The sequence below is a fragment of the Meleagris gallopavo genome, chromosome 2 (genome assembly GCF_000146605.3).
Source record: "Meleagris gallopavo isolate NT-WF06-2002-E0010 breed Aviagen turkey brand Nicholas breeding stock chromosome 2, Turkey_5.1, whole genome shotgun sequence".
Lineage (NCBI taxonomy): Eukaryota > Metazoa > Chordata > Aves > Galliformes > Phasianidae > Meleagris > Meleagris gallopavo.
In genome coordinates, this window is record NC_015012.2 from 87,377,523 (window position 1) to 87,447,841 (window position 70,319).

A 70,319-nucleotide genomic window follows, 5' to 3' on the forward strand; every position below is an offset into this window, starting at 1 on the left:
AAAGAAAATAGTAGGAAAAATCAGTACAGTCAGCAAATATTGCTTGTACTCTAGACTGCTCCTTGAATTTTAGCTGTGAGGTTTTGTGTCATACTGCATGAGTGTACTTTGTAATTACAATAAATTCACTAATTACTCAGAAGTTTCCTCCTCTGAGTAAACCAAGGGAAATATTCCAACACACCTCTCAAAAGTCTCCTGTCAAATTAGCTGGCTTTCCCTGTTCTGGAAACTCCCTATAACAGATCTATTTCCATTTAAAAAAAAAAAATGAAGAAATATCTCCTCCTATGGGCTTATGCAAGTTTTCTAAGTTCTGTACAAATCCAGTCCAATAAGACAAATCTCCTCAGGGCTCATGCATAAAATCCTCAGTTCTGACAAGTATCTGCATAGTTCAGAGAAGTATTTAACTGCCAATGTATATGCATGTATATAGCATTCTATGAAATATGGCTGTGACAAACATTTGCAATTTTTATTTTATTTTATTTTATTTTATTTTTTTAATTCAAACAGAGTTCATTGGGTAGACTGGAATCTCCTTATGAAAAAGTAGATTTTCTTTGTCTTTGTTCATCATGACTTTCAAATGGAAGTATTGTAAAACTGGATCAAAATACAGCATGTTAATAACAATATAAGGCCAACAAGCTGAGGAATTGTAAATTTAGTGCAAGGGAATGAATATTACTATCTGCACTTTACATCTTTTCAGAGGATTATCACTTGCTTCAATTTTAAGGAAAATATTTTGAGTTTCTTTTCCAACTCATTCTGCTATGTTAGTTCCATTTGTTTGGTGACTTGCTTGGCTACAAGATCCAGAGAAAATATTTTCCAGCTTACATTACCTAAATAGAAGTGTGAACATAAGCTTAATTTCAGTCTACATTTAGCCTATGATTTTAGCACACTTTTATTTGCCTAGAGCATCTCCCCTGTGAGGAAAGGCTGAGCAAACTGAGTCTGTCCAGCCTTGAGAAAAGAAGACGGAGAGGAGATCTCATTAATGTTTATAAGTATCTTAAGTGTGGGAGTCAAATGGACATGGCCAACCTCTTTTCAGCGGTCTGTGGGGACAGGACAAGGGGAACAGCCATAAACTGGAGCATATGAAGTTCCTATAGGGAACCCATAGGGAGCCTGCTTTGCAGCAGGTTAGACTCCATGGTCTCTTGAGGTCCTTCCAGCCCTTACAATTCTGTGATTCTGTGGAATTGCCACACTGTCTCGAACACGAGAATTAATGAAACTCAGTTTCTTAAGGTCTTGTGCCTCAGGAATCCAATAAAGTACATGTTTCAATGACAATTTTAATGTGGTTGCAGTATTAAAACGTATGTGCCTTGTATAGATCTGCACTATCCACTGAGTAAGGCAAGCTCATGATGTAGTTTTTTATTCGTCTGGCATGTTTTCAAATTACTTTCCAATACATGAATATTGTCATAAACTTGAAGGAAATTAATTGTCTTTATGACCTCTTGGCCTCTATCAAATTGGCTTAAAACAGAAAGCATTCTCAAATTTTAGGAGACAGAAAGATAGTAAAAAGAGCAGCTCAAAACATGGTCATTTATATAGGTTTCATTTACCTTGGAAACCTGGCTGAAAATATTCATTGTTAATAATGTCTGTCATGTCCCAAATTTATGCAGATAGAAACACACAGAGAATAAGCAACCATGATGGTAAGTGGCAAGAAATGGGAAGAGTTTTATCAGTTAAATAAGAAAAATAAATTTAATGAATAATGCCACAGCTTCTGCCAGAGCTGTCTGCAGAATGAGAGCTCACAGTTATTGATAGCAACAGACCAAGTGGAAAATAGCACAAACTTTACCCTTGTCTTCTAGCTGCAAGGTCAGGACTCAACAAAATTTCCCTGCAAAGGTTTACCCCTTCCTATTGCAGGTTCTCCAGTGTATAGATCTGGGAAATCCTGTGGTTATCCCTGTATCAGTAATATCAAGGTCCATTTGTTCAATTTCAGTGAACAATTTATTCTGTATCAGCACCTCTAAATCAAAAGTATGTTCTTGGCTCTTTGTACAACTATCATTCTGAAATGAAATACAACATTTGAAATATATTTGCAAAGTAACTTCAGCCTACATGAGAAAATTTCAGCTGGTTGTGTATTATATGTACATATGTAGAATATGTATATACTCTGTATACGTAGATCTCTATATAAAATTGTATATATACTTGCATATATGCATACCTACTTAAAAACCCTACATATTAATCAGGAACTGTGTACATTAAGTGTAGAGTAGATAGAAAGTCAAGCACTGAGATATTTTTATTTTTTCAGAGACCTTGTCCTGATACGGACTGTGACTTAGAAGGGATCACACTTTTTCAGTCACCTGTGCCATCCCACACCAAAGGAACCATGCATTTTCCAAAATGAAAGAATTAATTATTAATGTATTGGAAGAGGCAGTAATTTTTGTGCCTTACTGTAGCTTATGCATAATCTACCTCAGTCATGCTGAGCTGTCAGATCCTTGCATAAACACAGTAGATTATAAGATTCGTTCTACTATGTATTTATTCTGCTATGGATTCCACTGAACACAATTCTTAAATTAAAATCCACATATCTTAGACGTACAAAGATACATTAGAATCCACATATCTTAGATGTACAAAGGTACAGAACCCAAAAATGTAGTAGCTATCAGAGAAAAAAAGTGTAGCACAGTACATTAATGCTGCTTAGTGCTTTCTCCAAATTTGTGGCAGCATATGTAATGTTCCTTTATTTTCAAGATCATGATAAGTAAAATTACAAATTTCACATATTGCCAACAATGCGTTTTTAGCTTTTCTTTTGGCTGAAAGCAGCTAACATTACAGAAGAGATTTTTATCCTATGTCAGCACTGTAGCTACAGGAGTACATCATAAACTCCATTAAATAAAAATTGTGGGCAGTATTTGATCGTCTATTTGAAAATTTTAAAAGTATTAGTAAAACTACACGATGTTTACTTCAAAGTTAATTTTAAAAGAAACTAGAGTTCCATCATCTGCACCTCAAACTGCTAATTGCTCTGTTCTGTACCACATAAAACAATGATGTTTGCCAGAGAGAAACTGTCAACTTTTCAAACTTGAAAGCTGTATAGACAAAAGTTTTTAATTTTATTCCTACACCTACTTTTTCAGAATTGTTAAGAATATATGTATCCTTCATAATGTTGAATGTGCACAAAGAAAATAAAATTATTCATCATTAAACAAGATGACTTTCATCATCTTGGAAGGTTCTTGAAAATTATTCAGCTATTAAATATTACTCATTACATTAGATAAGATTGGCCATAAGTACTTTGTAAGATCTTGAGGAATGACAAGTGAAGGAAAATGGAAAATCATTTTCAGTAGCTGAAGATCACTTTCAGGATGTTCTGAAAAAAAAATGCATGATATCGTTTTAAAGTTAGAATCATATCTTGATTGCACTTGTATTATGGGAAGATAGAATAAGAACAGTGACAAACTATTAGATCATAACAGAGACTCATTTAAGGATCTCATTATAACACAAAGGAAGAATGGTCAGGAATCACTCTCAGTTGTAGAAGCTCTCAGATACATGCTCTTTTAAGATCTAGATTTTATTTTTCACGTACAACATTACCTTGAGGCTTGCTGAAAACATATTGACATTCCAAAAATGATATGAATCATTGTGTGATTAAAACTTAACAAACATCTGAATCTAGATAATTTTATGTGGAAGATTTAGTACGGATAGATTAAAATAGCAAACTATGTGTACACAGCAGGGGAAGGCAGTACTAGAGAACTGTCTGAAATTCTGTCTTCGGGATTCAAACTGTTTCCTTATCTCAAAATAAGTAGAAACATTGTGTTCACTTCTAGACAAAATTCAGTGTGGGAAAGAATGTTTCCCTTGAGCAAACAAATTTGGGCAGAAGAAGACTACTGATTTTGTCAGAGTTGAGCTTCAAATTGCAGCTGCTCATATAAAGAACTTTAAGAACTAATTTCAACATCACAATTCACTGAAATGAATTATATCTAATCATGTATTTTTCAGTAATGAATTGCAGGCCATGATAACTCATTATATAACTCAAGTCAATTGAAATAGAAAGTCTCCTGGTTTTTCATTGGTCGTCCATCCAGATCAGATGGATATCCAGCACAACCCCTTTTCTCCATCCCCAAATGCTATCAGCACCATCTGTGCTGCAATCAGTCAGGCTAAATAACTCTTTTCCATTCCCTCACATCCTGCTGAAGTAACTTTATTTCCCTAGAAGATCTGAGCCCTTGCACACCAAAAGTTACATCAATGCTGGAGCCCCTGGGTGAACTACTGCACATGTCTTTTATTCACCATGGAAAGCAATTTATGATTTCTAATATTTAGCTACAAAATTGTTGTGCATTAATTACTTCAATGACAGCATTAAAGTATTTCAAACTTACCATACCTTGCACAGGTCCTTTGGCCATGATTTCTTCCATTATATCAGTTTCCTGAGAGAAAGGAAGAGCAGCAGCAGAGAAGGCAAGGGGAGAAAATACATTATGTTAAATAACATAAATTCAACACCATACCAACATAAAAACATAACAATTTATCATCATATGCATACATTGTATATATACATATGTATAACAGGTTACATATAACATATGTAACAGGTTGCCCAGAGAAGTTGTGAATGCCTCCTCCCTGGAAGCATTCAAGGCCAGGCTGGATGGGACTCTGAGCAATCTGGTCTAGAGGGAGGTGCTCCTGCCTATAGCAGGGAGGTTTTAACTAAGTGGTCTCAAAGATCCCTTCCAACCCAAACCATTCTATGTTATATATGTATATGGCATAAAATATACCACTTGTATTTCTGCTAAAGTGTATTTGGTTTACCAAATGAGAAAAACTTTCAAGAACATGTTTAAAAAGAAATAATGCACATTTATGACTGCATAATTTCATTTCTATTTTTAATTTCTAAAGAACCACAGCAGCATAACTTTGAAGAGATAAACAGAGAAACTACAAAGAATATGATCTCTTCTGACAAGTACAATAAAAAGAAAAATTCTCCTTAAAAGTGTTCAAGTGTAAAATATTTCCATCTACCAAATTATTTTCAAGCCCCAAAGGACAAAATGAAAATGATAGGATGTGTGCACAGCATGAACTTACTTTTGAGGAGATCCTGTAGTGAGAGGCACAGCGATATAACCGATTGGAATCTTCTAAAGCATTGGGACAGGGCCCATTTGTATGATTTTTTCCATATTCACTGGACACATAACAGTGATTTTCACTTGGTGAATCCAGAGAATGCTTCCAAAATGATGGATAGCAGGCATAGGATACGACCCTGATCAATTAAAAATAGATGTAATAAGATTTTTTTAACTTTTATTCCAAGTTCATAATTATTTTACCACTGTAAGTTTATGGAGGCATTCATTCTTCAAATATATGAATGTTTGATAAACCACAAAGTCTACATTTATTGAAAATGGCTTCTGAAATGTGCATCTTTGCATCAAAAACTTTTAAGTGAAATTAATCATTTTCTAGCTTTATCTATATTTTCTAAAGGAGTGCTGCTGAGAAGCTACAGGTCTCTTTATTTCTTTCAGCTAAAATGTGTCTGACCTCATATTTTTCTCACATATAATGTGAAAATTTGCTCACTTTTCTTTGTAAACTTCTGTTGATATAAGAATTCTCTGTAATTTTTTTTTAAAGATTTGGGTAAAAATAATTGGTTTGCTGACAAACGAATGAATTTGATGGTTCTTCCAAAGAGAGGCACGATACTTAGCAATTAATACTAGTAGCTTAATTCACACTAACAGAAGTCTTCTGGAAGAAATGCACTTCCTTAAAAGATAAACAAGTGGGAAATAAGTAGGAGAGCACAGAACTGAGTTAATGAGTGCTCCAGCTGCAGAGACATACTAGGAAAAGCATTTAGACATGGCCTGGTGACTGGGTTGATTGTCTTGATTCATGGAAAAAATAAAATTCTCTATAGTGATGCTGGCAGGAGGGACTTTTCTATAACAAAATATGTAACAGAGAAAGGGTAAAACTCAACGGGCTTCAGTGGTGGAATTTATAATTGTACTGTTTTGCAACAACTTTCAGGAATTTATGCTTACGAAGAAGATGAGAATACAGTTAAGGAATTGCTTTATCTGTAGGATTTGTTTTCCCACCACGTGAGAAAATTTCATCTTGGCGGGTTTAAACTCAGGCTGAACTCAGAAAGTATTTTTTGATATAAAGTTAGGAAGCAGAGAAGGACAGGGCATTGCCTAGAAGAGAAAGTGGACCAAAAGAATAAACAGAGGTAGACTTAAAGGCTAGTGAATATGTGTCACATAGTATTCAGAAAAGGGTGGTGATCTTAGGGGGAGTAGGCCACAGAGCTTCTTCTGTAGGACGCTGGTTGTTGACAGCAGGATCCTTTCTGCTAAATGTCACTAAAATGACAGACATGCCGTAATAGTGATACATGTCTGGTCTATGCAGATCCTGAAGACCATCCTCACTACTTCTTAGAAACATTTCTCAAAAGCTTTCCCAAATGGAGAGGATTTGCAGTCACATAGTACGTAAATTTTTCACACCACCATTAGAAATCTGCATCAATGATTTTGCTTTCAAGGTTTTAGAGTATATTTACGGAAATTAAGACTGCTTTTTAACAATTTAAATGAAATTACATATTCTTGAAAGATTGTGTTTTGAAAATACTAAGTCCAGTCATCGCAGAGCAGCTTTTATTGTAATAAAGATTTCAAAATAATTAAAATTAATAGATTGCAAGAATCATGGAGGAAATATTCAATAGAAAATATGTGAAATTAATTGATTGTTCGTAAGTAATCAAAGACAAATCTTTGAATAGCAAAGAGAGCTTCTTCTGGATGATTTTTCTCTAGCCTAAGGCTTCATAGATTCAAAGGAATTTAGCACTGATTCTATCAGAGGAGTGATCGCAGAGGGGCTGCAGTAAATCACCTGAGAATTAAACTCAAGCTAATTTTGGATGTAAAAATCTCCAAAGTGCTAAATCCAAGTAGCTTTGAAGAACAGGTTAAGAGCCATTCTTAAATCCAAATATAGAGAAGGATAAAGAAAAAAAGAAGTCATTTCAAAAAATGGTAAGGAGAGGTTTTAATTCTTTACCTTGGCAATACATCAAAACCTTAATTATAATGAGCTGCTTCCTCATACAGCAAGTTTCTTTATTTTAAATTGCTTATTCTGAGTTGTTCAACCATTTTGACTATTTGGCTAACTGAGCATCCTTTTTCCTTCAATAAATTGAAGCAAGCAAGCTTAAAATGCCCTTTCTATCAATTTGAAATATTCAAGTAAAGGCACACTGAATTTTCCACTAATTGTTTTATAATTTTCATACTCTAGGTCTTACTAGTTTTCCATATTACAGTGCTAGATGTTTCTAAAACAATACACACATTTCTGTGATGATATCATGAATACATATCAGAAGGTTCTTCTAAAGACTGGATTCAGAGAGCACAATAACACTATCTGACAGAGCAAATTCTCAGCCACAAAGCACTACTTTTTAAACAGAATCATCACTACTAGCTGTCCATTTTCAACAGCAATGAACAAGAGCCCACATTCCATGCTTGTAAAGATCTGCACCAGTGGAAGTGACACACTGTTATTGGCACCACTGCTGAAATGCACCATCCATCTTCTCACTGTGCTCACATCCAGTGTTTGATTTCCATAAACATTCACCAAACATCAGGGAACATCAATGGGAGCAACTTTTTCTGCATGGAGGAATTCAATGACACATCATTGCTTCATACACACTTCCATTTTGGATAACGTTGTGTCAGACTGCCCCTTTCCTGCCATCTGTTGCACAGCAACAAAATGGAACAGAATACGGGTGAGAAGTTCAACCTTTACTGCCGTATTACCAGCACCTGCCTCTGACACTGTGGACAACACAATAAAATGGGAGGCATTATAGTCAGAGCAGCCCTCGTATTTTAGTAGGTCACCAGATATACTGAACTTGCTGAATCTGAAAAAGAACAAACTATATTCACACAGACTGAAGGATAATTAGATTTGCTTGTGTTTACTTATCCATCAGGATTTTTACAAGATTAGTACATGTGTGCTTCAACTACTCTTGGTATTTTCTCATTAAGCTTTTGATGGTAGAACAACTGACTCTGAGGAAAAAGTCTTTTTTCTTAGCAAATTTCCTCCTCCCAAAATAGACCAACATGCCCAGTAACTGCAAGAAGCAGTAGCTCTGTCTACATGAGAAGTAACTGTCCATCTAAGGGTAGTTAGGCTGATGTCATTTAGATCTTCAGTTTACTCACAGACAAACCCTTTCAATCCCTCCCAAAATATCTGAAGACAGTCTGTATTCCCAGCTTTCAATTCAGTAATGATAGGCATTTAAGCCACATGTACATGGGCTGTTATTGCTTGTTACAAAATTGATTACGCTTCATTTCTATGGCTGTGTAGAAATAACAGCTTGTTTTGTGTGCACATGTAAATATCTATATAAATTGTAATTTCCAGCACCACATTCAAAAAAAGATATTTTCAAACCAAACTGATTCCTCACAATTTGTGACTTGCTATTGAGATTTTTAAAATTAAGAAAGAATAATTGGAATTAGAATAAAGATATATTCTTTAATTAATGGAGAAAGACAAAGAGAAAAGGAGAGTTAAAGAGCAATTCGGCTACTCATTTAGCAGTTTTCACTGTTAACTGTGTGCTCAGTTTTTATGAAAGTTCTCCTTATCAACCTTTATGGAAATCTTCCACTGACTTCACTGGGATAGTTTAGACTAGCACTTTTTTTCCTGAAAATCTATCAAAAATTGGAGATAAGCACACTTCAGTAATCAGAAAACCAGGAACTCTAATACATCATTGAACACCTGCTGTGAAAATTTACAACTCCACATAGAAAATCAATGTGCTTTCTACCTATTGCAGGCTACAGAGATAATAGAAAAAAAAAAAAAAGAAGATTGCCATATACAGGCTCATAAAATAAAAGTTACCTGAAAGCGTTAGGAAACAAGCACCATTTCTCAGGACTCATTCAAAAGACACTTCAGACTTTTACCCCATATATTTCCAATTTTTCATAGTTAAAATAAAGTATTGTGGGCATTAGAAAGAAAAATAGCTTAGTGATCCACATTAGTGAACCATTATTTTTGCTTAGGCTTTTAGATGAATGTGTTATCCTTTGCTCTTGTGGCTAGAAAGACCCTTGCTCAGACCCTGTATAGCCATTCTTGTGTTCCTCCATTATCTGTCCTCACTCTTTGGATTTTTTTTAAGGTGGAATCCTGATGGATCTTTTGAACTTGAAGAACACAAATCAGGATTTAGAATGGTTTATAAAAATGGGAAGTAGAAATATTTTCAAGTTTGGTACTTTGATGGTGGATCAATAATGGGGAATAAATATGAGTGGTAGGCAAACATCTGTAAGAGTGCAGTGATGATGTATGTGTAGGAGCTGACTCAGGAGCAACACAAATGATGTGTAATGGACTGAGAAGATGGCTGTGGACTGTAGAGATGTGTCAGATATCTGGAGAACCTTCAGATGTTTGCCCTGCAAACTGGTTACTCAGGCAGTCGGCTGAAAAGTCTCTGGTGAATACACTGAGATGTCAGGCAAAGGAGTAACAGTGAACATCCTTTGAAATCTGAAGTATAGATACAGTTGGGTAAATAAAGTGCTTCAATACATTTTCAGCACAACTTCTTTTTTTTATCGAAGGAACTAACTGTTGTATATGCCTAAACTGCCTCTGGAGAATGCTGTGTCAGTAACCACACTGCTTTAGGTTAAAAAAAATATAGCTTCTTGCTATAGGAAGAAATTTATTATTATGGAGTCATGATGGATATATCCATACTGAGCTAACAGACAGGGAGAACAGAAACACAGAAAATCTGTCCTATTTCTGCATTCTTTAGACCATTTTCTTTAAAAACAACTATCTCCAAGAGCTGTGGAGATAATACTGATCGAAATGAATCTTTTATCTTATTTACACTGGAAAATCTTGTGCTCCTATCCTTAGCATGGTAGACAAACAACTCTAGCAAGAGTTATATTTACTCTGTTAAGAGCATAAGCTACAGATTAGAAGGACCCTATTCAATTTCTTAAAATGTAAAGCCATAACTAATTTCTTTACTTTGTCTTTACTTAAATGAGTGCTGAGGCTTTTACCAAGGTGAAGTCCCTTATTTCCTGCTGTAATCACTTACCTAGAGGGTCTTCCACTCAAAAAATGTAAAAACTAGTTCAATGTTTAAGCCCTGGAATCCTCATCTGATCTGATCAAAAATAGATCACCTTTCTGGTACACTTGAGGACAAGCAGAATGATTGCTTTATATACTCAATGTCTGTGTGAATGACAGTGCTTTGGTCTTCACCTGGATCCCCTGGCTACCATGACAACTGTGACGTATGATGCAGCACATCTGACATTCTCCTGATCTGTTCATGGATTGTTTGCTTTTTTATAAACTAAAATTAAAAGTTGACAGACAGCAGACCTGAGATCTCGCTGCCTATGAATACGAGGCACGTGAAAGAAAGATTAAGGGATGGGAGTGCATGAAAGTGAGGGGAAATAGATTATTGTATGGAGCAGAAAGCACAAAAATAAGTTTTACAATGTGAGAAACAGCTGAAGTATAGGGTATATAAAATCAAGATATTGCAAATCCTCCTAGAAGCTGTTTCCAGGCACATAAAGGTCAAGGATTTGATTGGAAATAGCACAGATTCACCAGGGCAAATCATGTGTCCCCATGATGAGATGGCCAGATGAAGTAATCTGGTTATAATGACATGACTAGCTCCACTGTGAATAAGAAAAGCATAAGATGCAATTTACCTTGACTTTAGCAACACTTTCAGCAATTTCTACATCAGCCTGTGAGAGAGTGGGGCTGTGTGAGTTGGTTACAAAGCCAAAAACTGAACTAGACTGTACCGTGACTAGTGACTGGTGGCTCTTTACTAGTGACATTCCCTACCTTAAGACTGTGTCATTTATTAAGAGCCTTGACAGTGGAACATAAATCATGCTCAGTAAATCTGTGGAGGATGCCAGACTGTTGGTGAGTGGTCAGTATGGTGGAGGGCAGGGCTGTTATTCACAGGGACACTGAGAAGATGGAGAAAGAAGGTGACAGAAATTTCATGAAGTTTAACAAAGACACATACCCAACTGGACAGACAAAACTGCCCATGCAGCAGTGCTGTGTACAAAGTGTACAAAGCAATTTAACAGGAAAGTGTCTGCAGCATCAGGTTGAATGTGTGGTAGCAGTGGGCCTCCTCAACAAAAGTGGATCCACAATACCGGTTTGTGTTAGCAAGAGCATAGCCAAGGCATTGTGAAAAATGGTTATTTCCCTCAAACTGTCACTTGTGGGCTTACATCTGGAATGCTGTGTTCAGGCATGGGATCCAAGATAATGACAATGGCAAGCTGGGCAAGTAAAAGGCCATAAAGGTGCTTAAGGCACTGAAGCATGTGATATACAAGGAGAAGCTGAGGGACATTAATTTTTTTGGTCTGGACAAGGCTAAACGGAATTCTAACTACTGTCTTCAACTACATAAGGAGAGATCACAGAGGAGACAGAATAAGACTCTTCTTTGAGATGTACACCTGAAAGGTACTGGTGACAAGTTTGGCCAAAGAAGACACTAATTAGATAAAATAAATTTTAAATAAGTTCTTTGTTGCAAGAATGATTGAACATTGCAAGAAAGGCTATGGAACCCCCATCCCTAGAGATTCTCAAAACAAGGGGGATATGATCATAAGAAATCTTGTCTAATTTTGAAACTACTCATACTTTGAGCAGGTGATCTCCAAAATAAATAATAATAATTAAAAAAACATTCATTTCAAACTAAGAAATTCTGTGTTTCTATAGAGTATTACTTGCCATTTCAACAGGCTTCTAACTGTCCACTTAGGGTTTGTGGACTGTTAATTTTGAGAAGTTCAACTTGAAGGAAGAAAGATTAATGTACAGTCCTTGCTACAGTGTTGCATTTTGGAACAATCTTGAGATAACGTGATAATTTGTTTTATTTGAAGACAGTGTTCGAACATTTTGAATATTTAAAATACTGTATTACGCAACTGGTTGCTTTCTCAAGGTTGTTTAACATCAAGAGCATGTATCCCAAACACAATACAAGTTCTGACTGCATTTATGATATTTTCTTAGATACAAAAAGAAAGACTTTTTTTGTGTTTCTTATAGTTGGAGAGGTTACCATAATGAAAATATCGAGATATAATGAGGCTTGGAGAAAGGGAGCTAGACAGTTGAATAGTTTTTGCAGCAAGAGCCCTTAGCTATCTCGTTCAAAATAGGCTTCACATACTTCTTTGGGAATGCTTCCCAGTTCCTGGACTTCACTACGGCATTTTGAAGAAAGTGTACGTTAGAGTGTGATTGTTCTGATGAGATGAATACGGGTAATCTGATCTAAGACAGAGCTAAATCTTTTTATCACAAAAGATCAGAAATCATCATTATAACACATGTAACTTAAGTGAATGGCTCAAGTTAAGATAAACTGAAATATAAATAAAATATTTACCCATGTGTTTTCAAGTATCTCCAAGCACCTTCAATATTGCCACCACCACATCCATGTTGATTCTTGGTATCACAAGAGATCAAGTTCTGAACAGAAAGGTTGTCTGTGATTTGACCATCAGAATGAATTGCTATTCTATCTGCTGCGACACCTGTTTTGAAAGAAATTGTGTTATCAAAACCAAATAATTACTCAGAGCTTCTCAGTGGTTGTTGTAAAAGAGTGACTGAAATACATCAACATTTTCTACCTGGGGACATATTTTTACAAAACAATTGGGATATTATATATAATAGGATATCGTTATGGATATACAGGATATATGTTAGGAAATACTACTTTTCTGAAAGAGTGGTCAGGCACTGGAATGGGCTGCCCAGGGAGGTGGTGGAGTCAGTGACCCTGGAGGTGTTCAAGGGACATTTGGATTTTGTATTGAGGGACATGGTTTAGTGAGAACTATTGGTGATATGTGGATGGTTGGACTGGATGATCTTGTAGGTCTTTTCCAACCTTGGTGATTCTGTGATTCTGTGATAATATAATATATATATATACACTATATAACATATAGTATATATAATATAATATGTATATATATGTATACATAAAATATAATATGATATTATATAAGAATTTTAAGAGTGGTAAATTGTAAAGTACCATAAACAACTTATTAGTAGATATACTGGTATATATCTAAATATCAAATTAGATATTTACATAATTTCATATAATAATCTCTATATTTGTACTTGCATATTCATATATAGTTAACTTCAGCAGAAGATATGAGGGCTGCTCTGAAAGTAATGCCTCCCATTTTATTATATGGATCCAGAACATTAGAGGTGAATATTGGTGGCATGACTGTAGAGGTTGAATCTTCCCACCAAAATTCAATTACATCTTGTTGCTGTGTGACAGATGGCAGCAGAGGGGTAACCTGACGCAATGTCATCTGACATGGAAGTGCGTATGAAGCAACGGTGTAGCACTTAATTCCTCCATGTGGAAAAAATTGCACTCGCTGATGTTCAGTGACGTTTGCTGAATGTTTATGGAAACCAAACAGTGGATGTGAGCACAATGAGGCAGCGGGTGGTGCATTACAGCAGTGATAACAGCAATATGAAAGATGAGCCACGTTCTGGATGGCCATGCACAAGAGTCACACCACAAAATGAAGAGTGCCTCCATCAGCTCATCTGCACAGATTGACTACTGGTGGTGACTATATTGAAAAATAGTGTTTTGTAGCTGAGAATTTGCTCTAGCAAATAGTGCTACTGTGATCTTTATATCTGTTGTATTTTCCAATGGAAATAAATAGGAAACATTACTTTTGGAGCAAACTACATACAAATATTTCCCATCTCTGCAGCTGAATTTCTGAATCCCTTTTCTTTCCTTTCTATATCCATTCTTTTATATGAGGAGGAGAGAAAAACAAAATAAAAAGAAAATATTAATTGGAAGTAAGTAGTTGCTTAAGTGGAAAAAATATGTGGAATTACTCATATTAAGGTGTAATGTGGGATTCACATAAAATTCTCTTTCTGAGAAAGTCTGAACCACAGATGTCTGAACTAGATCAGATAGTCATGATTCTAAGTTCTTACATATTTATTCATGGCTTAAAGACAGACAGATTCACTAAATTGTAAGTGAAATTAAGACATTCCTCCTTATGCTGTGATTTAAAGAAGCAGAAACCAGCATCCAGCAGGACCTGTTGTTCATATCAAGTCAAAGTTTGACTGCATAATTTTTTCCTCTATCTGTAGATATCTTAATATGTACTGAGATTTATTGCTACATAAGAAAAATTAACCAAACTGATCACTATAATTTCTTTGAAAAAGTGACACAAACACTCATGTCCACTTTTCATAAAACTAGAGGTTTTATCACATGAGGTTGAATTGCATTACTGACATTGGTTTATTTACAGAATTAGAAAATAGTTTTTTCCACAAACACCTGAGAAATTTCAGAGTTTTCTTTTCACAAAATCACTGAAAAGTTTACACTTCATTACTTGAATTTCAAGGATTAGACAATGGCAAATAGACAGATATATAAGTGTACATGTATATATAAAGTGACATCTACCTGTTTTAAAACATTGAAGTCAAGCAAAGAATGTAGATGAGTAAGAGTCACTTCATTCTTAATGATAAAATGCACTAGTCGACTTATTCCTACGTCCTGTCACAAAAGAAGTCTCCATATGATACAAAAACTTATGAAAAGCAAAGGAAAATCTCTACAGCTTAAATTGGGACATCTTAGAATGAAAAATGTAGCATTTTCAACTGGTAACTTTTGCTAATAAAAGCTGAACAGAAAGTTGAAATTACTTGATTACTAATCACTGTAAGTTTTCATTATGTATTTAATATACATGATATTTTTGAAAGGAAAAAAAAAAAAATATTACTTGCGGTTGAAAATGCCCAGGATGCTCCACAGTTTCGTTGGTCCAAAGGATCATGAATCCAGTCAGGCCATGCATAAGTGGCTGCAAAAAACTCAGGAAATTTTTCTTCCAGAAGGGAGCTTCCCTAAAACAAAATGCAGTAGATGAAGTATATCTGCTTCATTTCCTAACTTTGCCTTCAAAATGACCCTATTTTTGTTTTAAACATTCATAATGTTTGAATTGAGGAAGCCTCAAGCATTGGCAGCTGTGACTTGCCAAGCATTTATGTGGTGGTTGCCCTGTGCCTGGGTGCTGTGGGTGCCCTGAGAGCTGGAGGCTTTCTGGCACTCCAGTAGCTGTGCTGAAAAGCTGAGCTCCACAGCTGCCAACCTGAGAAACCTGTCCAGTTTTTGTCTGATTTTTATCTCAAGCAACATTTCCCTATGAAACATGTCAATTATGACCCAGCTGACATTTTTGGAAGGAAAAGCATTCTGCTGCAAACAGTAATGAAGTTAGGAACGTTACCCTATTCATCTTGACATGCTTTCCACTTGGCTGGAAATAGGAAATTCTAGTTACCAGTGGGGAATCAGCAGAGGGTAAATTCACTGATTCATCTTTTACACAGAGGTTTTTCAATTTCCAGCACTTATTCTCATTCCAAAATGAAAACCACTGATTTTCTTTCTATTTTGCAATCTGATGTTGATATGAATTCATGGACTGTTCAGAAAAACCTTTTGAACAGTCATTTTTTGCATACTTTTCTCTCTGTCTTAATTTATGTCCTGTAAGAATTGCACAAATATCCACATATGCAGGAGCCATCTGGTACAGCTGCAAATAATCTGCCCTATGTTTGACATGAAAAAAAATACTAAATAATTAAAAACAATGAGATAACTTTATGGACAGAGTGCTTATACTGCACAAGAAAAAAAGGAATGGCCATACAGCCACCTTGGACACCCAGCCTAGAAATTTGTCTCAAACAATTGCTCAGAGCAACTAATCCAGATGAAAACACAATATACAGAATATGAGATCCTTCTCCCAAACAAAACACTCCCTGATAATTATTTGTTACTAGCAAGCTCACATGTGGAAACAAAGGCTTCTATCCTGTTAAAAAATCCTTTATTTTATTTTGGTTTACTTATCCTTGGTCTTCTGATTCTTGCTGCACAATTATTCTAAATTGCCTTGTGGTTTACAAGACCAGATACCTATTCCTTAGACAATTTAAATATTTGAGCCCAGGTCTTACAAGCTCTTTTAGGATTACTTGGGAAATCGAACTTTACAACTTTGTCTGTGTCCAGATGATTTTCTGACATGCACTGGGAAACAGAAACATCTTCATCCAGTTTGTATATGCTGATTTTCTTCCCACAGAAAAATTCACAGCTGAGAAGAAGTGGGTGAGGGAAAAATAAGCTTGTGTCTGAGGTCTTTATCAGCTATGAAACTGGAATCAGTCACAGCAGATGGATTGATACCACCTCTACATGCCCCAGACCTAGTAATTCTGAAGTATTTGAGATTCATAAAGTTTACATATAGCCTGAGAGTCCGAAATACCATTACTCACTTTTAAAGTATACTGCAAATGCTTAAGTCATTTATATTCATCTGAAAGTTATACCTTCACATGTAACAAATCAGTAATATTAATCTTGCTAAGATATTAATCTTAATATCTTCATTAATTGCAATCAGAATTCTGCTTTCTTCAAAATTTTGTTAGAAATATGGGACTTGCAGCCACAAATGACATGCACAAAACTTCTGCAAAGATAAGTATCTTGCTTAATCATCACTAATAATGCTCTTTCCAGGTAGACATCAAAGCAAACAAAATCACAGCTCTAAAGCTTCCAGCAACAGAAAGCTGCATTTAAGACATCCAACCCCTGTCTAGTGTTTTATAGATGTGGATGGATGAAACTGCAACCGTGGAGTCACTGCAGTCTCTTGCAGGATGTTTTCCTGAAGTCAGAGGGAGTTGTATTGACCTGAGGCAATGGCATGGAGCTTCACCAGGGGAGGTTGGGTTGGGCGTTAGGAAAAGGTCCTTCACCAGAGGAGAACGGGTTCCCCCCGGGCAGCGGGCACAGCCCCAAGATGCTGAAGATCAAGGAGAGTTTGACAACACCCTCAGACATAGGGTTTGATTTCTGAGTGCTCCTGTGTTGAGCCAGGAACCAGACTCAATGATTTTTGTTGGTTACTTCTAACTCGAGTTATTCTATGATTCTGTGATTCACGAGCAAGCACAAAGTTGACTTTGAAGAATAATTGTACGGCAAAATCCCAGATGAATAATGTTTCATAATCTGCTCACTATCAAGAAGTAAATAAGCAAAATTTGGCAAATGTTAAGCTCACTATCTTGAGCAACGACCACTTACATTCTGAATGAGGTAGATGAGAAAAAAAAAATTCTAAATACATCTTTGGTCTGAGCCAGTGTGTTAATTTACATATCTCTTAAGCTACTGGCAGTGTATTTAATAGCCTCACATTGTAAATCCTAGAACAAATCCCTCATTAGCCTTCAGCCCTGCCATTAAGAAATGCAGGATTGACCTGTAGCCAGAAACATTAGCTTTTTGTCCGAGTAATTGCTACCCTAATATTGAGAAGCACTGTTGTTCTGTGACAAATGGTGAGTCCAGACAATTGTTTCTCAACGTATGCTCCATAATCCACCATTACAAGGCACAATGGAATCAGGAAAATGACTGGCAAATTCTTTTAAACCTTTACATGTTTTCTATGTATACGTATGAAGGTTTAAAAGAGTTTGCCAGTCTGGGCAAAAGAGGAAGGTTGGGAGTTATAAAGGAATACTCAGACTTCACCTACAACTTGTAAGCTGCTTGTTTTTTCCCTAAGAGGAAATGTACCTCTGTCACTCAGTAATGTTGTGAAAGCAGATTTGCAGTTGGATATGTCAGTCAGTGAAACAACAGAAAAACCTATACTCCACAAACAAATACTGCTAAGAACTAAAACTCTGCTCTGGATATGAAGTGATTAAGACAGAAGTGCTTTGCAACCTAGAATCTTTTTTTCCCCTGACACAATTGAGCAAAGAATCCCTTTTATACAAAAACCTGTTTCTCTCAAGCACCCCGAAGACACAATGGAAAACAGCAACCTCTTAGTTAGCAGGTGCTGTCATTTATTTCTGAGACAGTAGACCAGTAGCATGCTGAAGAAATGGCTTTTATTTCAAATCAAAAAGTGTGGCATTTAATGAATGGATAACTATAGTTTTCTTTCTCCGTTGGCAAAGCTAGCAGCTTTAAATCAGATCAGCACTAACTAGAGCCAAAAGCTCTCAAACGCTGATTGTGACATTTTATCAGCTATGTACGTGACTGGGCAAATTACTCTCAGTTTTCTCACCTGCAAAATGGGAAAGACAGTAATAATCCCAGAGAACACAAAAACATTTAATTAGCCCTTTTTTATGTACAGTAAGTAAGCAGTTCCCCAGCCCGCAGGTAAATTAGTACTCAACAAGGTCACCTGAAGGCCAAACCATTAAGGTTTGAAGACAGTCTCGGAAAATATATTTTTAAAAAACATTCATTCCTGTATTTCTCATCATTTATGCCTTTTTACTTTCTTCTCAGCTGTCACCTGGATACAAAAGATGAATAGAAACTTTAATAAAGCTTGCCTGGTTTTTATTACTTGGGTCTTTTTAAAAGTATTGGTATACTTCACAAAATATCAGAAAAAAATTCATGGAAGGGGAAGCAGAAGTTGATCCTATGATCAGCTGCTGGTCTGTCAATTGAAAGAAATTATTTCTACCCCCGGTGAACCTGATCCACGCTATGAACTTGCTGGATCATGCATGACAATGGATACTGGGACAGCTATGAAGAGATGCTTTACCACATCTTCACTCAGTATTTAAATCCTGATAACTGCCATTTCACATGGAATTATCTACTGATTAAATTTTTGCTTACATGAATAGAAGTATGTTTTCTTACATTTATGGGAAGTATTAAAATCTGTCAGACAGAAAATTTCCCGAGACAGAACAAAGACACTAAAGAGGTGATGTTCTTCTAGAAAACTACAGAATAGGACACAATTAGGGAGTTTTGAAGCTTCATAGGAAGTTTCAGAGAAAAATATTTTTACATCAAAACAATCCAAGACAGAAACCCTAGGGTATGAATAAGAAAGTTTTGACACTTCTGAAGAGAAATCGTAGGTTGGAGATGGGCTTCTGTACAATTCAGACTGGTTTTCTGTATGTTCAGAGCTCTGGAAAAACTGGAAAAGATGTTATTACTTTGTATTTTTAGCAGGGAGAAAGATTTCTCAGGCTCCTGTGGAAAGCATGTGCCTCTAGCAACTTCCAGGACTTCCTGAGGGTTAAAAGGATAAATGCATGGAGTTGGATTTCAGAGAATCCATTCAAGCTCCTGGAAATTTCTGGAAGGGCCAAAGACAGTTGAGTTATGGCTTTCAAATTTTATAATTAGCATTGGAGAAAACGTGCCTGAGAAATGTGTCTGTGGAAACAGGGCCATAAGTAGTGCAGCAGTCAAAGAAGCTACAGGAAACTTAATAGCACAGAATTAATGGGCTGGATATAATGAAAGAGCACTGAGTGACCAGCTAATTCAAACTGAATAGAAGAGAGGAAATATGGTAAATATTTTATTTTACCCTTCGTTTTCTTGTTTCCCTAGATGTTCTTTGTCTAACGTGGGAATAGGCAGAAGTCAGTGTAAATGTCAATCTCTGCACTAGGTGCAATATACCCACTTTTTGTTCCTGCCATACAAGCCTTACACTCTATTTCTCAAGAATAAAAGTAAACAACAACAGTAAAAATTAACTCAAATTTTCTTGAATCTCAGTGTTGAACAACAACAATTTGCACCAATTCCCCCACACAGTAAATGCTGTACTGAAATCTGTTATGTCATTTTCTTTCTTTCTTTTTTTCTTTTTTTCTTTTCTTTTTGATAGAACATTTTCAAATGAAATCAATCCTTTTTTGGCGAGAAGAGTAGTCTAGCAGAGCGCATGAGGCAGATTGCCAAAGCCCAATTTCTGTCAATTTCTGGCTCTGACAATCCTCTTCAGTATAATTTTCAGCAAGCCAGTCTTTTGCTTCAAGCAAAAGATTTAAGATTGTGAAAATTATTGCAGAGGCACATGATCCCCTCCCTCTCTCCCATATTCCTTGCCAACTGTTAGCTAAGCACTACCGTCCCTGCAACTCCTCCCATCTGGAAACCCATCTTCTTTATACATATAAAACAATCAATGACAATTGACTTCAAACAGATATTCCAATGGCATAATTTGCCTGAACTATGTAAAAACTGAAGGCCAAAATGTGTTATAGTTACTGCATTTTGCAAATCTTTGATCTATCTACTTACTCCCGTAAGGAGTAACTGCTTCAAACTAAAAGAAGGGAGATTTAGATTCATTATTAGAAGGAAATTCTTTACACAGAGAGTGGTGAGGCAGTGGAACAGGTTGTCCAGAGAAGCTCTGGATTTCCCATCCCTAGAGGTTTCAAGGTTAGGCTGGATATGGCTTTGAGCAAACTGGTCTAATGAAAAGTCTCCTTGCCCACAGCAGATGGCAGTTGGAACTAGATGATCTTTAAGGTCCCTTCTAACCCAAATCATTCTTGTGATTCTCACACTGATAAGTGAATATTAGTGCACAGTTTCCCAATGTATAGCACTTGCTCTTACTCCTCCTTGTTTGATATCCATGGATATGGCCACACTTTCTATGGATAGGAAAACTATTCTAGGACTTTCACATGCAACGTGGAGGCACTTAGTCCTACATACCTTAACCATAATCTTATAAATGTCGACATTTTTTTCCAAAAAATTAATTTATTAAAAAGAAATAAATTGCACACAATACATACTGGAATTGCTTCCATGTTCAGCAAGGAATGAGATGGAGGTAATGTGCCCAAGCGCTTTCTGAAACCTTCTTCCAGCGTCATGCCCCAGAACTGAGTATAGTTGTCAGCTTTCCATCTTTCTCACAGATAGAAAACAAGCAAACAAAGCAAGGTTAGACATACTGTTCATAATATCTTCTCTATGTAGTCCTTCTCTATAAGAGCACCACTAAAAATAACATCCAGAAATAAATGTTTCAAATTATGTTTCAAGACCTTCTATTAGATATGAATGAGGCTATTCCTCTGTGGGTAAATGTAGGCTGGAAGAACACGATATGAAAACTGGTGATTTGAGGTCAGCACTGTATCAGCCTTCAGCAGATGAGTGTGCAATGCTTCAGAGAAATACTAGAAAATAAGGTGCTCGATCAAAGCAATTAAAGTTGTCTTGAAGTTGTGCTCACATAATGCTTCAAACCAGGTGATGACAGCTTCACACAGTGGGTTACATTGCCTTCAAATGCTGAAGCACCAGCAGTAGTTATGAGCCACTGTTGACACAGCAGAAAGCCCAGCTGTTCTGCCTGTTATTCAGAGTAAGGGCTGTCTTTAAGTACTCCCTCCCTACTCTATCTGAGGAAGGTAGGCTAAACTCAGAACCTAGTATTAACCCCTTCAAAACATATGCACAACAAAAAAGAACTCACATTTATACACATTTGGAGCAAACTAAAATTGTATGCATTACTGGAGAAGGCCTGAGTCAAGGGGAGGGTGCTCTCTTTACCCATTTATTTCTTGTTTGCTTGTGTATATGAAAGACAGAGGTAGGATTCACACCCCCTAAAGGAGAAGCCTTGTTACTCAGCCTGCCTGTAGTCACTGGAGAATATAAACACCTGCAGAATCTAGTCTCTCAGGTGGCCTTAACTACCTACGTGGCTGATGGTGCCCAACTCAATTGTCTCTCCTACCTCCCTAAGTTTAAATCTCTCCCATGAAGTACAATCCGTTTCAGCACAGAGTCACAGTTTGAAACCTGAGCACTTCCATAGACTTCATTAGTGAATTTAGCTCCACAACTGCTAGGCAGGCAACCTCCCAAGGCACTGCTCTGCATTGCAAGGAATAAGAACTGGTAGCAAGAAAACCACTGAGTCTCACAAAGTTCTGATATCTTGATCCCTTTGGCCTATTCTTCCTTCTTCCAATACTACCTAAAATTCTGGTATCTAGAATGACCTTCCGGAAAGTGGGTAAAAAATAAATAAATATATGAATGTTTCTCCTAACTATTAAAGTGAGGAATAAGGAAGGTGATCTAAAGAGCATTTTGTGAGCAAAAGAATTATAGTAATTTGGAGAATATTTTAGATAGGTATTTCAAATATTGACTCTTACCAGGATGAAATTTTCAGTATCTTTCTATTTTAAAATCTATATTTTGCTAGAGTTTTAGAAGTTTCACAGATGTACATTTACTATCGCATAGATAAGATGTAATTGGGGAGGGGAGGGGCAGAGAGAAACATGTAACTTGTAATTTGCACTTACATGCTATGAGCTTTCGAGTGGATCACAACACTTTTGCATTTTTTCTACTAAAAAGCTCTACTATTACAACACTATAATACTTTTACTTAAAATAGAAGTATTCTCACCCGTAATCTCCAGAATTAATGTGGTGAATCAAGTCTGGGCGAACAAGGCATACTTCATTTGAACACTTCCAGTTACTTTGGATGCATTTACTGAAAGGGCAAGAATATAATTGAGCAGAAAATGAATTGTACTTCTACAGCAGAATGAAGAATGGGGAGGGGAAAAGCCTGAACTACAAATGTCACAGTAATTATGAAAACAAAATAATACGTAGTACCACTTCACTACCTAATGAATCCTAATTGGAATGAGATGGTAAGGTTACAGCTTGTGGAAAATCTCATCTTTGACAAAATTTGCTTCCATCTGTGAGGCCAAGCCAGGGAGAAAAGAATGATGTACTGAAAATTAGTTTTTTTGCTGAAGTTTCACTTTGGAGAACCAGAAAGGAGCTCCATGGCTGTAGACACCTTTCTCCAAGTATCTTTAGACAAGTTCAGGGCAGATGGAGCACAAGCCCTATTTGGATGTTCCTGGAGCACATTGGGCTGTCCTGACTTCAGAGGTACAGGGGACCACCTGCTGACTGCCAGGAATGGCAACAGAGCATCTCTGCTGTTCCTCTGATGTCCCAGGACAGGGAATGGGGTGTTCAAACAGTACATCTGTTTTCTACATAAGTGAAATTCTCCCCTTAAAATTAGAGGTGATCCCTTTTGCCAAAGTAATAGAGGAAGCTGTTATAAAAATATTCCCCCAGCTTTTAATAATACGGTTTTCTCTGTATTCAGGTAAGTTTACAGACCTGTGGATGAAACTATTTCAACTCAGAGCCAGTATACTGAACAGCAACAGAACTTAGATCACTGAGGGGAACATGTTTTCATGTCTTGATTAGAAAGTCCATCCTCCTTCACCATTCTTTTATGTTGGCTGTAAAGCAATTCTATGATTTCTTAATACTATTACTACTCTTCCAACCATTGTGATTTGATTAAGTTAAATGTGAATTTAGAGATGCTCACCAACTTAATTCCTGTTTCATGACATATGCTAAATTAATTTCAATTTTGTGTTCTCTGAAACATTACCAGGAATTGCAGTTGTCTTTAATTATTGCTCCTTCTCCGTAATGTCGGCCATCTTTATAACAACCTGCCAACATAACATATAGACGTGTGAAAAAAAAATTGTTTCTTGAAGTCAGTTAACTCAAAATTCTTGCTATTATTGAATTAATTAGTTTTATGCATTGTATGTAACATTATGCAAGTAATGTATACATTACTTAAGTGAAAGACAGTATTTTTCCTGCTTCCTCTACAGATACTAGTAAGCCTTATGTTACAAATGAAGATCTCCTTCATTGGCACGAGAGAAATATTCACCTCTAAGCCATAATTAATTTTATACCACAGTGCAGAAGTGGAATAGAGATGATGAATTAATTATAAATGCCTATTTCACCCTGTTAATCATGCAGCAGACTGCATGAACTAGCACAGACATAGGTGAGATATATCTCACCCAAGCATTCTGAGCCCTGAAGTTTCTGCTCTAATTCAATTTCTGCAAGTAACAGAGACATTTCTCAGAGAATATCCAAGGCAAATTACTCAGATGTCATGGTTTGCCATAGAGTGCCCCAGTGCCAGGATCAGACGGTAGGTGGAAGTAGGCATCAAGCAAGATATTTCACTTATAGCCAGTGAAGGAAGTATTAAAGCATTGTTTCAGAGGCAGGAGGAAGCCCCACTGGAGCTCTGCTGGCAGCCCTGCCACCCACACCTGAGAAAAAGTGCAAACCTGAGCAAGTACAAAAGAAGCTTTCTACTAATGTATGCCTGGGGAATTGAAGATTAAGAACATAGTTTCCTTAGCCTAGCAAAATTAGGACTTGAAGGCTCAGGAGTACTTACTGCTTCTGAGGTGTCTAAAGCATCAGCGTCAAAGTGTAGAAATATCAAAGCTGAAAGACATGAGCTGCATAAGAAAAAGGGCAGATTGTCCAGCCATCAGGGTATTAGACTGGAATGTTAATAATCTGGGAGATATAGTGAGAAATAAGTGGGAAATTATTTCACTTTGAGGTGCATCCCGATGACTTATGTGAAGATTGTGCTTGGAAGGAAGTGGACTTAATAAATCAGGACCTGCCTCTTGGTTCAATCTTCCCAAATTCCTATAATTCTCACCTAATCTGTGTAATTAGTTTTGTAACTGAAATGTCTCCAGATGTATACACATATAGGCCAGAGTCTGACTGCACAGTGTGAAGTCACAATCTGTGTCTCTTTTGTAACATCACCACTGTGAGATCTAGTGTGCTGGCTCAGATAAAGCGTTTAGTACCATCAGAGTAAGTGAAACAGAAAGATCAAATAAATAAGTGTATTCTATAAATAAAACTCTAACAGTTCTCCTAATAATAACAACACCACCAAATCCAGACTTTCTGTCCAGTGTCTAAGACATACATAACAGGACCGTGTGCACATCTTCTCTTGAAACGATACAGGGAAGCCATTGCAGCACACTGAATGCTGGATTCGTAAAGACAAAGTCAAAGCAGTTTCACAAAGTTATATTTGCAGTGGCCCCCAGCCTGGTGCACACGAATGCTTAGGGTGCACACAATAGCCTACTGTGCCGTGCACTGCGGCAGTGGAAAAATTGGGATGCAGAAATGCAGCATTGTGCCCTTTTATTGATATTCCTCCTATCCCACGCAAAGCACTGAAGTTTATTGGTTTGTTTAGAGCAGCATGTGTCGGAAAGCACTGAGAGCTAAACCACAGGCAATAAGAAGATCAAAATCTTCCAGGTGTATGTGGTCTGGTAGTGCCTTAATAATTCTTAGCTAAAGGCAGCGGCACAGTCTCAGTTAGTAAAAGTTAGCCAATATACTTACAGCGTTTCTAAAAATGCTTCATTGTTTGCTTCATCTTCTGACATTCAGTCCTACTTTTTTCTCCATTTCTTCTTTCCAATTTCTTTCTCTGTTCCCTATTCCTCAGACACTTCAGTTCTAGAATATTCCTTCTGAGTTATATTTTCTCCTGCTGTATTTTGCCTGCTTTGGTGCTCTCCTTTAATCCTTTAGGTTGTTTGTATAGCAAGTATCCAATAAACAGACTTTAGAAAGCTGAAGATTTTCCATCAACAAAGAAACAAAGCAGGACCAGAAAAACAACAGCTTGTTTTGAAGTGAGATATAAATTAAATATGACAATAGCTCACCTATAGAGCAAATAAAGGTGCTCAAATAGGTAAAATATCATTGTTATCTATGGCAGGCATGTATAACCCAGGAGTTACATAATAATAAAAAGAGAAGCAAAAGTTGAATTGAAAAAGGCAATAAAAATCCAATTCCCTTATCTAAACCTCCTGTTACATTTTTACCTGTTGGAGGTACACCTGCCCGGGACCCACATGGCAAACTACCACAGCTTCTGTAGTGATTTCCTTCCATGAGCAGCCTGCAAAACTAGACCCCAAGGCTCTCAGCTCTGGAGCAGAAACAGTGCTTGGAGCGTAAGCAGAACTCATGAGAGCAACTCCCAGTCTGCTGGAAATAATACACAACAGTGCAGCCTAAATAAATAGGAAAGAAATATCTTTATTTACACAAATTGGACAACGTTCTTTGAGAAGATTAGAAACACTTTGGAAAATCAAGTTTCTTTTGCAGCCTTTAGCGTTTTTGATGCTGTCACTTATCAGATATCAGCTGTGTGCCTGGCTTAAGAGCACAGACTCCTGAAGAACCTGTGGTCTGACTGCATGACTGCAAACAGGAGAGATGCCCCAAAGAAAGAGTTAATTTTTAAAGGTCATGGTGTTATGGTTTCAGTTTTAGGCTGTTGAAAGTTTGGTACAATCTCTACATTTTCAGCCAGATTTATCCTGGTAAGAAGCTGCCTAGGCTTAAAATTCACAATTCTAGACATACAGCACCAGCTAACTTCTAGCACCCTCTGCAGGAACCAAGTGAGGACCAGATGTTTGTAGATTCATTCTGTAATCTTTAGTTCTAAAACCAAAAGACTCAGATTAGAGTACTACTGGGGGAACTTCCACTACCAGCTGAGTAATAAAACACTAAAAAAGAACAAAATGTTGGTCAGAAATCCTCTGTCTATTCACATCCCTTCACCTATTCCTTCACTGAGCTGCTGTAAGAGGAGTGGTTCTGTCTAACAGTTTGGATCTAGCCAACTCTAAAAATACGTCCTAGAGACAAAGAAATAGCAGCAAACATAATTATTACTCTGATTTCATATTCAGTGACTTTGTCCGCTATATCTGTAGGCATATTTTTAGGATGCATGCACACTAAAGATTAATTGGTAGTTTTACTTTCAAGCATATTTTTGTCATGATGCACTAATGCCATCCGAGCCTTTTCTCCATACCCACCTGATGCTGGAGGTGGCCAAGGCTCATCAGACCTGGTGGGCTCAACGGTGTTCTCACAAGTATCCCAGTAGTCAGCACAGCAGTCTATGGGTCCAGGAGGACCTGAGGCACAGAACTGGTCACAGTAACATATAGCTGCTCTGGAAGCAATGTTAAAGCTGCAGTCATCATTCCTTCCTGTGCAGCAGCCTCGTATCCTGCAGGACTTGCCCTGATATAGACTTCTTTTCAGCCTGTTCCACTTTGCAGAACCACCGTCTTCAAGAGAATAAAGTTCCTTGGTCAAATTTCTTCTAGCATCAAGCCGCTTTGCCATCCAAACTTCACTTGCAATGCAATATAAGAGCAAGATCTGACTTTTGAGCCACATTCTTCAGCCTCTAGCCACCTTTTTAAGGCTCACTGTTCTTCAGTAACAATCCATTTACTGTAGATAGAATAGCTCCAGTTACTGGTCAGAAACAAATCTGAAAAGAAACCTGCAGACTACAACTTTATTATGAGGACTCCATATGCGTTAATCATTACTCAGACCTGTTATAAACAGATTTATTTGTCCAAGACTAAAAAAAAAAAAAAGACACGGACTGGAAATAGAGCTATAGCAATGTATCCATAATTATTAAATGTTGGATGTGTTCTTTGGCAAGTGAGAAATTTTCTGGTAAAGATTTATTATGCAGAATATACATGGCCCAATATTTTAAACATCTTGTTTTAAACATCTAAAATGAAATCAATGTGAGGAGTGAGCACATGGTGTCAAAGGAAGATCTCTTTCCTTCTGGTTTCGTTTTCCTTCCATGCGAATGGAAACTGTAACAAACTTACATTGCATTTCACCTGCACTTTCCTACCTGATATTCAGGGCTATACATCATTGACTGTCACTACAGTAAACATACCCTGCATGCCCCATTTCAATCTCATTTCCATTGATCTGGCTTTCCTTTACTTAAGCTTAATTTTACAGTTTTACCATAGGAAAATTTAAAAGGTCAGGTGATATTCAGTATAAGCTATCATCCAAATCTATTATTTTAATGTTCACATTTCTTTAGTCAAAATGAACATGGTAATATCAGTAACTACAGTAATAAATGCCCACCAATGAGTGCTCGTTTTGATTTAAAGAGGAAATTGCTGGAATAATAAAACCACAAAGAAAAGCTGAGCAGATCTGAAAAGACATGTGTAACAACCATCCATCAGCTCCATGTCTTTGGACTACAATCCTGAAGAAATCTGCATGGTTCTATTGCCAAACCTTAAAATATTCAGGGAAAAAAAAAAAAACAAGAGCAGCAGAGTATTTTGAAGCTTCTAGGGGTGATAACACATAAGGCTAAATTGCATAAAAATAACATAGTTTGAAAAATAAACAGTTACAAGACAATTTAAGTCTTCAAAGCTATGAAAGCAAAGGTAAAAAATAGTCATTCTTCCTTCTCTATTTGGTAGTGAATGAGAAGACCATGAAGAAATCAACAGCAGGGAGTGAAGGGAATCTTTCCCTCTGTGATTACAGCTGGACTATCCAGTGGTGCAGAAGGTCACAGAATCAAAAGGCAGTGACTCTTGAGAGCAGAGCTGGCAATACAACTGTCTGGATGCACTGCTGGGAATGGCAGAGACTTTCAGGGGGAATATGTGTGTGTTTATGTGTATAGGCTTGAAATCCAAAATCAGTTCTTTAATATGATTTCTTGTCAGCAGCGTTTTCATTGGGCATGCCTCCCACACTGTCCCTGTCACAGAAAAGGAACTGTGGCTGAGGGAAAATTACATCAGACTACCTGATTTTTATTTTGATTTTTGCAGGCAATTTTCTGAATAGAAGTCAATAGAAAAGGCGAGGTCAGCAGCATGCAGAAATTGTACATCGCATAAATCATAACCTTCAGAGTTGTTGTGTGCTTTTTGATTTAGTTTTGCTTAGAAAGCAAAAATCTGGGCAATGTTAAGCCTGTCACTGAGTATTATAATGCATCAGAAATAAGATAAGGAAAGTTCAGCCACGTGTGCTCATGGAAATTTAGATAAATTATTTACTAGAACTGATAATCCTTTTCCTTATGTCTACATGTCTTCTTTCTTCTGTGTGGTTCTAAGCAAATTATTCTTTTGATTTGCACTGCCACTAGCAAAATGAAAATCTTTGCTATAACAGATCTTTGGAAATAATTTTACAAGCGTATGTCCTTTCTCTGGTTAAGCAGAGAAAACAAAGAAGGCTACCATATGTCCATCCCTTGGCATATGTTTGAGCCTTTTGAAAAAATCTGTTTTGGTTCAGCAAATATTTCAATTTCAGTAGTTTTCTTTGTAAGCAAAAGTAGCTCTCTGTAAACAGTAGGAGATCACATGTTGATTTATCTGTAACTATTTAGGAACAGTTAAATATAATCTTCATTCTCTATTGAAGATTAACCTATTCCAAGCACACTAGCTCTGCCAAGCTCTTCAACTAGGGTCATAGCTGTAATTCTTGTCCTCACAGATAGGTACAAAAATATCTGAGTCGTATCTGTCTCAGCACTCCCCGCTGTCCAGCCTTGAGTTAAAAAATACACACCACACACTTGTCAGGAATCCAGAAGTTATTAATGTCACTGAACACTTGGCAAAGCACCAAAATGAAAGGCAGTTTAAAATGTCCAGGAATCTCTTCCACAGCCTTCTTTTAAAATTCTCTCTGTACTGTTTGAATAAGCCCACTGGACACCTTAAAATCCCATTCCTAATCACTGTTAGAGCAGTGGTGAAAGCACTGGACAGGCAGATTCTGGGTACTGAGGCTCAATCCCAGCACAGATCACTGTGAGCACACCCCACCAGAGAACTACGCTGTCTTTCCTTTGCCTGACTCTCAGCCAGGGCACCAATCCTCAGCTATCTCATCTGCCATTAGACACAACTCACTGTATCAAAGAGACCATGCAATTGCTTATTGTGAGTTCAAAACTCTGCAGAGATATAGACCGTCTCTTTCTTTGAACTCAATGGCAACTTAGCTAGTGCCACCTTGCACAAAATGCAGCACTGATGTACACTAGCTACTATAGATTACATTTACTACTTCTTAGTATTAATGGCTGCAATGAGGAAAAATTTGCTAAGCCAAGTCATGTCACCAGAAGTATTATATCACAGTTTTCTTTCTCCCATGTAGTGATGGATGAATAGGATTAACCCTTCCAAACAGTGTGTGCCTACATAACGTTAAAGCAGAGAAAAGCTGCATTAAAATGTTTTTCTCACTAGGCACCCTATTTAGCAACTGCCTGGCACCTCACTGCTGTGAGTTGTTAGCATTAAGCAGTGCTATTTTTAATTAAAACCTTTCAGGGCTACCTATCTCAGTTCTCACCATGATACCTGGATGGCTACATGCAACTCAGAATTGAGGTCACTGAGATGACAAATAGTATCAGTAGAGTCCTCCCACAGGGCACTTTCCTACGTGCAAACTCTGGGACCAATATCTTAAAGTTAAAGAGATAAAGCCAGAGAAAGAGAAGCTGACTCCAACCGCCTATGCCAAAGAAAACTGGTTCTTCACACACATGCAAATGCTTAAGAAGAGTCAAGATCCACAGGTGAAAGACTATTTTGAAGGTACCAAGTGATTGCTACAGCCTCATAGCCTTGCCTCTCATTGCACCTGTCACGTCGTGCCCATGAGGGGAGGGAGAGGTGACCAGGTTCACAAATACCCTAATTAGATTAAGGTGAAAAGATACTCAAGGTCTGTACATAAGAGGAAAAAAAAACAACTTTATAACAGATTTCTATAAAACAGTTATCCTATATGAATCAGCCCCCTCACAATTATATCTGCCTAAGCAGTGGAGTTTTGTAGAAAGCTCAAGTAAGCCTTACATTACTTAACAACTTTAACAGAAAGAGAGGAGAGGGAAAAAAGAGATAAAAAGGAGGAAAGAAATCACCAGTCCTGGATCAAGCACCAAGCCTGCCGATGGAGAGCTTCACATGGCATAGAGCGAAGAAGGGAAGCAGCAGCAGTGAGAAGCTGGGGCTAGCAGCAGAGGAGAAAAAGGGCCAGACTGGCCTCTCCTATCCCCTATTTATAGTATCAAAGAAAAAAAGTGAAGGGACGTTCCCTTCTAGCATCTATTTATAGTTGTTGTGGGCTCCAGTTCGAAGATTGGTTGAGTCACCAGACACAACCCAAAACTAAGGTGACAGCAGGCCCTCTCCTGTGACCCGGCCATTTCTTGGACATTGTTCTGTACTCTTCCAGGAGGGGCTGAGACATAAAATTAAGAGATCCTTCTTTGACATAACTGTCTCTTGAGGCATTGTTTGGGCTTGCCCCTTACACCACCACAGCAATTTATTATGCATGCTTCCCACCTCAGCTGCACCTCATGGCCAACCTCCCAGCAGCAAATGATGCCATCTCATACTCAACGTTGGCCATACTCCTAAGGCCATGGTTAGCCCATTGTGGATTCAGTCAAGTAAATACATGTGAAGAATGGAAAAAACCTGTGCATGAACCAGGACAGTGTGCAAACAACCACAGAGCTGTCAGTGCCTTCCTCAACAGTGCTTCTCTAGAGTTTGGCAAGTGTGGGAAAAGCAGCCCTTATGGCTTGTTTGTATATGAATCTCTCAGAAGACACAGCTGAGGATGGAAATCTTGATCCCACCATATGATGGGTCACATGCCACCTTGGTTATGCTGTTATTGAGACTGTTGCGGACAGATGAGAGTATGCATGTAGCTCAGAGAGGTGATGCCTGCAATGAACTTGCCAGTCCCACTTTGAGTTCTCACCAGCTGGTTAGAGGTGACAGAGAAGGGGAAAGTAACATCTTTCACAGGGAATATGGATTCTCAAAGGATGTTGTGTCGCTTTTGCATGGCAGATGTATACCCACTCATGTTCATTTCAAATATTAGGCCATTTCTGATCCTGCCAGTGACTGCTGGTATCTTAAGCCTAAATCTTCTGTGACTGTAGAATTATAGAATCATTAAGGTTGAAAAAGACCTCCACAATCATCTAGTCCAACTGACCACCAACAACCAATATTGCTCACTAAGCCACGTCCTCATGTCCCACATCTACACATTTGTGGAACACTTCCAGGACAGTAACTCCACCACCTCTTTGGACAGCCTGTTCCAGTGCATGACCACCCTTTCAGAGAAGCAGTTTACAAGGGCAGAAGTAGAGGTAGCTCTCCCAGACTGATATTAGAAACCTGAACAGATCAGCCAGTTTCTTACATCCAAGCAGGCTCAGAGGTGTTTGGGATACATGCAAGTATTAATTTTGGTATCATTGCAGTGTGAGAGTCACCAGTCCTCTTCTAAAGGAGCCAGCCCAGAACACTCTCTTCCGTTCGTGTGTTCTCCATTGCTTTGTGGTGAATGACTGGTGCAGAAGTAGAATCACAGAATCATAGAATCGTTAGAGTTGGAAGGGACCTTTAAAGATCATATAGTCCAAATCTCCTGCAATGAACAGGGACGTCTAAAGCTAGGTCAGGTTGCCCAGGGCCTGATCTAGCATTGCCTTGAAGGTCTCCAGGAGCGGGGCATCAACCACGTCTCTGGACAACCTATTCCAGTTTCCTTACCCTCACTGTAAAAGACTTTTAACTTATGTCTAACCTAAATCTGCCCTCTTTACACTTGAAACCATTTCCCCTTATTCCATTACCACAGACACTGCGCAAGAGTCTGTCCCCTTCTTTCCTGTAGCTCGCCTTTACATACTGAAAGGTCACCTCAGAGCCTTCCCTTCTCCAAGCTGATCAGCCCCAACTCTCCCAGCCTGTCCTTATAGGAGAGGTATCATTTTTGTGGCCCTCCTTTGGACGCACTCCAGCAGGTCCATCTCTCTCCTGTAGTATTCCAGGTGAGATCTCACCAGTGTAGAGGGCTGGGATTACTTCCCTTGAACTGCTGGCCACACTGCTTTTGATGCAGCCTGGGATATGGTTGGCCTTCTGAGCTGTGAGAGCACATTGCTGGCTCATGTCCAGCTTCCCATCCACCAATATCCTTAGATCTTTTTCGGCAGGGCTGCGCTCAATGCTTTCATCCCTCAGCTTGTATTGGTTGTAATGGATGTTGCCTTGACCCAGGTGTAAGACCTTGCCTAGAAACGCCCTGTAGATTACTAGATGGCACTCCTTGAATCAGTGAGAGCAGTCTTGCATAGTCACCAGATCATTTTTGATTAGACACCTTTTAAGATGTACAAAGAGACTGGAAGAATGATACAGAATAAGTTTCTTATGAAGCAGTTATGCCTTGGCTAATGAGAACTACAACTAATGAGCTACTATTAATATGCTCACCAACTTTGATAAGATGTTTGGTGAACATGCTGGGCATACAAGTATCAGTTAAGTGGGAATTGTGCATCCTTGTCCTCAGAACAGGCTGATCCTCTGTGTTGCTGAGTTACTACTTTCTGATTCTCTGCTTTTAAGGGTGCTTTTTTTTATCCCTCAAGGCATGGAGTTTTTACTTCTCAATCCTTGAGCTGCTTCTATTACCTTTTCAACCATACTCTGCTTTCTGTGATTTTACTTTTCTCATTTTGCATAGCTTCAGCTGGTGAACTTTCTGATCTTTAAGCATATTTTTTATTAAAACCGAGTCAAGACCACAGAACTGTGCCAGAACAAACCAGGCTTAGGATCCCAGACAGTTGAAGCCTGCAGCCAAGGGCTGCACATAGTCTGATGCAGCAAATCATTTTTTCTCACATAGTGAACTATGAACCTTCTATTCATAGCCTGTATATATCACCCAGATATACACCTTGTGATTGCCAAATTTCACTTCTGATCATTTGAACCACCCTTAATGTTTTTTGTTTGTTAGTTTGCCAGCTTGGACTGTAGCACATGGCAACAGTAGAAATACCAGAAGCAAGCAGAGGATATGATGAATACTGTGTATGTTAGCCTGCAAAAGAAGATAAGAGAAAGAAAAGGAAAATACAAGCTTTCACTAACATATGCAGTCATTGGTATCCTGACTGGAATTTGTAGTTTACCAGAAAAAGAATGAAAAAAGGCAGAGTAAAGGCATCCAAATCTGAGCTAAATATATTACACTATTGAATAAGCAGCATCCATTAATTTTATAGTGCTGTTGAAAAAGCAATCAATTTTTTCATGATAACTTTTGCTCTTTGTAATCTCCCCTTCAAGGATTTTTCTCTGAATTCTTTTCCCATTAGTCTCTGAGGAACAGACTCCCTAGGCTGTAATTGCTGACACACTCTCCATTTTCATTCACAGATGGAAGCCATTTGAACAGATAGGGATGTGTTTGTAAAATATGTACAGATGAAGAAACTCACCAAACCAGAGGTAAAGAAGGGGGTCCTTCCTTTGCCTTTCCTACAGTTCTGATAGTTCTTTCTTCTTCCTTCTACCCTGGGCTTTGATCTGCTACTTGGACTAATTTAAGGCTAAAATGTACCATACTATTCCACGATTCGATGATTCTATTTTTTCATTTCCATTTCCACAGTTCTGCAGTTAAGCAGCTTAAATGCAGGTCCTGTAGTACAAGAGACTGAGTACCCTTAGGACTATTCCATTTAAACTGACTTTAATGTAAACGTTTTAATTGATGATTTTATAAATTAGTTCATCGTTTTAATTTTAATGGAAGCAGCAGGACATCTCATTACAATTATTAATCCTAACCTCAACATGTAGCAGTGTGTGAGGAGGTGAAGTGCTCCCACACACCAGGCTGTGATGCAGAAGTCCCTGGTGTGCTTGTACCTGCAGGCTGATGTATAAGTTCAAAGGATTGAGGGAGCAAGGAGAAGCCAGTGACTCACACAGGCACAGACAAACAGCATCCTTGGACTTTCACAATCCGTTTAGAAAGAAAATTATTTAAGACTCAGGCTCAGACAAGACTCAGTCTGTGGAAGCAACACAGGGTCAAAAAGAGAACAGTGTAAAGTGTAGAGGAAAGTGGTGGTTCTTCAATGTTTGCTAGGTAGAGCTTATAGCTCTGTCTGCCCTCACCAGCTGGCACTTCTAGGCCTGCAGGGCTGTGAACATCTCATGGCAGGGAAGAACCTGTAGGTGCTGAATAATTCTATGAGTATTTCACAGAACGTAAGCATCTGCATGACCGCAAAACATGACCAAGGTGAAGAGTGTGGGAGCAATCTTTTCCACTGGTGCTGGCATCCAGACTCAGCTGCTTGAAGTACAAGGAGGTACATTTACAGAAATGAAAATAAAAACCACAACAAAGACTTTGCAACAAAAAAAATACACCTTTATTGAATTTTGACATTTATATTATTTCTAAATAAAATATGCTGTGTTATTTTAGGCATCTTTTAAACTGGCAAGCACTTCAAGAAGTGGTATATAAATATGGCACATTTGTATGTGTATCTCAGGGGTTAATTATGCTAGTACATAGAATTATCTTTCAAAAGAATATTAGCAATTAGCATACTGGAAGCTTTTTTTTTTTTTTGTAATGGTGCTTTAGATAACACATGTATTGTGGATTTCTTCTCAGCAGAGAAAAAGGCCCAAAAATACTCTGTGGTTTTATCTCTCGATCCTAATTTGAGGCTGTAAAAGAAGAGTTCCCAAATGAACAAAAATAGCCAAAAATGGTAAAACAGACATTTGTAAATGGTGTAAATCAGGTAAGCTGGCTAATAAATTTCACTCATATTTTCATAGGAAAAAATAAAAAAGACATGAAAAAAAATTCAGCCACTTCTCTCGTTTTAAACTTTGGGATAAGGTGCAGCTGGTACCAATCCTGCATTATTAGATCCTTCCCACCTTTGCAGTAGCCTCAGAAAGTCTGTTGGAGCACTGCATTCCCATGTAGCTGCAGCTGTCCTAATTCTGCATTATGTCCCCCATCCTGAAATTTTGGTCCATTTCTTTCCCTCCCACTCACAGGGAGGTTGGAGAAGTGACTAATACTCCTTTACAATGATGCATTATGAAGAGATGCAACCAGCCGTGGCTCTGCTCTCTATTTTTTTTTTCCCTCTTATGTGAAGAAACCGAAAGCTTTAAATCTTCTCTAAATCTGCCATTCGTTTTCCACAGCACCAGTCTCTCTTTCTAATAGTGCTCAGGATGGAACATAACACTGCAACTCGTTCTTCACTAACACTGAACAGAAATGAGGATTTCCTTCCATTATACTGTAAGCACTCCCTTCAGCATTTCCTTTGAATGGCATTTTTTTGTAGCAGCATTGCTTCCCCAGCTCAGATCAGTTTGTGGTCCCCTGCAATCTTCAGATTCTTTCCTATGTTATTATTGTCATCCCACTTCTATCTGTGCTTTTCTGTCCCTTGTCATTGTTTTCAGTCCCAAGTGGGGATTATCTGTAAATCTGATTAATTTACTGTCCATTCAGCTGAGCAAGTAGTTGATGTTGTACAGAGCCAGAAGAAAGCATTGTGGAAGTATCTGTGAGGTGTTTTCCCATTTTAGCTACAAATGATTGTTCTCAAAGCTCAGCTTTCCTATCAGTTGCACATCTACCTTGTGTGTATTTAATTTAGTCCATATCTCTTCTGCTTGCTTATGAATGTCATGTGGGTCTGTGTCAAAGAACTACATCAATCATATCCCTTATATCTGTTTTGCTGTCAAAGAAGGAAATGAGATCAAGTTGATAGGATTCGTTTCTGACCCATCCCTGTGCAAGTTCTCTTATGTGCTTACTATCTCTGGGTGCCTACAAATGGATTGCTTAATGCTTTGTTCCAGTATCTTGGAAACAATATTAAGACTGACTTTTCTGAAATTATTTAGATCTTCCTTTCATCCTTTGTTAGACATGACATTATGTTTGCCTTTTTGCAGTTTTTTTGTGCATTTCCTTATCATGCTAATTGCTAGTTTGAGAAATAGTTTTGGTTAAGCACTTAAGAGTGTTTCATTGGGATGAAACTATATACATCCAGTTCACCTAAGTATTCTTTAAGGTGTTCTCTTTCTATTCTCTACATATTCCTACTCCCTAATTCTAAGAATTAACAGAGTTAAACATTTAGTCACAATTATTCTTTTCTTGTGAAGACTGTAACCAAACAGGTCTTGAACAGTTCAGCCTTTTTTATACAACTTATTTGCTGTCCTCCCTTGTTAAGTGCTAAATTGTGTCTACACTCAAGTACAGAATATTATTTTCAACATGGCATTGTTTAACTATAAGAAACCATTCATTTTAATGACATTATGCGGTTATGCATTCAAATATAAAATAATATTCATTTTATTTTTACTACACATTCTAATTCCAAACCATACCTCAATTCTTTCCACCTGCTTGATTACCTACTACTTAAAATAAATTCAATTTTGACTTCATGCTAAGAAGTGAAATTATTCTGTATTTGTAATTATTAATAGAAAGTCACTCACCAAACACAGCCAGCTTATTATCTAAACAATAAATCATGTTGCTAATGCATTCTACCATAAGCAAACGCATATACATCAGTTTGTTACAATGATACTAAAGCTGTAGTTACATATTCCAAGTGTGACTGTAATCAAGTCAGAAAAACAGTAATACTCACCGTTACAGCTAAACAGAACCTTTTTCATTGGTGACCTGAATTAAAAGAAATAAATCAATAAAAAGTGAACATAAAATGGAGAGGTGAGTTAAAATTGCACTATGTGAAAGAGGCACAGTAGTGCAAATATTATGCTGGTGGACAATTTCATGAAGCACTTGGTCTCTGTAAAAACTTCGGTTTCCTGTACTGTTAATTTATAACTATGTTTATAGAGCTCAGGATGTTTTTCATGCACTGACATGTTTGAAGAGCAAATTTCAAAAGATAAAGCATTACTCTGGCTAAATGCACAGCAGAAGACATTTCAAACTCATGTTGGGCTCCCACTTCTTTTTTGGACCACATCCCAGGAGGACACAGGATGTGGCCCATCTTGTAGTCACATGGCATGGATGTTGTTTTCCTCTACCTTAGGAAGGCTTTCCACAGTCTTCTATAGTAACCATGTACCCAAAGTAAGGAGGAGGGAGGACTGCAGAGTTCTGTGTTTATTTGTCTCAGAAAAATAACTGGTGGTACTACTGATTAAAAAAGGTAGTAGTCAGCTGTTCAAAGTCACTGTTCCAGGTGACATTCCACAGGTGACCATCAGACACCAGGGAGCTGGGTGGAGAAAGAGCCCATGATGTCTGTGAATGTTAGTAACTTGGAGAACAGAAACAGACTGGTATGATGAGGATACAGCCCCCATTTTGGAGTCCTTTGCCAGGCTGGAGGAATGGGCCAGCAGGAGCTGTTTCAACAAAGACAAACGCAGAATCTGGATCTGGGATGAGTAGGCGAACAATCCCATACAACTATAGGTCAGTGACTGACTGGCTGGGCAATCAGAGGGAGACCCAAAGCCTGGTTGATTCCAAACTGAACAGGATTTCTTATATCTGTGTGGTGGTGAAGGCTAACCTCATACAGGTTGCATTAATTACAGCAATATGTCATACGCCATTCCTTTACAAGCTGAGAATTATTCTTCTCTGCGGTGTGCTAGCATCCTTTCTAATATAAATTTAGCATGTAATACACGTAGTGTAATTATTTTTATACAGAGCCCAATAGAAATAATATTCAATAAACCTAGAAAATGTTTTTCCTTGTTAATGCATGGTGATCTAATGCCCTTTCATGTCAATATGCTATAAATGAAACTTATTATTTAAAACAAGAAGATATTGTTGAAGTTGCCAAAAAGTATTACCCAAATACCTGTTGTAAGCATGTATTTCCTGTTGTAACTGTAACATATTAAATGTTATAAAATTTAAATCATTAGAAATTATAAAACTAATATAAATTATAAACTAATATACATTATCTATCTGATTTTTTTCAGACTTTACAAACATATGCCAGTTGGACCTTTCTATTTATAAGACCAGATGTACATAGCTTACTGTTCCCAATTAGCATCCATTTGTGAAGTTGAAGAACTTTTCCCAACTAACACTTGAAATTCTTACTCCCTTAATCAAAGCAGTAGATATTGTTATTTGTAATGTTCATTTGCAACATCATTAAATTTTCAGTTAAATGAACTGTTATGATGATATGGAGAGAGCCCAGTCCTTGGCTTGATTAAAATAAACTGAGGACAGTGAGACTACTGATTCAGAGAGGTTCTGTTCATTTTGTTCCAAAATGCTTTTGAAGATTGCAGGTCATATTAAAGCAATTCTCATTTTGGAGGAAAGTGACATCGAATTCAGAACATCCCAGAGCTTTTTTTAACGTGTTACTGTTGCCTTTTTCTTTATTATTTACTGCCTTATGCTGCCTTAGTCTCCATGCCTACCCTCAATCTATGTTTATGAATAACCTAATACCCTCTAATTCCTTTGGTATTTTATCAGGTCTGAACAACAGCAGTGCTTCAAATGCAATTCTCAACCCATCTGTGATCCATTTGGCACCAAATGGAAGAAGAAGGCACTTGAGCAAGGGAGCTGATATTACAACTGCTGTGGATAGAGTTCTATCTCATTTTGTGTATCTACGATATCCCTGTCCTTGCTCTGACAAGGATTTTCTTTACTTCCAGATAAAAAGTATTGAAAGGCACCTGAGAGATGGATCGTTACAGAATACCTAAGCACCAGCAGCCCCAGGCTGTCTAGATAACTTCAATGAGAGAGGGGTCTGTACCATTCCTTCGCACCTCCCTACCAGACAACTCTCAAGTTGGCCTCCACTCTGCATGCTCACCCATCCCAGCTTTGCAGTGTCATGGACTGTGCCTCAGAGATGCCGTTTCAGACCAGCATTACTGTTGGCCATATGGAGGTAAGATGAAACAGAGTGATCATGATATCAAGAAAATGTTGGGTTTTTTTGTGAACTCTGGGACTTTGTTTGGAAATCCAGATGCCATTATTTTTAGCTGGAAGAACATTACTTCTGAAACTGTCACTTGGGTTGGGTCTTGCTCTAGCATAAAACCACCTACATAAGCTCTTCTTAGTACAGTGTAATGATTACACTTACTTTCTTATATATAGAATCTATTAATGATTAATAGAAATGTTGACCTCTGACCAGGTACACTCCTTAAGTAAATAAAGAGCAATATATAACAGAACTTTGGGCCTTACTGACATTTTCAAAGAATTTATAATTTAAAGAACATTTGCAATTATTATTATTTTTTTTTAAGTGAAGCAGGGCAGATTAATTGTTTCTTTTACTGAAGTGAAATCTTGTCTCCACTGAAGTCAATGGAATCGACATTTTGTCATGGTGCCTTTTTATGAATAGTGACCTTACATGGAAAGATGCCAGATATTAAATAATTATTGCAGATTTCTTAGCAATAACAAATAGATAAGACCGAGCAACAGCTGAAGCAAAAGATTACATGAACCTAAAGTAATTGTATAATAGACTTGGGACTTTCCAAGTTCTATATGAATAAAGGTAATGAGTACATACATTTAGCACCTGCAATGGCTTTTTATGACTTTACAGGGACATATGCCCTATGTTCTCTCTAAATATTCTGACTCAGTATAATTCTGAGAGTAATTGCAACACCAGTCACATACTATGATGTGGGCAAACACTAGGTTAATTGAAGACTGCAAGTATGGGAAATTACCATCCCATCTCTTGGTTAGTTTTTGCAGGCGTATCCTTCAGATGTCCTCCAACTAAATAGCATTGGGTGTAGAGAAGGATTTTACAGGGAGGAAATGCTCTTAAAATGAACAGAACCTCTCTGAATCAGTAGTCTCACTGTCCTCAGTTTATTTTAATCAAAAACTTATTTGTTTTCCTGCTTTCACAGGAAAGTAATAGGCCTGATTTGTTCTGTATTTTTATATAATGAAACTGATACTGCATGAAGAACAGCATACAAAGATAACTTTTTTTTTTTTTTTTTCCAGTGGTGAATACTTCACTTTGAGGAAAACAACCTAACTTATTAAGTAGAAAGTAGCAAAGTCTCTTCTTCACCATCTCATCTCTTGTAAAGGTCAAGGAAATGTTTATGTTTCACTCTGCATGTGACCATCCGTTCTTTTTCTGGAAATACATAAATCATACTGATTTTCACACACCACTTTTTTAGCTCTGAGGGAGTAACACTGTGGAGGAAGAAGCTAAGTATGAGCTTACAAGTAATTTTAGATAAAGAAAAAAGGATTGGTGAGGGCAGAGACGGAGAAATACAGATTTTATTACAGCAGTAAGAATAATGTTGACCTTATCACTTGACAGAACCTAGCCACCTCTACATCCAAACATAACTTCATTGATAATAAAGGATATACTAAGTTAGGTGGAGCCTTTTATGTTACATAAACCCATGAAGCATAAATTCAGCACAAACTGTTGTTTGAATCAGGAGAGGGTCTTATGAAAAACTTCACAGGTTAAAAAAAAAAAAGTAAAATTAAGATTAAAACTGAAAAAGCACCTATCACGTGAGAAGCTGATCAAGCTGATAATTGTCTAACTTTGTTTTGTGAAGACAGCCTGGGCCTTACTTGGGAACGATCTACAGTATAAACCATACAACTGCCCTTGAGAGAACCAGGGACTGGCCAGAGAGGGCAGGACTGCACTTGAAAATAAGAGGCTGTGCTGCATTCATCACTCACATTCTCCTGGAGCTGAACAGAAGTCGATGATCCATCTAGTGAGATGCTTACCTTTCTTCTTTTTCTATTTCTTAATCTTTTTACAATAGAACCCTAGATGAACTGTGAGGACATATTAACAGGCTCTGTCAACAAACTGAGAAGTCAGTCAACATGTGCCTGACTCCATTCTGCTTCCAACTTGTGAAAGTCTTGCCCTCAAAACTCCCTCCACATTATAAGAAAGTCACGTATTTTGTAGCACTTATGGATGTTCTATTACAGTTCAAAGCCTGCAGTAAAGAATACAGTAGTTAATCAAATTACATATGTAATTTACATTGAGCTTAGAGATGTGAAAAACTAAGGAATCCACCACTGAGTTTAGACTTCAAGAAGATTGGTGTCTTTCTTCAAAGGCCAATAAAACTGGCACTGAATGCTGATACTGGGCAAACCATCTCTCTGCATACTGTCTGATGTTTTCTTGACATTCCTTTGCAAAGTTTTCAATAATTAATTGTCCAAAGTACTTCTGACACTTGTTGCATCTTCTATTTAAAACAGAGGCCATATCAGTGACTGCAAACTGGAAAATGGTCTTACTGCATAATATAACAAATTCCACTCAGTAGCATCCCAGTAGCACATACCAGAAACCTGACGTGTAAATGTTAGTTTCACCCCTAATTCATACAAACAGTCTCCAAAACAACTGTTGTCTTTTTTCTTCATTAATCACCAAGAATAATTAATGCTTATGTAGCCCATACACTGGACAAAAGCTGATCAGGAGCTCAGTACATTTTTGCTCATTTCATACACATGCTACACAAATAAAAGATAAAAACAGCATGCAAATACATAAACATATTAAATGTCAACTGATTACCTCCTTAGAGCTGAGTGTTTCATTTTCTGGAATAGGCACTATGGGATGACTGGGCTGCTGAGCGAGATGTCACAGGTTGAAGAGATCATGAGGTTAAAAACAGGAAAAAAGCAACAGTTATCAGTTCAATTTCTATCTATCACAAAGATTTTATAATGAAAGCTAGTATCCCCAGTCATTCAAATAGCAATGCAGCAATGTTCAACAGGATCCATATGCTTACTACTCCTTGTCTCTATGAAAACCTCTTTCAATGCATAGCTTGTTCTCTGTTGTATCATCTTCCCATAATTGTAAGGGAAGGATAAATTGCTTTCCACTTTGAAAAAAGTATCTCAAGACAAAATCATAGCAAGAGAATCTGCCTTATATACATTCAGTATGAGATAACGCACATGAAGTTATTTAAAACTGCAGTCATATTTCCATTATTTTTGAATATCTGTCTTCTTAAATTAGCTCTAAAAGACCTCTATTTGATCTTAAATTTCATAAACATAAATCATGCAAACATTTAAGTAAAAAAATATTGCAGTAATTAGCATGTGCAGAACGGAATTTATAATTTCCCAGTATTTTGAGTGTAATAAAGTTTGATGGATGTGACTCAAATGATGAACCAAACAGATTAGAATAAAATTTGAAGAGGACATAGGTAAATAGATAAGATGGAATTTATATATGCAACGCTAAGGTCCCAAGTTTGTGAGGTTTTCATATACAGTAATCCAAACATCTTCTTCAGCCAGCACAGCCACTGAGGCATTCTACTGCTGCGATGCAGCTCTTACAATACAGGAGATATTTAACAGCCTACATGGGAGAGTGAATTCCCATTTCCAAACCCTGCATGCTGCAGCTACTGAGGCTGGGCAGTCATAGAATCATAGAATCATAGAATCACAAGGTTGGAAATGACCTATAAGATCATCTAGTCCAACCGTCTTCTCATTATCACTGCTACCACAAGCACTAAACCATATCTCGCAGCTCCTCATCCAGACAGTCCTTGACAATAATATAGGTACAATATTCTAGCTGCATTTGCAGTATCTTCATGAGCTTATTTCAATTAAATGAAACCTGTGATGAATTACATATTGTCTCAAGAGTACGGCATCTCTGTATTCCATGAAAAGTAGCAAGAGGTAATCACAAAAAGAATACAGAAGATACTGATCATTTTCTGCTTACTTGCTGATGTTCAGCTAAGCCCTCTGAGAGGTTCACTTATTGCAAGAAAGAAAATCTCCCAAGTCAGGTAGTGATTCTGAGAATATAGCAACTCTTTTTCTTAAGTTGCACGTTCAGCCAATCAGTGAAAAATGTACTTTTAGTTTGTTTCTTGTCCTCGCCTTTTTTGCCAGGACTCATTGCCAACTGTTCAGTATTCCACTATATTCACCAAAACTGCCTCTCCAAGTCCTAATTCTGCCTTATGTTATTTCCTCAGTATGAGGTCTCATGTTCCTCCTTAGAACTCACCTATAATCATCTTTTTTGTCCACAAGATATGTTTGCTTCTTTTATTTTGATAGCACCTTCTTTTCAAGATAGAAAGACAATATTTATAACAGTCCCCATGGAGAAGGAAAATAATCTATATTTTCTGGACAGGCACTCTTAGTACGGATTACTTTGTAGATGTTTAATTGAAGGAAAACGAGTGGAAGGTCATCAAGGCCTTCCCTGATTAATAATGGAAAGAAAAGTAAATACAGGAGTAAGACTTAGAGAAAAACAGAGTAACATACAGTTTTCTGAAGTGTGTTTTCAAAAGTCATCTGTCACATAAAAACCTCAAGGAGTTATCATAGAAGAGTGCATACATTCTATTTCTCAGATTTCTGAAGATCTGGTATGCCCTTTGCTATGACTTGGGGTCTAGAAAGTCACATCTAGCTAGATTTATTACAGACTTTAAGTGGTACTTGAGCAAATATGGAGCACCTCAGAGAAGTACTACATTCCTTTTGCTGGAATAACACTTAGTCTTGCAGGTCCCTAAAGAAGAGAGTTGGGCAATAGCTCTGCCTCTGCCAACAGTGAAGGAGATGAGTGTCTTGGCCTGAGTGACTTCATCTTCACAAGCTAAAGGCCAATTCCTGTGTTATTTCCATCAAGTGTCAATGTAACCTGAAATGTATAAGCCTTGCTGTGGAAGAGTCCCCATGCCTGTCCTCACTGAGTTTAACTGAGGCTTCAGTCTTATCCCTTCCTCTGTGATTTTTCCTTGCTAATATGATTTTTGTGTTCTTGAATGCATACTGCTCCAGCCCAAAATGTAGGATAGAAAACAGTGCATTTGCTTTCTGTAGCAATGTAAATAAGGACCTGATTCTTCTGGAAGGCGTCTGGGCAAGTACTAAATGAGGGCATTGGCATCAGTTCTTATCCTCTCTGCAAGCTTGTCAGCCCAAGGTATCAGAGGGTGCTAACAGAACATGCAACCTAACAGATAGAACTCAGCCTTGCACCTGGCTCACAAACAACTTACACCAAAATATTCTCTGAATATGAAGGTCAATTCTCTTCAAAGATGAGCTATCAAAAACAATACCGGAAAAACAACTTAAAAGATCAAAAAATGCAAAGTAGGCAAAAGAATGCAGAATTAGGCATTTCTTACTAGATATCATGTGACTGTCATCCCTCAGTCATAGAGGAATGTGGCCACGTCCACAAGATATAAAGTGAGAATGAAATTTGGACTTTGTACTTTTTACTGGAGTGCTGTCTTCATGAAACCTCAGCATGATCTGTAACTGGCAGTTTTCCATCCCTGGGACAAAGCATCTGGAAAGAAGCCCTATTTTTTTTCCTACAAATTTAGGATTGCATATGTTTATGATGGAGGATGACAATATTGCTTTTTAAATTTCTATTATTGATTCTTTTGCCAGTTATAAAATTTTGCATTACTCTTTTAAAGTTAGTTAGTGAGTTAATTAGTTAGTTAGTTAGTTAGTTAGATGGTTAGTTAGGTAGTTTATTTATTTATTTATTCCAAGCCTCACTCAGTCTCTGGTGAATTATTTCTAAGGACAGTGAAAGAATACATTATACACATACCTAGTTGTGGTTGTGAAAACTGTACTGAAGAGATTAGAATATCCTGACAATATCTAAGTATTTACAGTGCATAGGTTCAAAGGAAAATTATCTGTCCGGCCAAAGCAGACTCAGCCAAGGCTTAGAAAAGAGTTATAATATCTTAGTTAGACCTTTGTTCATTTAATTCTGTAGAGTAATCAGCGAGACATATTTTCCTTTAAAAGGTCAATTTACCTTTATTGTATTATGAATCATAGCAGCCTTTAAACTAATATAAAGTCCTCTTAAGTATTTTCAATGTAAGACCTTTTTCACAAGTATAAGTTACTCTCAAGAGGATCTGCAACCTTTGCTAATTGAGAAACAGGTTTTAAACACTTTGGAACAAGTAAGAGGTGATTACAGAATTGTAAAATTGGAAGGGACCTCTGGAAATCATCCAATCCAACTGTCCTGCTAAAGCAGGCTCCCTACAGTAGGTTACACAGGAAAGGGTCCAGGTAGATTTTGAATATCTCCAGAGAAGGAGACTCCTTTGCCTCTCCTCGCAGTCTGTTCCAGTGCTCTGTCACCTTCACCCTAAAGTCACCTTCACTCTCATATTCATATGGAACTTCCTGTGTTGCAGTTTGTTCCTGAATGTACGTAATAAATAAGAATGTTTCAAACTATAGAACATAACTTATACGCCATTCTTTCTAATTACATCTTTGTCTTTAATCTACTCTGATAATAAATTCGGTACTTAACACTCATAAAATACAGGATAATTCCTTCTCAACAGGAAAAGTTACTAATTTCTCACTAGTTTGAAGACTAAAAATGTTTGCTTACAAAGGCATAACAAACACACTGTTTTTATAAAACTTTTTCACAGATAACCACTTTTTCTGCATAGAAATGCATGTAAACTAGGGTACCAAGAAATGGTACAACACCCACATCAACAGAGAAAGGACTACCTTCAACTAAAGAGAAAGAAAATAAGTAATGGAAATAAACAGTTTGTAATTATGGTATATATTGTCTTCTTGAAATAACACTATAAAATCACTCTCAAAAACGCAGCTTTTGAGAGTTTTTGACGTTATTTATTTAACCTCAAAAATAGGTTAAGTAACCTATTTTTTGCATCTGCCATCTCTGTATGAGAAGAAATGTGAAGTAGAAATAGTGGTTGCAAGACCTATACAGTGCCTTCAACTGAGAATGCAATAAAGCATATTTGCTCACTTCATCATTACTATACATTAATTTTCCTTTGCTTTTTCAACTCAAAGATTTTAAATCTCTCTCCAGATACTAAATAGTACATGCACAAGATGGACGACATATGCAGACACTCTTCCCTGACAAGTTCTCACAGGATAGAGCTTTGGAACCAAAGCAAGGTGCAATGGAAGGATTTTTATTAGCATAGGTGGAGACTGCTGGAATTGCAAGGTTTTGTGAAGGATAGGGTACAGGTGAAGATGTACACAGACTCAGGTTTCCCTAGGCTAACCTTTTTGAGGCCTTCTTTGACTTCTCATGGAAGGCTAGTCCAAGAGGGAATCAGTTGAAAATTATTTTTAATGAAAAAATATTAGCAACAGAAAAATAGAAAAGTAAAGCTTTTTGAAATGAAAAAAAGAAGAAAAAAACAAAACAAAACAAAACACGAACATCCACTTTTATTTCTCACGTGCACTCCAATTCTCACTTAGAAAATAAAAAACAGAATGTTCAAAGATATGAAATCTTGTCCATAACCACAATATTGTGTTCTCTGACCTGAGTATTTCTTTTCTGATCATTTCTGTAAAATATTGAAGTGTAATTTCACTGTCAGTGCACTTTATAGAAACTATGGGAAGAATGTGAGTTAATTGATTTCTGTACTTTGTTGGTAGGGTAATTTCACTCAAGTGTTTGACTGGAGCTGATGGCCAAGCAGGATACGAAGCCTGTATGGAAGACCCAAGACACTAGAATCTAAACTTATACAAGAAAAGAAATGAGGCAGAAGGGTAGAAAGTGTCTTCTAATGATACAGATTAGTACTATCTGCTTTGGATTAGTTCACATAACCCAACTGAGGCATTTTGATTTTAGAAGTATTTCAACATTTGCAAATTTTCATCTGTATCAGGAAGCAAAAAAAATGGTTCAGAATTTTCAGCATCATGAGCATGAAATTTTCTTGGAATGTTGACTGTGATCTATTTATGAACTGACAGAAACTGAGTCATTGCTTTGAAGAGGTGCATGCTTCCGTGCCCCAAGAAGGAAGTCATTGTTTATTGACTCAAAACTGCCCAAGAACTTTATTTCTTTCAAATTTCAGGCAAAAGCATGAAATGAAATGAATTTAATTTTCAGAGCTGATTTCCCTCTCCTGTATTTTCTTCCCACATCAGAAGCAAGATGGAGTAAGAATTGTTTCCTGAGTAAGTTTTCAAAGTAGCAAAGTTGCACTGACCTCAGTTTTGACCTTAGTTGTTTTAAATCCATGACCCCAATTTTAACTGAATCGTCAGTCTTCGTAAGTATATCTATAACTGTCAACTAATATAATAAAATTTGCATAAATATTCTGTCTAACTAAGATGATAGCCACCATTGACACCGGAAAAAGTACAATAATTTACAGTTTATATGACCTCTTCATCAATGTTCAAAACACTTTGCCAAAATAAACTCCACAGTAATGCCTTGAAGATCATAACATTTATGAAACATAGGTAAATAATATGTATGCTGTAAGCACATTCTTGAAATTTCAACAGAACTAACTGTATTGTAATTTCTTTTTTAACATATCTGGAATCAGAGTTAATTAAGGCTATATTACAGAACTTGTACTATACCAATACCGGCAATAAAAGTTAAATGATTTCTAACTGTCTCAATTTTTCCTTTGAAATTTAGTTTCCAAAGATTCATCAGCTTTCAATGCTTACTTTCCCTTCATGACTCAAAAGAGTTATTTACAGTCTTAAAGATATCATTTTTTCTATAGCTCTGGGTATTTTGAGGTTGCTTCCATTCATTATAATTTTCATCCTTCGGTCTGTGTTTCAATCCCTATGCTTTTTGACTGTTTTTTCACTTTGATAAAAAGCATACAATTATGCCGGTTGCTACTTTGGCCACAACCCCAGGCAATGCTACAGGCTTGGGGCAGGGTAGCAGGAAGATGGTGTGGAAGAAACAGACCTGGGGATGTTGGTTGATGCTTGGCTGAACATGAGCCAGCAGTGTGCTCAGGTGGCCAGGGCCAGCAGCATCCTGGCTTGTATCAGAACTTGCTGCTAGCAGGATCAATTAAGTGATTGTCTCTCTGTACTCAGTACTGGCGAGGCCACACCTTGAGTACTGTGTTCAGCTGTGGGCCTCTCACTACAAGAAGGACATGGGGGCCCTGGAGCATGTCCAGAGAAGGACAACAAAACTGTGAGGAGTATGGAGCACAAGTCTTATGAGGAGCACAGATCTACAACTACCTGAAAGGAGTTCATGACAAGACGAGAGTCAGCCTCTTCTCCTGCATAACTAGCACTAGGACTCAAGGGAATGGCCTTGAGTTGCACCAGGGGAGATTCAGGTTGGATGTCAGGAAAAATTTCTTCTCAGAAAGAGTGGTTAGGCATTGGAACAGGCTGCCCAGGAAGTGGTTGAGTCACAATCCCTGGAGGTATTCAAGAAATGTTTAGATGTTGTACTAAGGGACATAATTTAGTGGGAAATATTGGTAGTAGGTATATGATTGGACTGGATGATCTTGGAGATCTTTTCCAACGTTTGTGATTCTATCATTCTATCATTGTTTTTCACATAGGTCACCTGCTCATTAAATTTTGTTTGAAATTTTTCCACACATTTTTGCTTGTTTTTATAGTTTTGTCTTCTGTGTTTATTACCATGTTACAAGAAAAGTTATGGCCCTACGTTGCAGCTGCCATTTGCCCAGCTACTAATAGAGAATTATCATTTCCTTTTTCTCCAGTTTCAAATTCCCTTGGAAATGGAGTTGTATCCAGCCCAAATCCAGCCCATGGATTAAGTTCCTAGCAGCAGCAGTACCAGGAGCCTCTAAGCTATGGCAAGTTTGCACCCACCACCATGGGGCATATCATAGAATCGTCTTCACAAACCAATAGAGGTATTAGAAGAAGATATTAGGAGTGTTCTAGTGTTTCAGCTTCTGCATTTCCTTTGGTTGTTGCTCTAGAATGTGTTAAACTGAAGATAGAGAGGGCAAAGATAAAGATATCTCAGAAAGGGTTTACTTAGCTAGGGTCAGATTTTCTGTGACATTTGATATTGTTGTATGTGTTAAAAATGTCCACCTGAAATCCACTGTGCAAAATCATCCTAGAAGGCCAGGCATAAAACCAAACTCAAAATTTAGATTATGTACAGACTTCTAAGAATGAAGAAAAGCATTTTAAAGCACTTCCTGGTGTTTAAGACTGCTTTAGGCTATCCCAGCTCATATAAATGAGAAGGAAGAAGGCACCAGAAACAGTTCTAATTGCGTTCCAAGAGGAAACCTGGGCAATTCTGGGCACAGCATTCACCACGGACGTTTTGACTTTAAGGCCCGTAGGAGTCTAATCCTACTGTGTCCAAAAAAGCAATGCTCTGTGTGTTTTCTAAATGGGTAGAAAAAATGCCAGGCTTCTACCTTTAGCAGCTTCTCCTAATGGAAATAAAGGCAGCATGGCTCTCAAAATTGCATAACTGTCCTGGAAAAAAGGAGTGACACAGCAATCAATTTCTTTTTACCTCCAGAAGAGTTGTCTCTGTACAAGTGGGTAGCAGAGATCTTTCCACGCAGTGCAAGACTTAAGACATCCCTGTGCTAAGTGCATGTTGCTGCGTCTCTCATTGAGCCTGAGCTCCCTTCCTGTTCTGTTGATAATTTGATGGCTTTGAAGAAAGCATTTGATTGCCAAGTTAAGATATTTCTGAATTGCTTTAAGATAAATGCTTTTCTTTGAAGATATGCTGAGAGAGAACTCTAGGTGTATTTTCTGTGGCCATTATCAAGAAACTTCACCTAAGTATGGTAGGATTAAAATAACTCACCAAGACCAAAGAATGCAACAACAACAACAACAACAACAACAACAAAAACAACACAAAAAGAAAAGGACTATATAGAGGACACATACAGAGGACACAGAACATTATTAAGCATTAATATGTTCTCAGCTAGGAGATTCAATTTATAGCACAAAACTAATTACCTGACTTGTTTTCCTCTCTTTTTTTTTTTCCTGTACTAAACCAATTGTTCTGATCACAGATAGCAGATAGATGATCAACCACAATACACCTACACAAGGACAGATGTAGAAATTCAGCATTTAAATAGCAAAGTTCAAAAGAGAGAAGGAAAGTCTCTTCTGGAAATAAAAGCATCTGGGATGATGTCTGGGAGAAAAGAGCTTTTCCATGGCAACCCCGAAAGGCTGCTGCATTCACAGAATGTCAATTCCCACTATGCAGCTATTAATCAAACTCCAGTGAGGAGGAGATTGGATGGTGAGGTAAACACCACTGACCTCATTTAAAAAATAATAATAAAGATTCTCTTTAAATATTTTGCTTCCTTATGAGCCTTCAGACCTGCAACTGATTCCAACAAGACAACATTTAGTTATTTCAAAAGAACTCTATTTAGGTCCAGAAAAACAAACGAAAATGTTTTGAGTCTAAACTCAGACACCAATAGAAATTTGTCCTCTGAAAGACTGGTCCCGTAACACCTTCTCCTATCCCTAATAAGGTATGAAAATGGTCATTTTTTAATGCCTCCTCTTTCAAAAATCCAGACCCTCCAATCCATTTTCAAAACAGTGCTGCTATATATTTAACTGACAGGAAGATTTCCAGAGAGGCAAACCTGAATTGTGTACTCAGCCCATGCTGACAAAAACAGAAAAGGCAGTTTGAAAGTGAAGTGGGACTGATAGACAGCCCCAGCTGTGTAGTTGCACCCCCACCCCATCTCTGCCTTTTTCACTTGGACAGTTCATTGCCTTCTACTTTCAAAATGAATACCCGTTTCACAAAAAATAGTGCTCTCTGCCTTGACAGATATTTACATTAATTGTGCCTCTACATGCTTCTGAACTTCTGTGACTGATCTGATGGACAGAAAAGAAATCTCCTTTCCCGTAACAGAGTAAATGACTCAGTTGTAGCTGGGAGAAAGAGGATCAACAAAGCAATTGACACCCGTAAAATGAAAGTGCGCTTTTATCAGGCTGTCCTGATTTCTTGCAGCTCTCCACTGCAGAAGATGCCTAGATTATACCAAGATGTCTCAGGATGAGAGAAAATCAGGCTCCCTTGGCACACTAGGGTATATGCAGTGGACATACATCCCTGAAGACCACCTCTTAAACAGGAGTGCAATACAAGTGGCAGAGGCTATTTCCTCCCTCAGGAGAAGGATACTCTCAGAATCACCAGGGAGTACCACAGGGCTTGTGCTGGCAGCTGAGCTCTTCCACCCTACACAGTCATCAGATAAAAACTGGGGGGATTCCCCTCAGAATCAAGCTTTGGAATCAATCACAGGGTTAAGTGTTACTTCAGACACTCTGTCACAACAATAGTTGCAATCTAGTCCACCATTCAGAGTTATTTCAGTGAAAAAATGGGCTTTTCTAATACAAGAAGCTTAACTCATTCAATATTTTATTTCAGAAGAAACTGAAGCAGGATCCTGTTTGCTTTAACTGGTCTGCTGACTAAAAAGAAAAAGACATGGTCATCTACTGCCCATTGTAACCGTTTGCCTAGTAACAACCATCTCAGAAGTGTGTCTTGTCAAGAACAAGGAGTGTAGAAATCCTTTCAGGTCTGTATCAGTTTTATTTGTGAAATTCCATCAGCTATGAAGATTTAGGTAGCTGGTGGGTCTTCAAACAAGAATAGCCTAGTTCTGGGTCTAAGACGCCTACAGCACAGTATCCTTTCAGTGAAGCATTTCAGATAGGCAGCCATTTGTTTATGCTCTGAGAACAAAAAAAAAAGAAAGAAAGAAATTAAATTTAATTTAGGAGCTCACCACCCTTAGCTTTTCTAATATAAGAAGCAGAAATATGATGATACTGGTTTTGTGTTTGTTTTGTTGATGGTGTGTATGTTTTCTTTCCTAACACCTCATTTCCGAGCAAATTCTTGCATAGGGTGATTTTGAGGTTAAAACTGCAGGTGAAAATTAGCAACTCCATTCACCAATATGCTCTATCCATCGTCAAAAGTATTTTTATAACATATTTTAAATGATATAAAGAATAAATGGCAATGAGCTTTGCCCTCTAGTGGAAAATGAAGTAAACTACAACAAATACTTGGAAACACAACTTCACCCTTAGTAGTCTCTTGGACAGTTCATTGGGTTGAAACTTTAGTTATGTTCATGTATACATCTGGACACTATCTTTCTTTATTGTTTCTTTTTTATTGATGTTTCCTGAATGGCTGAAGAGGCAGCAAGTAAGTCAAGGCGCACATCCCTTATCCCTAAGAGTGATGAGTAGTAAGGGGAAACCCAAGGAAATAACAGTCCCTGTTTAGTAAAGAATAGAAATAAATTTTCTAAATATTTATATTGCTTACATAATAGGTCTAGCAATTTTAACTATCAACTTTTAGGAAACATTCAATGTTAATTTATAGTGACAGTTCTCCAGAGAATTCCCAAGAGGGATAGTCTTCTCAAAAATTCTTCTCATTCTCCCCAGTGCTGTTTCAGAAGATCAATTTTTACATATTTATTTTTGTATATCTTAAGGGATTGGAAGACAGGAGTAACTACTAGTAAATTAAATTAAAAAAGTAAATTAAGAGTAGCCCATAGAAGAATGCAACTGTCATCATTTTATGCATTCTTGACCAAAGTCTAGATCCCATTTTGCTTACACAACAAAATGAATGATAATGGGAATTCAATCAGAAGCACAAACATCCAGACTGTTTTTGAGTGAATCTTCACAGCAGGCCAGTACTAAGGCTTCATCTAAAACACAGATCTCCCAGTGATCTCCCTTGATGACATAACCAATTAAAATGCTACTGCTATGAGAGCAATTCAAGGAAAATTAAAAGGTCATCCGAGGTTTTCTTTGATAGAATATAACACTTTTCAGTGATTTCTGGGCTATGGATGCTGCTGCTCAACCATTTAAGGCTGCAGATTTAAAGAAAGACCAAGTTTAATATGAAAATAAGAACTTGCATATATATATATATACATATATAAAACACACACAGAGGCTGCCCCAAAATGAATACCTCCCACTTTGTTATGTGTTTGCCAATAATGTCAGAGGAGGATGTTCACAACTTTGCAGTAAAAGTTGAACCTTCCCAAAAATATTTCATTTTACTTGTGTGTGACAGATGGCAGCAGAGGGGCAGTCTGACAAATGGTGTTTGACATGGAAGTGCGTGTGAAGGTATGGAACTGAATTCCTTTAAGTTGAAAAAAATGGCAGCTATCAACATTCACTTGCTGAACTTTTATGGAGACCAAACACTGGATGTGAGCACAGTGAAGTGGTTGGTTGTGTGTTCCAGTGGCAACAGCAACCTCTGCTAATGCAGATCTTTATGAGAGCAGCACGCAGTCTCTTACTCACTGCTGGTGAGAATGCATAGCCAATAGCTGTAACTATGTTGAAAAAAAATACTATGTTGTAGCTGAGAATTTGCTTTATCAAATAGTGTTATAATGCTCTTTGTATCTGTTGTAGTTTCCATGGAAACAAATCAGAGGCATTACTTTCAGTGGATTCTATGTGTGTATGTGTGTGTAGATATATATATATATAAAATAGGAGTTTTTTACAGCTATACGAAGAACCCTATTATGTACTTCTGCTAATACTGCAGAGAGGATCTGAGTATGGGAGAGAATTTATGAAGTAAATATAAAATGAAAAAAGTCAAATAGATGGCATGGCTCTTGTGCTTACACTGTATAGGAAGAACCTGTTGGCATCAAAGAGATTGTATTCATCATTTTGAAAAGTTCACAACGTTTGCTTGGAATAACAAAAGTTAGTAGAGACAAAACTGAAAGATTCAGAGGTCTCACAGACTTGCCCATATGGATAGAACACAAATGCTTGGGTTATCCTATGACCTCTGCATTCAAGAGAAGAGCTTTGGATGCAAGTGGTATGAGAAATCAGAGGAACTGCACAAATTTTCTATGTCTAAGCAATTATACAGCGAGAGTATCAGTGATAAAAATGACTAAGTTGATATTAACAAAAACATTTACACTATCTTAATTATTTTCAGTGAACTCTCTAACTTGTCTTCCTATACAAATCTAAGTTTCTTGCAATGTTCACTGTCACTAGAAAACACCTATTTTCATTACAGATAATGGATTCAGTCATTTTATCATATGTTGCTTGTTTGTTCATGTGAATGCCCTGCAGTAAACCAGGAACTTGCTGAAAAAAACTTGATCATAAAATCATTACTGCCCAAATAAACATGTCAGCCCCACTTAGCAAAAATTAAATCAGGAAACTAAACCCAACCTAGCAAATGTGAAAAAGTCAATTTTGCTCAGAATGCCTAAAAGACAAAATGGAAGATTGTTTTGCTTTTTTTGTTGTTTTCATTATTGTAGTTGTTATTTTGTTATTTTGTGTTCACCCCAATTTATAAACTCCACAGGGCAGTAGGAAGTAAATCCAGACTCTGTCAATGTTGCCTATGAACTTTAATTCTGTTTACAATTGGGGGGAGAGAAAGGCATCTTCAGGCATTTCCTTCAGAGTGTAACTACTGGCCAGTATCTGCGGAGGTGCTACTTCTCTCCCTAGCAGTCTTAGCTCCCAGTGGCCTAAAACTGGCTGTGTGAATTTAACTCTGGTGCTTCCCCTAATGAGGAAACCATGATGTAGCCCAAAGAAACAGTACTTAATATCACTGTTTTAAGATCAGGCACCGCAAATGAAACAGACCGTACATTTCAGAGTGAAATTTTCTCTCCCAGTATTGATGGTTGAGAATTTGCTGTCAAATGCCCAGAGAGGTTGTGGATGCCTCCTACCTGAAGGTGTTCAAGGCCAGGCTGGGTGGGGCTTTGAGCCACCTGGTCTAGAGGGAGGTGTCCCTGCCTACTGCATGCATGCAGGATGATCTTAAAGGTCTCTTTCAACCCAAACTATTCTATCAGCCTATGATTCTGTGAAGAGGATATAGAAGGATGCAGCTGACGGGTTCAAACAGCATGTCTTCTTGGGGCTTACATAACTGAAGCTTTTCTAATACCAAACTGGGGCTTTCTTGAGGCATTGTAAAGATCTAGTTACAGCTGCTTTCTAGAGAGAACTCAGTTAAGACATGGGGTCTGATTTTTGATCTTATAAATCTCACCAGCGAGACCTGCTCCCAACATGCATTAGGCTACTGAGATTTTGTCTAACACCTTCACAGCTATTGCAAAGACTATGGAAATGTCAGTAAGGATGTGATTCCTACTGCATTGGCAAGAGACAACTGTTGGTCGGAATGACAGAAAAAGCTACTGTGAAAAGCTTGTCTTTCTGTCATGTTAATCTCCCTTCCCTCAGTCCCCTGCCTAGTTCTGGCTAGTATGAAGGAAGCAAGCTCCAATAGAAGTTCACTGAAGGAAGGAAAAGCAGAGGACATGAAAACATTCATCTGAGATTATTTCTCGGGTCATGTGCCAGCACTAGTGATGCAGCAGGATTCTGCCAAGTTTTAATATGGATAAAAGCCTGATGCTACTCTTGAATCACACCATAATTGATGCTCAACTTATTGTACAAAGTTTTGAGACTGTAATGCCTATAAGGATTCTCATGAACATCATGTGTGATAGAGGGCAAGTGGCTGAAAGGTCGGGGATTTAGACAGTCAGTAAGGGAGGTGAAAGGAGGATGCAAAGGGGATTTATTTGGAGAGAGCAGTTCAGTTGGATGCAGAGGGTTTAAGAGAGAAGTCTTCTAAAAGGAAAAAAAAAGAAAAAAAAAACAAAAAGAAAAAAGAAAAAGTAAATAAATTTAGATGAGAGGATGAGAAAAAAAGATCTTGGTTACAGTTCATAAGGTTCCATGATTAACTTGGAGAAATAACACATCTTCATGCTAATACAATAGCTCTATACTAAGCAGTTTTATCAGCATGTCCTTGCAAATACTTAGACATAAATGTATACACACAAACTCGCCATAGATGTCCCTGTTGTGCTTGTCACTCTCTTCAGTTCAGCTAAAGGGATAAAAAGGAGAGCCAAAAAGGATCCTGTGCTACAATATAATGACAATAGTATGGGGCAATTTTCTGAAGTTTTAGATTGGGATTAAAACACAAAATACAAAATATGCAAAACAAAGCCTGTACTACCTATATTCTATCTGGAACACTTCAGGCATTTTGTCAAATTTCTAATAAGCCTTTTCAGAAATTCAAGTGTTAACACGAAGTAGGTGCTCACACATTGAAGTTCTGAGAGTTATCCAAAGTCAGCGATAGCTACAGTAAAAAGAAAACAATATTTATGTGCTTTCTGTATGCAAAACAGATAATAACCTTTAAAATAATTGACTTTCAAAAGACTTGGGATAGATTCAGAGAAGCAAATCCAGCTTTTGGCACCAGTGTCATGCTGCCACGGCCTCAAGGCTTTGACACAATTCATCCTGAATTTGGCTGGCTGAGTGTTGATGAGAAACTCCTTCCCATGCTGTGCCTTTGAATTCAGTACTTAGAAAATTTGTGACAAGGTCTGAAATTAGTTCCAGCAGAAGCTAATGCATGGCCTGAAAAAAAGTGTGAGTGTGAGTATAGTTTTCTCAATTTGCACTATTTAATTAAACATATGTAGAGCAAAGAGAAATAAAGATTAATAATGAAAATAAATATATACTGCTATGGACCATCAGCATGAAAACAGCTGTCAGATAAAGTATTTTGTTAAAAGTGAGATGTCTTTTTCCACATGGCAAGACTTATCAATGAAGTAAAAAACAAACAAGCTACTCTGTCATGCAAAAAAAAAAAACTGTGTTCAGCATAGGGAGGTAAAGCACTTACAGGGAAGGTCAGCACTTATAGCTGTCTGCTTCATTATGTCTCAAACCCAATGCCACCCACATGGCTACCAGTTCTCAAGGTCACATTGGCAGGTCAAGTAGGGAGGGGAAGTACTGCAGAGGTCTAAGAAAAATCAGGAGCAAGAAGTTAACAAAGATGATGCCATATGGAACCCTGCTGTCATTAATGGTATTTGAAAGAAAAAGGAAAGAAAATGCGTACAGAAAGGAAGAATAGAAATATTAAAAGGTGAAGCTTGTAGCATGACTGGAAAAAATCTCAAAAGAAAAAAAAAAAGGAAAAAGAAAAGAAATGAGAGATGGGATAAGGAGTTTTGCCCTTGGAAATAAGTACTCACTAAGCCCTTACTCAAGTACAAGTGGAACAGCTCTGGTACTCCAGCAAAAAAACTCCAACTTCTAAGTTGGAGGTTTTAATTACCTCCATCACCCCACTGGCTGCACTACTTTTGATGCAGTAAGGGATGGAGTTGACCTTCTGTGCTACAAGAACACATTGCTACATATCCTCATAAGCTAACAAACCTACAGTTGGAGATGAATACTGCATTGTTTATGCTGTTCTCTGAGCCCAGTTCTACAGACAGTGTTGCAGCCCTTTTATAGATACTAAAAATCACCCAGCAGAGCTTTAGAGATACTGGAAGACTGTGAACAGTTTGTTTGTGGCACCAAATTTCTCCTCCACTCAAAATAAATAAATAAATAAATAAATAAAAATCTTATATCAGTACCATAAACTTACTCTGACGGACAAGAGCTGAAATCATGACCATGTCCTGTGACGTTCAGCACTTCAGAGTTTTCCCCACATTTGGCTATTATTATTATTATTATTATTATATTAAAACACCACTAGAATTGTATACTTTTTCCTCACACAGACCAAATGAGTTTTTGTTAAGCCAGTGTGTCCATCTGAATCAAGACCTAAGCAGTATCTTTTTCATAACAGATGTCTCAGTAGAGATCTCAAAAAAAAAAAAAAAAAAAACCAAATACACCAGCATGTAAACGTACTTATTCTTATCCTAATCTGGGAAATACAATAGGAGAAGAATACTTATCTGTACTTTAAAACATATCAATTCTTTTAAATAAAGGAAGCAAAACTTTCGTAATGAAATTAATTTTTCCATTTAGAAAGTACACTAGTTCATTATTGAAATATGTACGTATATTTACATAAGATAATGTTTGGCTTTTGTTATAACAACCACATATATTCATGCATTTATTACACTCTCAGTGCTTCAGTAATATGTTTCCATATCTAATTTATATCATGCACACTTAGAAACTTGAAATTTACAAAATGTCACATAATACCAAAAATGGCAGATAATACCAATTTCCACAAATATGTACAGTAACTCTGAGAAGTTGTGGACTTAGGATTTTGTAAGTCTGCTTTCAAGTAAGGTCAACCATGCCAGGGTAACTGGTGTCCAAAAAGAATTTACCAAAATGAATGCAAGTTGGTTTGACTCCACAGTTACCTTCAAATGTCAGAAAACAAGCAGAAGTGCCCATCCCCTAAAAGTGAACAGTGAGCGGGTAAGGGTCCATGACGTGGAGGAGCCAAACTGATCACTTCTTGCTCCCAAAAGGTGTGGCCTTGTTTCCAGTTCTCTCTTGTCCTTCCTGACCTTGGAAAGATCTTTTCTTATAAATACTCAAAAAAATTAATCCATCACCTCACTATGCCAGCAGAAAACACTCTTTGGTTTGAGTTGATGTTTTCTGCTGTGTTAATTTACAGCCATGTTACAAAGTTGATTTAGCTCTGAAATATACAGACTGGTCAAGGGGAGGGATGCAAAAATGAAGACTTTCTGTCAGAAGCAGAGAGAGCTGGAAGAACAGATTTGTCTCTCTAAAGGGTAGTGAACTGTCAGAGAGCTTGTTCTGTCCAGAGAGACTTCATTTTATGTCTTCTCTGACAACATCAGTTCTGCCCTTTAGGCAGTTTGGAGTCTTGATATGTAAGTGTGATAGATATATATATATGTAAGATATTTGTATGCTTGGAGTCAAAATAAGTGGCTGCAATGTTATGTTTTAAAAAAAGTTTTTAATACTATTTTTAATATTTAAAATCTTGCTACTTTCATAACTTAATATCTGAAGAGTAACAAGAAAAAATGACTTTTTAATCACAAAGTCACCACAAATGCTATTAATACAAATGAAGAATAGATGTGAGTGTTTTATCTCTCACTGAAAACTTATTCTGTCTGCAAACACAACCTGTAGTTAAAAATATACTTTTATACTTCAGAGATACTTGACATTCTGTAGAAATCTGAAGGACAAGAAGACTTCTAGTACCACTAGTATATATTGTTAGAATCTATCGATTCTACAGATCAGATTGATTTCCCCTGTTTATATTGCTGCAGTACAATTCAGAAATGTCAGAGTAGAAAGAACAGAAATGAAAACCTTTAAAAATTTCAGTAATAAATTGAAAGAAGAGAGGATTGTCATTGCTAAAAATCTCTCTAAGATAACTGGAAAGGAACAGAAATGAGAAATTCAGTAGTATTGTATTTTATTCATATCATGTCTGGTGAGAGAACTATTGGCTTCATTTTGCTATTTTCCAGATGGAAAATTCAGAGCATATTGGAGAGGTTAATAATAACTCCTACACAAACATCTGAATATGTCTTTCTGTTAAGGTTTAATTCATAATAACGCATACAAACATGAATGCGCAAGAAAAGGCCAACAGAACTACTTATCAGTGTTTACTCTGATGTAATGCCTCATAGAAGCTAGGGAAGCTCAAGATGTTTTTTTTGCAAAGTGATCTTATGGTCTGTGGGAGAAGGAAGCATTTCTGCTTCCCCATGGGCTACTCATTTGTGCCCCTTCACCATGTGCAGTAGAAGAGTGATTCCCTCAAGCTACTGAGGGACCTGAACGTAGACCTGCATACTAGAGAATTACATGGAAATCTCACTTGGTCTCCTTCATAGTCTTCCTTGGGAAGAAAAGAGAGAATCTTGTTCAGTCCTTGTTCTCATCTCGCTTTGGAGATTGCTCAGATCTGGACCCCAGATGGAGTAAGCACTTTCTTACAGATCTGATCCAGACACTTGCTTCACAGCCCAGAACAGAATTTCCTCTTCATTTTATGTGGTGTTTCCTATGAACATCATTAAAAGGCTACTTCCTCAACAGATGGTTTTCCAGGCTGTCAAAAAGATATCCCTGAAGAAAGTCTAGATGCTTCCTTCCAGCCTGAAGATGCTCCTCCAGGAGCTGAGCACCCTTCATTGAATCACTTGCTGTGCACTTTCTTTACAATTCACTTTACCAAAACAAGAGACCACAATAAAAATGAAGATCTAAGTCTACCCCATCAGGTTTATAGAAAATAACTAAGACTACAAAGTCCCTCAGAGTGAGAGATACTCACCTGCTCAATATCTCCATCACTGATCTCTTCTAGGTACTTTTTAAAAGGGTTGGGTTGATAGAGCTCCTCCTTTTGCTGTGCACTCTTCCCTTTCACTAGCACAGGACGAATGACACCAGGTTTTGTCTTGACAAAGGGATGGAAATAAAATGCTTTATAATTTGTGGAATATTTGTTAGATAAGTCAATTCCATTGAGGCTCCGGTAACTACATTTAAATATATATGTATTCATATAAATAACACATTTCACCAGACTAATATAGGCTTCATGCTACCTCACCTACTTTTAATACAGTCTACAGACAAAAGTAGCAGGAGCTGCTTTAAGTACACAAGCTCATCACTGACATCTGTTTTGTTGCTACCATAAAAATAAATGCTGGGCCATCAAACTATTGTATCTAGTTTTTGCTAGCTGCATCTTGATAAGTTCATCAAGTCACACTTTATGCACAGCCACACTCCTGTTTTCCAATTGCAATTGCTATTCTGGGCTTCACAAAAAAGTAACTGCAAAACAAGGAAAAGCAATGAGTGATGTGGTTAACATACACACAGGTAGCAACATTTTAGAAGAAATTATTTCAGGAAACAAATACCAGTGATTTTACACTGCATTTTCACAGTATCTTTAAAAATTCACTTAGAAAAACACAAGCTAAGGGAATTTAATCAGTATGGATGGCTGACACATCTCATTTCAGACAAATCAGATTATTTAGTCAAGAAAAAAATCTTGGTTAACTTTTAGCTAACTAAAACAATTGACAATTTACTTGTAAATTTAATATATCTCTAAGTTGCAGAATTCTTAGAGTCTGACGTATGGATTGTGGCATAAACTCTAAACAGGGGCAAGAGGATAATTTTAAAATAGACAACTTCTTCAGTAAGGGAAAAAAGAGAGGGGAGATAAAAATGCACGCATTCTCTCTGGGATATGTAAATACTGAAGTACTGTGGGGCTCTGTAACTTAATTTAAACTTCCAAGTAACTCAATTAGATTCTTCTTATGACTACACCATGGAAAACGAGGGCTGGCACTACTGATGTAGATAAAAACAGAACTGCTGCTGAGCTCCCACTGTGGCTGCAGTCCAGATGGGCTGCTTGCCTTGCCCAGATGGGACTGAAACATAGGCACTGTTACACCTTCCATCCTCAGCATCCAGCAGTGTATAAAAAATACAAAGCAGCAGCTCAACTGACTATTAGATTTATTATGAAATTAGCTGTGGTGCAGTTAGTAACACCATGCTGCCTATTGTCAAGGTCAATACACCTAGGCAGTACATTTGGGGAAAAAAAAGCATCTCTAGAATAATTTAGTCATAATTAAGCATGAGCTTCTACGTATCACATCCCAGATCTTTAGACAAAGGGAGGAGGACAAAAAGTGACCTTATTCATTATTAACCATCCCAGGCATAAATTCCTGTCCCATTGCTTGAGGAGGCAGTGGGTTTCTTGCCTTACCATCTGGATGGAAACATTTTTCTTTGCTAGGTGGGTGTTTGGCACTTTATGCTCACTAGTGCCACACAGCAAGCTTCTGGAAAAAAAAAAAGAACAGCCCACAAAGGCCTGGAGGAAAGGTGGCTCCTTGCTACAGTCATATGAAAGTACATCAGCATCAACCCATCATCAAAAGTGAATCTCTAAGTGTAGCAGAAAATGTAAAGCTCATACAACTGAAGTGTTTTGAATAGTGTTAGAAAATTAAGCTCAAAATAAGGGAGCTGAAACTGCTGGATGTACCATGCAAACTAAGCTATGGATTTCCTTGCAATAATATCTGCTGTCTTCCAGCAAGAACATGGCAAGAGAACGGCTGTGCGAGGTGGATGGTCTTCTGTTTGGGCCCCTGCCCTAGGAAAGAATCTGCAGAGCCATACTAGGGGCTGAGTGGGAGGAGGCAGAGGTAGGAAAGAGCACAAAATGTCTGGAAACACTAAAGCCTAGGCAGCTTCCCTTAGCTTTGTGCTATGTCACCTCGCTCCTTTCCACAAGCATCATCATCAAATGTGAAAGATGAAATTCAACTGAAAATAAAATAAGCCATGAGGTCACTATATTTTTTTTTAAGGCAAAGTAATGACTGTTGCAATGCATTAAGAACATAGTAAGAAATGTTTAAGAACCTTAACTTTGTGAAAGATATAGTGTTATTTAGTGAACTTATAATCCATAGCTAAAGATTATTTCTTTGTAGGATTCACTTAATATTTGCCCTCTCCAAGACTTCCAAGAAGAGTCTGAAAAAATGAAAGACTTCTAGGCTTCCACACAAAAACAAACAAAAATATGTAAGTATATAAATGGAAACAGTTATATCAAGTCATTATTCGGTAGGCAAAGGACACGTGGCCTTCCAACACTCCTCTGTGCACCATATAACTACGCAATTAAAAATACCAGGAAAAAATGTACCTGAAATCATCAAGCAAAAGCTATGCTCCTTAGGCAGAAAACCTCTTCCAAAAGCACACTATATAATTGCTTTTAAGGAAGCATTTTCTAAAAGACATTGTGCACTCAAGTGCTGAGTGAGTCATATGTTTATGTATGACTCTATTGAAAGAGTGGCAGACATCAGCCAGTAACCAGAATTTGAAATGCTTTATTAGCTACCTACCAAGCTATACAAAATCGTCACTCCACAAGTAAAAGCTTGAACTCTTCCTTTGGTAGGGGGTGTTAAAATCATCCTCAGTGAGAAGCAAGTTAAAGCTGAGTATTGCCAAGGAAGGTGTTGGCCATCCTACAACAGCACTGAAAAGTGGTAATAAAACATCATAACTGTTTTGTAGTGACGAGCTGCCATCCTATGGTTGTGGCTCCAGTGTCAAATTATACAGAGCAAAGACTCAAGATTATGGGTTCAGAATGCACCCCAAAATCACTTATCCTGCATCATCTATGAAGGTCCATCACAGAACATAAAGTTCAGTGGAGGTACGGAGATGCTCCACCTGGATTTTGAAAGGCTTTGAGGAATGTCTTTCACCAAGGGCCACTTAGGAAACAAAACTACTGAGAAGTAAAAGAGAACATATCCTATGGGCCACTTTGAAGGATAGGAAGCAACAGTCAGAATAAAGGTTTAAATTTTATAGCGGAATGAAGTGACAAACGGATATCCTCAGAGATGTGTTCTGGAATGTGGGTTTTGAACTATAATTATAGATCAGACACAAGAGAGTGGCTAGAAAGGTGACAATGTTTACTAGTAATATTGAATCATTTAGAGTTATAAAAAGAAAATTCTGTGCAAAGAAGTGCAGATAAATGCTATGATACTGAGTGATTCAGTGACAAAAAGACAGGAGAGACCTAATTGAATTCAACACTGATACATTCGTAGGAGAGAAAATAAACGCCCTAAAAAAAAAAAAATAACGTCCTAAATTTACACATGCAGTGATGAACTAACTAGTTAACTCAGAAACTAGCCCTCACTACTCAGAAAATATCTCTTGTATTTATTGTATACATTTCTAAGCAAACATTGTCTCACTACTCTGTACAGGTAAGAACTGCATAAACTACAAGGAATCATTAAGAAATGAATAGAAATAACAGTAAAGAACGTTATCACATCTTTGTGTGAACAGGAAATGTAGTATTCAGAGCTAGACAAGAGTGGCTTATGGTTTTACTCTCCCAGTCTTAAAAAGAAAAGCCTGAAAAAGATAACAAGAAGGACAGGATTATCCAGATGAACATCTGTACATCTCAAAGACTGGTTAAGCCACTTTGAGTTTTCAGTACAGAGAAAAAATGACTGAAAGAGTGCTGTGGTTAATACCTAGAAAATCATAAAAGAATAATTATTTTCCATTTCAGTACAGCAGCTGAGATCAAGCACTAGCTTTAAAACAAATACATGAAGTACCATTTCACATAAGGCATAATTAAAAAGTAAATCTTGATGCTACAGAATGTTGCAGAGACCTAGATATAACAAAATTTTAAAAGTAATTGGAAAAAAATCATAAGAGAAGAACTTGTCAAAGCCTAGTAAACAGAAGAAATTGATTCAGGAAGTCCCAAGGATGGCCTTAGGTAAAATGGAATGGGGAAATTCTCACCTACTTGTTTTTTTTTCCTGACCAATGAAGAGTAGTAGATCCTATAGTTGTGGTACATGTCATGACTCACTAGGACTCTCAACTTTGTCATTTAGTCCATGGATTTGCAAATAATGGTAGAATTTACAGGTCCTTAAAACAGGTATGTGCTTGATACAGAAAAAAACAGTGCAGTTATATAAGATGCAATGCCACTTTGTGGAAAGATATTGCCTGTAACTTCCTTCAAAGGATTAAGTAAATAATAATTATTTCAGATTTCATCTTGTACAGATTTTGAAAGCCAGCATCAAAGATTTGTGGAATACATACCATCTGACTCTCTGCTACCACAGGTGTTGATTTGTAAAGGTTGGCCTGCAAAAAAAAGTGAACAAATACAGTATTACATACAATATCATTGTGATTATAGCAACAAAGGAAGAAAAATCCAGAAGGATAACTCTCCAACCAGAGATCCTTCCCCAGTGCCAGTCAGCCCTTAAGTAGGGTTTAAGGGTGCAGCCAGGCTCCACCCCTTCCGGTCACACAGGTGAATTGCCTTCACCTGTGCTCCCAGGGCTGACTGGGTCCATTCCCTAGTCACCCAATCAGTGGTTCAGGCCATGACTCAACTGTTACCATGCACCACCCCAGAAGCCAACAGAGAAACACAATGTAAAATAGTGAGTAGGACCATATCAAAGACAATACCATTTAAAAAGCTGTTAAATGAAAAGTATAGTATTTTGTCAGCTGTCATTTCACTATCAGATTCTTTTCAATAATTTTTTCAAGCTCTCTTGCCATTTGTATTATTATTTACATCCTTACAAGATTCTGAAATGAGTATGAAGATGAAGACTAACAACAGCCAAGACAAATTTTAATTGCCGCTTTAATCGTAAAATGGCAAGATACTTCAACATTTTTGTGTAGTTTACTGTTTTATACAACCTATCGAAATAATGTTTCAAGTTCTATATACATACACATATAAATTTGTACTACTTTAAGATTATGACAAATTTTTCTATCCCTGAATCATAAACAAGCTAGAATTTTTCTTTTAACTCAAATCACCCTCAAAATAACATTTTCCACCAAGAGAAATGTAACCAGCAGGTTGAGGGAGGTGATTCTGCCCTTCTACTCTATTCTCGTGAAATCCACTTGGAATACTGCGTCCAGTTCTGGATCCCCAAACATAAGGACATCGACCTGTTGGAGCAGGTCCAAAGGAGTGCTACAAAGCTGATCAGAGGGCTGGAGCACCTCCCCTACTACAAGGACAGGCTGAGAGAGGGGTCTTCAGCCTTGAGAAGAGAAGGCCCCAAGAAGACCTTATAGTGTCTTTCCTGCACCTGAAGGGAGTCTACAGGAAAGCTGGGGAGGGACTTTTAATAAGGATGGGTAGCAACAGGATGAGGGGAAGTAGTTTTAAATTGGAAGAGGGTAGATTTAGACTAGATAGCAGGAAGAAATTATTTACTGTGAGGGTGATGAGACACTGGAACAAGTTGCCCACAGAGAATGTGGATGCCCTCTCCCTGGAAGCATTCAAGGCCAGACTGGATGGGACTTTGAGCAACCTGATCTGGTGGGAGGTATCCCTGCCTATAGGAGGGAGTTTGGAACTAGATGAAATTAATTGTCCCTTCCAACCCAAACTATTCTATGATTCAATGATTTTGACAAGTGTCTCAATATCAGACATCATGTATATATAAATATTAATAACCATATTAATTATGTCTAGAAAAATTAATTTGCATGAAGAAAAAGTACTACTTCTAAAAGAAAAAAATTTGGTAAGGAAAGGCTGGCTGAAGATCATTTTTCCAATACAGCTCACATGACACAACATAGGGCTGGGAATCTCCTGGGGAAACTCACTGTTTGACATCACGGTCCTGATTGTGTTGTATTCAGTTCCTGATTTCTACCAGAGACACTGTTAGACTGGTTCAAAATGGGCAGCCCTTTTGTGTTCTAACAAGGAAGCAGAGGAAGAAAGAGGAAAGAGCTGTGATGTCCAGGGCCCAGTGGGAACACCTGGTTCACCCCTTCTTTGACGTTGCTGCAGCGCATGGTGACACTCCATAAGAGCCTGGTCACACCAAAGTCAGCCCACACAGCGCGGCGTGGAAAGCATGGTCTGTTAGCACAGTGATCAGATTTATTGTCAGACAAAAACAATTCAGTCTTTTGTACAATGTATAAGAAGGGTTAGTCTTTGTCTTTGCGTTATTCCCAAATACTGGTTTGTGTCAGTTGTTTAAAATGTTACAGGGAAGATTGGGAAGATAAAGTTTTTAAGGGTGATTTTCTATGCAAGTGAAAAAAATCAAACTGTTCCTACTCAGGTAAGTTGGATGTCTAAATGTGTTTGTAGGTATATTTCAGACACTGTTTTGGGTCCTGAAGAAATGTGCTGAAATGGTAGTAATATATATTCTTTTCTCACAGGCTACATCTGAAACGCGCTCTTTTATTTCATTAAAAAGCACTCTTCTAATATATTTTCTAATTACTATGAGCCAGCACAATCTGTCAAGTAAAAATCACAGTATGTAATAAAATATGCATGCCACTACATTCAAGAAGCAAAATTGAATTGATCAGTCAAGCACTCTGCTAGCATAAAACTAAATGGCCTTTATTGCTTTTGTTAGCACTGCTTTGACTGAGATTCAGTAGAAAGCCTGAATGATGAATAGTAAGCTCAGATATCTCGCCACATGACTAGATGAGCTAGAAGTAAAATATAGAACCTGCAGTAACTATTAGAGCTTGTGTAAATTAGAATGTTAACTGGATTTAACATTGTAATAGTTTAACTGGTGATTCGATATAGAAGTTTTCTTTGCACGTTGGAATGTGTACATGTCAGAAAACACCTTTTGTTCATCAGATTAAGTAGTGGGTTTTCAGTCATCTCTTTACCTTGGAAGGAAAAAAACTGAGTGAATCCCAAACTGATAGATAGGCAAGAGCCAAAACACATCTTCAGAAGCAAATCTCCTACAGTACAGATAAATAACTGACTTCTTGACCCACACTTGAAACAAAAAACAACAAAGGATTCTGTGGACAATTCAATTATAAAATCATATTTGCATAGGTAGAAATATCAATAGACACCGCACTGAAGAAATTCCAGTCGTGAAAGATTTGATCAGAAATAAGACATTTCAGGTCTCAATCACATATGCCTTAATGAACTCATTTTGTACAGAGAACACCTCCTCACGCTATTCCTACATCAGCTATGTGCCAGCAAATCAAATGCATTAGCAAGATGACCTTCAAAACCTATGGAATTAAACATTTATTCATGTCAAACACATAGTTATAAAAATACTTACATATCTGGTTTCACGTCCAGCTGCTCTCTGCAATGTTGTCGACACCTTATACAAAATAAACAAATATATCAACAGTAAAGAATGAAGGACTAACAGTGAGATTTTCATCATTGTGATGTTATTAATTGCTCAAATTCAGTTCTCCAGAAAGATTCATGAGATATCTGAAAATAAAATACATTAAAGTTTTCTTGAGGTGTTTATTGTTTCAACTATTATTTCCTTTTTACTCAAAGATATCAATTGCACTCCATTAGAGCTGGTCCTTAAATTATCTCTGAGGATTGTCCTAATAAAATAAATCAGCAGGCAATGACTGGTATGGCTGCATTGTGAAATTTAACTCACATTTGTTCACAAAAACAACTTTAAACTACATCTTTCCATTTTCTCATTTGTTGTCATCTGATGTCTACTTGGAAAGAGCATTTTGCATGTGAGTTTATTCACCTACCTTGCCAACATCTGACTCTGTGTTCATCTGCAGGAAACTTGGAGAAGATTCACATCGGCGCTGGAATGTTATTTTTGACAGAGAACAAACTTATTAACGATGAGACAAAACGAAGGGTATTGAAAAATCAATCCCACATACTGGTAGGTTACCATTGTCAATGGGTCCTGCAGGACTTGATCAATGACAGCACACAGCTCTTCTGTTTGTTGTCTAAGCTGGGCAGGGGAGCACATCTGAAAAAGGAGAATGGATCACCCACTTAACCTTTGCTTTTTGTTTTCAAATAAAGACTTGAGAGGTAAAACAGCATTACCTCTGAATGGGCGTCCAAAGTAGTGCCTTCAGTCACACCAGCAGCCTTCGTCGGCTCTTCTAATGCCTGCAATTCAAAAGATTCCCAAGTTAAAAAAATTTAAAATAAGCTGTCATACAAATAAACATTAAACATTCCTAAATATGACACATGTCATTTTATCAGGGAAATATGCAGAAAGAAGAAATTATAGTAGTGTTCTGGAGGTTATCATATTCTGATCTTGAATTAGAGAGTATATATGCAGAGAGAGAGAAAGAATATTCAAGATAGGTGAATTATCCATGCTCAGAAAATAACAGTTTAAATTGTCTTCTTCTTCTACAACACCCCATCTCTCTCACAGTGAATTGCACACAGTGAATGTGCACCATGGACCACAGATGTGCCAGATGTGTGCCTGTCACACACCACTGGAAGACACCATTGGCTGTAAGAAAGCAGGCAAAGTATACAAGAGGCCCATTTGTTTCCTTTAATAGCTGTTTTCTTTAAAAAGTGAATCCTGTTTAAAGATATTGTTGATCATGGCAACAAAAACAGTGCTCGGCATTTTTGGTTTTTAGCCTGAAAATAGCACTGTATAAAGAATAAGTATGCACAACACACTTTTTGTATACAAAAACATGGCTAATCTACACAACTACCTAATGTAGCTTGTACAGTCTCTCCAAAACAAAACACAATCTTTTTATGCCTCGATATACCTTCAGCTTTCCCGTGTTCGCACTTGGAGGAGGTTTGAGAACTGTGAGGATTAGTTTGCCAAACTCTCCATTTTATCAGGAAAATCACAAGACATCTGCAAAAGCCATACTTCACTTTAGTGCTCAATGCTTTTTCATCTTCACCCAAAGTCAGCAAGGCACAACACTCTCACTGTCATCTCCCCTT

At 37.5% G+C, this 70,319-nt stretch overlaps 2 protein-coding genes and 1 long non-coding RNA gene across 7 annotated transcripts; 1 reads left to right on the plus strand and 2 right to left on the minus strand.

Moving 5' to 3' along the window:
• Positions 1 to 3,287: 3,287 nt before the first annotated feature.
• On the minus strand, positions 3,288 to 31,129 carry TINAG (tubulointerstitial nephritis antigen). Its single transcript, XM_010707812.3, has 10 exons — positions 31,023 to 31,129; positions 27,073 to 27,499; positions 23,742 to 23,805; positions 22,710 to 22,799; positions 21,067 to 21,181; positions 15,147 to 15,270; positions 12,704 to 12,854; positions 5,200 to 5,380; positions 4,481 to 4,526; positions 3,288 to 3,424 (listed from the first exon to the last, which is right to left on the minus strand). The coding sequence occupies exons 2-10, from the start codon at positions 27,440 to 27,442 to the stop codon at positions 3,303 to 3,305; spliced, it is 1,263 nt and encodes a 420-aa protein (XP_010706114.1). The 5' UTR covers positions 27,443 to 27,499; positions 31,023 to 31,129; the 3' UTR covers positions 3,288 to 3,302.
• A 4,435-nt stretch (positions 31,130 to 35,564) lies between these two features.
• LOC100543404 (muscular LMNA-interacting protein-like) lies at positions 35,565 to 69,532 on the minus strand. Of its 5 annotated transcripts, none has more exons than XM_010707814.2 (9): positions 69,426 to 69,532; positions 69,262 to 69,345; positions 69,110 to 69,169; positions 68,656 to 68,700; positions 65,621 to 65,665; positions 61,215 to 61,340; positions 42,630 to 42,683; positions 37,662 to 37,696; positions 35,565 to 35,679 (listed from the first exon to the last, which is right to left on the minus strand). In XM_010707814.2, exons 2-8 carry the CDS (start codon positions 69,343 to 69,345, stop codon positions 37,670 to 37,672), a joined length of 441 nt encoding a protein of 146 aa, XP_010706116.1. In that variant the 5' UTR covers positions 69,426 to 69,532; the 3' UTR covers positions 35,565 to 35,679; positions 37,662 to 37,669. The 5 variants fall into 5 exon arrangements, with proteins under 5 accessions (XP_010706116.1, XP_010706115.1, XP_019468757.1 ...); XM_010707813.2 differs by having other exon boundaries at positions 42,630 to 42,686; XM_019613212.2 differs by lacking the exons at positions 35,565 to 35,679; positions 37,662 to 37,696 and adding an exon at positions 41,613 to 42,291.
• Positions 39,616 to 41,544, plus strand: LOC109366254. The gene is made up of 2 exons (XR_002112463.2): positions 39,616 to 39,941; positions 41,042 to 41,544. It is a non-coding gene; the product is annotated as an uncharacterized LOC109366254 (long non-coding RNA).
• Positions 69,533 to 70,319: the final 787 nt, after the last annotated feature.

Coding starts and splice junctions, on each gene's coding strand:
- TINAG (XM_010707812.3), bottom strand. CDS start 27,442: ATGTGGCTCAAAAGTCAGATCTTGCTCTTATATTGCATTGCAAGTGAA. Junction 12,855..15,146: donor CTGGGCATTTTCAACCGCAA/GTAATATTTTTT, acceptor CTTTCAAAACAG/GTGTCGCAGCAGATAGAATA. Junction 3,425..4,480: donor GGCCAAAGGACCTGTGCAAG/GTATGGTAAGTT, acceptor TTTTTTTTTCAG/AACATCCTGAAAGTGATCTT.
- LOC100543404 (XM_019613211.2), bottom strand. CDS start 69,345: ATGTGCTCCCCTGCCCAGCTTAGACAACAAACAGAAGAGCTGTGTGCT. Junction 68,701..69,109: donor CAGAGTCAGATGTTGGCAAG/GTAGGTGAATAA, acceptor ATTTTGTATAAG/GTGTCGACAACATTGCAGAG. Junction 61,341..65,620: donor TGGTAGCAGAGAGTCAGATG/GTATGTATTCCA, acceptor CCCTTTGTCAAG/ACAAAACCTGGTGTCATTCG.